Source organism: Vidua chalybeata, chromosome 2, assembly GCF_026979565.1.
Source record: "Vidua chalybeata isolate OUT-0048 chromosome 2, bVidCha1 merged haplotype, whole genome shotgun sequence".
NCBI classification, from domain to species: domain Eukaryota; kingdom Metazoa; phylum Chordata; class Aves; order Passeriformes; family Viduidae; genus Vidua; species Vidua chalybeata.
This window is the reverse complement of record NC_071531.1, coordinates 114,554,079-114,622,830: the sequence shown is the minus strand read 5'-3', so window position 1 is coordinate 114,622,830 and position 68,752 is coordinate 114,554,079. Positions and strand designations below refer to the sequence as shown.

Here is a 68,752-nt window from a genome sequence, read left to right as displayed (position 1 = left end):
CACAGGAGCAGGTGTCACAGTGTGGGCCATCCATTCACCTCTCCAAGGAAGCTGAGACTCACAAAATTCCCTGGTTGAAAGCCTGCAAAAACAAAACAAAGTTCTCTGACCTAGCCTAATCTTACCCTCATGCCATTTTATTTCAACACCCAGAAACCAAAGAAAGCTGTTGAGAAGAGAATTCCACTCAGTGTCAGTAAATTTAACACCTTTTCTAACTGCCACCAAGAAAAACACTGAAAAACCCTCATATTTTCAACTCCTGTATTTCAAGTTGCTCTATTCTTTAAGGCCATTTCACAGATTTTGTGAAACAGGGGAACAGATCTATTATGGATTGGAATTCTATATTTCATTCTCTTTTCTTTGGCTCAAAATTTCTGTCCCCATGCCTCCATCCTGCTGTAGGCTCACTATAAACACTTCCATGTTGTCCATTTCAAAACATCCTTGTCCTGGAAGTTCTATTCCCTTATATTTGCTACCTTTCAAGTGTTTTGACAATTATTTGACAATTGAAAGTTAAAGCTGACTGAAACAGTTGAAAAAAATACTTTATAACTAGAATTTCTAGATCTGAGAAATTTTCTCATTATGATATTTCCTTCCCAATATGATATTTCCTTTTTTCTTTCTGTTACTTCATAGTGACAAAGAAAAGGGAAGAAGAGATAAAAAAGAAAAATTAGGTGGAAATGGGAAAGGAGAAGTATCTAGGACCTGAAAATAGTAAGTTTTTTTTAAATTAGTTGGATTTTTAAAATCAGCTTCATGGCTATCTCAATCAACAAAAAAGTATGACTCAACTCTCTTCATTATGCAAAACTTGATAAGATTTACTGCAGCTGTGTTCTGGTGTGTTTGTACTGAGTGTGGAAGGGAGGAGAGAAAAGAGGAAATTAATAATAAGACTTGCTGTGTCTGATGTGCCATCCCAATGCACTGGGATCTTCTCTGATGTTTTCTCAGTTTGTTTTCATAAAAATTCATAAGTTCTGCATTTGAATTTGAGTTCTGGCTTGAATAAATCCCATGACTCGCAGCGAAGCGTAGCTAAGACTGCCAAAATTTCGTGCAGCTGTAAATCAAGAACCCTCAGGATTCCTGCTATCACCACCTAAAACAATAGATTGGCCAGGTTCTCTGCAAATGTGACAAGTGTGTCCCAGAATTCAGTGTGAATACTCTGGCCCAAGCAGAAAATCAGTAATACTCTAAAAATTAAATGGAGTTTTGTCTAGACTGATTGTTCAGTTCTGATGAATGGAAGTGACTGCACAACGGGAAGCCAAGCAGTGCTGCTTTGCTCCCTACTCAGCATATTTTGCCCATTTATAATTTATCTTTGCATTATTATATAAAATAATTTTACAACCAAATTAGGCTATGAAAACCAACAAAAATCAGAGGTGTTTTCAAAGCCATAGTGGGCCCCATCATCTAAGCTCTAAGTTGCTTAGAGCTCTCTTTGAACACTAGTAGTTTCTCATGGATTTTTTTTTTCCCTTGCTCCTTGTTGTATGAAGGAAATTTGTGATTTGCCATTCATGCATATTTTACCTGTGAAAAATATAATAGTAAGAAAAACATAAATACTAAAAGCAGAGAGATTGCTTGTGTATGTTCTGGTCACCACAATATTTCAGAGTCTTCCTGCAACCACAAAAAAGACACTGAGTAAATCCCATCAGCAGTAGTAAGAGAAACAGTCAATATTTTTTCCTTTGCGGGGAAAAAATCTGTATATAATGGAATGACATTTTATATATCTTGCCACAACAGGAAAAGAAGACTTCAGTGTTTTCATTTTGCTCAATTTCTACATTAAATTGAGCAAAATGATGAACTAGTAGTAAGCTTCTTGAAAACTTCAGGATATATCTATTACCCATATGAAAAAGTTGATTTTTCATACCCATCTCAAGTGAAAAGTGAGTACGATGTATATTTTATTTAAAAATATGAACACCTTAATTGTTCTTTTGAAATGAATAAACATGTAGAATTTGGGTTTGCACAGGGAGGGCTGAACATGAAGTTCTATTTAGACAAAATTTGAAATTCAAGCATTCTGTAACTATAAGGAAAAATGTATCTGTTTAAAAGCAAGGGAATTTAAGTGCAAATTTCAAAGAGAACTACCACTGTTTATGTCTTAGCTTTCAAAATTCAAATTGTAAATAAAGAAAGCTCCTAAAAACGCCCTTTACAAATGGACTTTATTGCGATGATACCTGGGGCCAGTCAGAGTTTAAGTCAAAGTTTGCAGGGTCAAAACTCTACACTGGTTTGTCAGGGAGGAGAATTTCTCTTATGCCCAGTTGCTGGAAGACTTCTTCTGCACAGCCCATTGTGTCTAAAGATGAACTACAGAGCCCAGGGATTTCTCCTCCGAAGGCTTCACTCTCCTAGGTGTTCCTAGAATGTGTCTAAGTCAAGCCACCAGGATTCAGGACAAAATTCAGCTGGAGTTGCTTCTCTTTAAAAAGAGAAGGCAGGCTCAGAAACTGCTGTTGCTGTGGAGGAATTGATGCTGAAGGAATGGAAAAAAGCTCCCATTTGACCTGGAACAGAGAGTTCTTAGAGAGCATGGTCAGGGAGAGAGGCCCTGTGCTTCCAAAATACGGCTCAGAAACCATTCTAAGCCACCTTTTAAACTTTGAATATTTAGGGAAGTTTTAATGAATTAATTTCTCTAATGAATTGTTAGAAATCACAAAATTCAGAGAAAGGCAGCTGCCATTTGCTGCCTGTAGGCAAATGGATAAAACCACAGCGAAAGATGAATTTTCACTGGATGTTAAGTGGGAATGAGAACTGTGGTTGGCTGGGGAGGAGTTTTTCTGTGGAGGGAAGCAATCAGAAATTTCTATCTGTGACAATGCCAGGCTGACTGTGATGACTAAAGAGTAGGAAGACTAAGTAGTACTCATAATTCTAACTGTTTTTAACCGATTCAATGGCACTTCTAGAATCCCCTAGCACTGCTTTGTTTCCAAAATGAATAATGAACATTATATCACATTCAGATCAACACTTTATCATGTCCTCCTTCTGTGACTCTGCTGCTTCCTGATTCGCTCATGTAGATGAGGTTTTCTGAATTATCAATATCAGCTTTCTGCTCTTCACTGATTATTACCACTTCTCATTGATTTAAAAATGGCTTTTATAAATTATTGATGCCTCTGCCGGTGCCGCCTCGTCAAAAATTCTGTGTTGTTAATAAGACCCAGAAGACTGGGGTTTGAGGTTGTTTTTTGTTGTTGTAGGTTAATTTAATTTATGAGCTGGTTACATGATATCTACTTTCCTTAATAAACATGTAGAATTTGGGTTTGCACTGAGAGGGCTGAATATGAAGTTCTATTTACACAAAATTTGGAATTAAAGCATTCTGTAACTATAAGAAAAAATATATCTGTTTAAAAGCAACAGAACTCAAGTGCACATTTCAAAGAGAACTACCACTGTTTATGTATTAGCTTTCAAAATTCAAATTGTAAATAAATAATTTTTAGTGTACCAAAAAATTCCTTTAAGACCCCACAGAGGTTGCTTTTGTTACTTTTCTGTGAAATTTTTATTATGATTTAGAAAACTCCCTAAAGTTATTATAAGTAAAGAATAGAGAGGAAGAATTATTGAGTAAGGGTTCATTAATGAAAAATAAAGGAATTAAAGAACAACAGATTTAAAATGCTGGATAAACTGGACATTTTAAAGGGTTGGGGTAAAGATTTAGAAAAAAAAAAAAAAAGACAGCAAATACAGGCAGCTTAGATACAAAATTTATATTCCTAAGTACAAATAAATCCAGTTTTAACTTGCAGTTTATGATCCCAGAGAGAACTGGACACACTCAATGGAAACTTCAAGTGAGAGCACCACACCCTTTACCTATTGAAACCAGGCCAGGAAAAAAGAAAAAAAAAAAAGTCAAAACCTAAAGCTCATTGAGTCTTCCTAGTGTGAAAATCTACTTTATTCTACAAAAATAATTTAAAAATTACTCTGATTTTGTCAAAAAGTTGATTGTTTATAACACATAATATTGCATATATTCTGCCACCCATAAGTCTGTTTTTCACCAAGACAAGGTAAATATACTGGGAAAAAAGCAAACTAATAAATTTTGAAGGAGTTTGGCACAAGTACCATATCTGACTGTTTGTTTTATAAGTTGATGGGTAGTTTAGGAGTGTTACAACCTCACAGAAGGAAAGAAGTGGAATGACACTGGAGAAGGACAATGTCTTCCTCCTTGGATTTTTGCCATCTTAATATATATATAAATAAGTCAAAAAAGAACACTCTGTTGGAGGTTGTGTATGTAATAAAACTTACTGCATATAAAAATAAAGTATGTATAAATAACAAATCATTTGTGATTCAAAACTTTCTGGTATGAAGAGCTATTTTTTCAAGGTTGTGTTTTATAGATCTGGATACTTTAAAGTAATTTTTAGGAGTGGCCTAACAACCTCAGTCCTCCATACAAAAAAAGACACAGATGACAATATATTCATTAAAAAATTTTCTCCAGATAAGCAGAGGAACAATTGTAAAAATGATAAAATGAATGCATTTCACTTTGTGCAAATTGACTGCTCCTACTCCATTAAAATTTAATTATCATTATGGGAGGAAAACCCCATTATTGGCATCTCTAGAAGGTGAATTTCTCTGCACTGGCAGCATGAAAGGCACTTTGGACATGCAAAATTCGTGGCTGAAACTGCAGTTAAGGCAGACAAGGACATGAAAAAAAAATAACAAACCCCCAGTTGTTGGTTTGGGTTTTTTTTTAGATGCATACAAAGCCAAGTTTCAAACCCTAAAGTTAACAAAGCAAACATTGTCTCCCAGTGTCAGCCTGTAATAAGGTCCCTAATATTTGGTGATGGATGCTGTGATTAACAAATATCAGGCTGGTGAGTCAGCACCAGCTTTCAAGATGCTTGGAGGGCAAAAATCAGGTTTCCCAGACACCAGCAAAGCATGGCAAATCACTGCCCTCAGTTCTGGCTTCCTTAATCTTTCACCTTTCTTCCTCTGGAATTTAATATTCTCAGTTCCCAGAGAAAACAGCCTTTCCTCTCGTTTTTGTTTTGCCCTAACTAGTTTGGAAATAGAAGGATATTTAATCAATTAACAGCTTAAAAAGTAAACAAAACTCCTCTCACTTTTGAACTACAAATCAGTAATATGTAATTTGTAGATGCTGTTGGAAATACCATTACTTTAAAAATAATTCCTTGGATATTTTTATTGTAACTGTGGATATTTACCCTTTATGTTTCATGTACTAAGTCCTCTTAGTTACAGTAATTTACATGGACCTTACAGATTATCTACAATTGTGGCCACTGATTTTATCTTCTCTGCAAATTGCTCTCTGAGCAAAAAATAAACATTTAATATGCAATTTTGCCTGCTTTATCTATCATAATAATACCAGTAAATAAAATCTATCTAATTTTTAAATGAAAATATTTTCATTCCATTTCCAGTGGAATATAGTCTGAATACTCTTATGCATGCCAGTGCAGTAAAAAAAAAAAAAAAATTAAAATTACTAATTACTATCCATATTCTGCCTTTCATGTTTATTCTGAATACAGAAATAATCTGAGGGTAGTAGATTTTTAATTTTAGGACAACTGATAGCTAAATAAAAGGCTCAGGAAGGAAAAAAAAGAGATTTCCTAAGGATCCTTATTTTTGACAGAAAATATGAAAAATACTTATTTTAAAACAGACCTACAGTCACATTCTTATTCACAGCCTCTTCCCACAAAACTGAAGATATATTTTACCTTTTTACAGAGAGGTGGAAGAAGGGAAAACTTCACTTAAACTGGCTCTGAAAACAGATGCTGCTGTGCATGTGACACCATTATAATTTCTTTTCTAAATATCAGATCATTCTGTGATGTGTCCAAAAGCTGGATTCACAGAGGATGATAGAAAATTAATTGTAATTGCTTTACAGAATTATTTTCCAGCATGCCATACATAAAGATGAAAACAACAGCTTTTAGAAATTCTACTTTTAAATGCTCTATTTTGTATATTGGGATAAATTAGTGCAAATAGAGGAGTTTTTAATCTTTTGCATTGCCTCATTAGTATAAAGTATTTAGATAAAGTCACTGATTTTGGCATTTTAGAGATCTGTAGACATAAAAGTAGGTCATGTAAGACACAGAAAATACCCTTTAATGTTTGGACTCATTAATCCCAGGGCTTTTCTTCTTTTAGTAGAAATATCTTGAAATAATTCTACTTAATGATAGGTTTATTTATTTCTAGCTTGTATTTGAAATGTGAAGGGGTGCAGGTCTGCTTTCCATCTGCATTAGATAATAGTTTCATACAATCAGGATTTTCTGGGGGATCATTCATCCTGCTTGGAAGGGTGAAGTCAAAATTCAAAGAGGAAGTGAAAACACATATCAGAGGAATAAAAGAAAACCTTGCAAAAATATCCATTTATTTTGATGAAAAGAAAATTTCGAACAGATTAAAGATTCTGTCTCCAAATGTGGTATTAAAAAATGCAGGCACAAAGAAGTCAAAAAAAAAAAAAACTGCCACCTTAGGTTGGAAGAGTTGCAAGAATGACACCGGTTTCTCCTGTGCTGCTTCACATTCTTACAAAATAGTCCAAATTCAGGCTTCTGGTCACTGAGGAAATTCTGGATCTCATATAACTCTCCACAAGACAAGAATTACACTTGGAGTTTTGGAACTGACTTTAGGGGAGCCAGGATTTCAGCCTGGATCCCACAATTTTCTGGGACAGCATGGAAAAATGGCTCTGCCACATTATACCAGCTGTGAGGCTTACACACAATTACCTATCATCCCTATGTATTCTTTTTAACCTGTTTACTAATTTTTTAATAGAAGCAATGATGGGGGTGGATTCTTTAAAAGATTTCAACTGAGAAACTTTACTGCTTCTCCCTGCCACAGCCACACTCACTTTGCAGTGAACTACTTGAAAAATAAACTGGTCCAGTCACTTTTTTCTCCTAGTATATCTAGTCCCATGATTTTAATGTAATAATTTATTATTGGGATGGAAAGCGTGTGACCAGGATTTTTAGGCGGAATGGTAAAGATATGAGCATGAAAACCTGAAGAAGGGGCAAGATTAAAAAATTTATGTGACCTTGTTTTACCTTCCTGCAGAATATAAGGATGAGTTCTGTGATTTTAATGTGGTTATGGTCAGGGACCTCTCTGTGCTTACCCAGTAAATGCCTCTTTCTTCCATCAATTTCTTTTTTATCATCTCCTTCTTTAAAAAGAAGGAGAATCTTCTTTCACAGAATCTTTAAAAAGTCTCCTCTTGCTTCTTTTAGCCATTAGTAGTTCCCAAAGCATATTTTCCATTTTATTTCCATTTTCAATTCTATATATTTCTGCTTCTGCCTTTGCATTGCTTGGACCCTGCTCATCACACAGACAGGAGGTTGTCCAGCTTTAAACACCCAGGTTTGCTGAGCATAACACCAATGAAGTTAAACAAGAACTATTTACGGCATCAGAAGCCACCATTTCTAGTATTCAAATACATCAAAAAGTGTCCCTGCTATTCTTCTGCTTCCAAAGGAAAACTGGAATAATTCTTTAGGTTTCAATAATGTATCAGACACACAGTCAGATTTGAGTTAGGGTAGTTTGGAGATGTGTGCCTCGGTGGCCATGTGCAGTGTTCTTCAATTATAAATGTTAATAAAAATAATGTTTATTAAATTAAACTTCCACCATTTTTAAACTGTTTATTGGAATCTCATCTAAAGCTTTGCCTTAAAGACAATTTAGATCAAATAATTCCAGTCTCATTTCTATGTGGCAAGTCATGAATTCATCTTTTTTAAACAGTTAGGAGCTCCTTTCCACGTCTTCAAAGAATCACCAGCTTGGAAAAGACCTCCAAGATCATCGAGCCCAACCTGTGACCAAACCCCACACTAAATGCCAAACCCAGTCTTTCCTTGGATACCTCCAGGGATGGAGACTCCAAACCTCCCCTGTTAGCCCCTTCCAATGCCTAAACCCCCCTTGCAATAAAGAAATTCTTCCTGATGGCCAACCTTTCAAACTGGTTTTAGTTTTCAGAACAAATTATCCTAAATATTTCAGTCTTAAATTTATGAGTCTGTGAAGGTAATAAAGAGCATAAACAGCACCATATTCAAAATGTATGTATTTATGAGCACAACCATCTCCTGAGATTTCCTTAGTGAAACTTTATTAAGAGCTTATATTACGTCTGAAATCTCATAGATGACTCAGATGTGTTGCATCCCTATCATCAAAAATGCTTTCACTTGAAATGATGAAATCATTGTATCTGTATGAAATGTTTAAAATATACATATTTAAGGTTTCTAAGTGTATTTCAATTGCAGATGTCGAACACTTTGGAATTGAGCCTGGTTATATTATCCTTCCAAGATTGAAAACACTGAAATTGAATGCTTTAATTTCTTATTAGGAGGCAGTTTATGAGGTACCTGAGGAATGGCATATTGATAAAGCAGATTACCTTGGCCCTAATCCCATCTCAGCCACTTACTCCTCAGCCCATCCTTGAACTGAAAATTTAATTATGATTAATGAGGAGGGATTGAAATTATGCCTTGCAATGCAAGTGTAGGCCTCCCATGGAGTTGCAGGGAATCTGTGTGCTTGTGTCAGAGGACAGAAATCAGCTCAATATATTTAATAAAAATCATCTCTTTTGCCCTCTGCCTGCAGGCAGATTCCCATTTGTAACCTTAGGACTATTCATGATTAATAATGCACATGTGTTAGAAATGAAAACTCTTTTTCTCCCTATCATGTCCCTGCACCCATTAATAAATATGTTTGTAATTAACATCCCATCCCTTTGCCTTCTCATTGCCAGTAGCAGATTCTCGACACTGATCCCACTTTTATGAGTGGGATCAGTGCCAAATATATCTGAGGTTAAAATCATCTTTCTCCAGCTTGAGAAGTCCTTTGCCACCCAGATTTCCTCTTGACTCCTTGAAAATATTTTGGCAGCAGCAATGACTCCTCTGCAATGCATCTCTCAAGCCTGATTGCTACTTGATTTGAACAGGCTGCTTGAAAGTAGAACAAACCAGGCTCAGGAGGTCCCCCTGCCATGTGCATCTTGAGCCCCACACAATGCAAGAGCAATTTAACCAGGCTAAGGGGAAAACTGGAAAAAAAATGGGTGGGATCATAATTTTCATGCCAATCTATGTATTGGTAATTGAAAATTTATGCCATAAGCTCATGGCTTTGCAGCTGATGGATAGTTTTTCCTTGGAAGGTTCCCCTCTTCCAGGACATTTAGAACAGGTAAAATGTTGTCAGCACTATTGTTTCCTAGAGAATCCTTGAATTTGCAAATAGTACTCCTAAAGGTCTGTAGTGAAAAATAAATATAGATGGGTACGACCATAAAAATACAGAAGATGTCACTATTTGGTTTGTGATTGCCCAGACACAAATGACAGTTGCACTTTGGCCTTCCTTCTGGAGAAAATCACAAACCAGGATGGTTTTGTGATTCTCCTGAGGCCCCCTGAGTTGCACAAATTTAAAACAAGGTCTTTGTAGGCACAGGGCCCTCCAAGGGTGTGAGAAGGAGGAATGCTGATTAATGGAACCCAGGGACCAATAAACAACTCTTCAATCTAACCCAGCCAAGTAAATGAAGACAGTACACATAAATCAATAACAACATTTCCAATTCATCTCCCCTCAGAAATGCTCAACAGCTAATTTTTTATCAGTGAGTAAAAGTGGAGGTGGGAGGCTCTAATGTAATTCAGTTGCAGAAGCCCTCAAGAAGTGCATTCCAGAGCATTTAAAGAAAAAAAAAAAAAAAAAAAAAAAAAAAAAAAAAAAAAGCCTTTTGTAGCCTTGTGTCAACACTCAGATCGTGCTGATAGTCAGCTGTGCTACTTTTGAGTTGCAACAGAAGTTCCCAGGGCCTCATGTTTATCTCTAAAGTGTCTGGAGATCACGCAGTGACTCGGATTAGTTTGAAATCACATCACTATGCTACAACAGAGATGGTATTTATAAATGGAAACATTCACAAAAGGGAAACATTTATAAAGGTTACAAAAATGACAGTGCTGTCTTACTATGGCATGAAAAAAACAAACAAAACCAAAAGCCACAAACCAAAGCAAACAAACAAACAAAAACATGATACAGACACAACAAGGTCCTTGAACAGGATAGCAAATTTCACTTGAAATATGGAACAGATCCATGGGCTTTAGGAAGCACGAATCCCAGTTTCAAAGAAAGCTGTGTGTTCAATAATGACCTGTCAGAAATTTCTCAGAAGCAGAAGAGAATCCTCCTTCAGAAACAGTCTAAAGAAGGTTATGCAGTGTGAGACAGAGACAGTAAGAAGTGCATTGATTTTGGAAAAGCCTGGTTTGCTATTTATTGTTCATCATAAACCATATTTTGAATGAGTTATAGAATCATAGAATCAGATTGGAAATATCACAGAATTAGGTTGGGAAAGGCATCTAAAATCAAATCCAACCCTATGCTCTCCAATAAAGAGAATTTTGACCTCTGACCACCAGTCTTCCACTCTGTTGGGAAAGAGAGTTGTAGGATGTGAGCAGATGGCATGGGAAACTAGAATTGAAGCTGGGACTGGAAGTTAAGACCCAGCTTAAAAGCTGGAGAATTACACAAGTCAGGTAATCACTTCTGCTCTGGGACGTGATGATGAGGAACAGAAAAATTCACAGGTGCATTTTGCCTACACAAAAATATTCCTATCTATACCTCCTAGTGAAAAAAGCATATGTAGAAGCTGTAAGGGATTGATCACCCTTCTAGGGTATTTCAAGTCCACTTATAAATTAGTGATGCATCATTCTGTATAAATTTTTTCTTTCTAGGAGGACCTAAAGAATATACAGATTTTCTGAGTCCTCATTATATAGGATTCTGCAAACCTATCTACTACCTTAACTGCCCAATATGGGTGGACTATAAAAAGAAATTGTAAGACCCTAGGTCAGTAAAACAAGCTTTCATGGGCATTTTGGAGGTCTCAAAGGAATTTATAGGAGTTGAGATATGGCCTGGTTTAGCAAGGCCAGTGTGTTTGGAAGAGTTCCTGCTGGCTGTCACATACCATAGTGCTGCTCTCAGCTGAAAGCTGACACCATTCAAATGCATTTTAAGTGCTTGAACTTGTAACAATTGACAGCATTTTTAATAATTATCACATAAAGTAACAAGAAAAAAGAAAATTACTTCATTTAAAAATGGAAGCCTATTCTATAAGGTTCCTTTTTTGTTTCCTAAGAAGAAAGTTACTTTTATGTTCTATTTAGTAACAATATTAAACATTCCAGTCATGTTTAGAGCAGAAACCAAAGATGACAAGCCCTATTTGCTATGCAAGCAGCACAATCTCCAAGGAAAGAACCTTCTCACGTTAAATGCAATATTTTTTTCAGGTTCCAGGGAGCTGAAATTTTATTACTGCATTCTTTAAAAACAACATGAGCCTTGTAACAATTATTAATTATTATAATCAAGGTCAAGATAGGCGACATTTCCCATGACCTGCCCTGAAATCTTAGGGTTTTGTTCCATATGCTTATTCCTGGACTTTGCATTTGTCAGACGAGGCTTCAAGTTTTCACGGCTCAGGGGTTTCTTGGGGGCATGATGTGAGCTTGTTATTTTGTTTACTCGGTTTTTAATTAGATATTTTTCCTCTGTGCTCTCCTCTACAATATCTTAAGGTGTGGGAAATACACACCCATCATATGTTGTGGGCCACCAAACAGATATTTAACAAAATTGCATTGGATTTATTATCTCAAAGCGGATCTCTTGATCAGGTCTCAAACCATTAATAATTAGCAGTATTAGCTTGACTATCTAATTGTACTAAAGGAGCTTCTGACAAGAAGCCTCTACTTTTAAATAAAATTGCAAATGCACACTTCAAGGATATTTTAAGCTTCAGGTATGTCTGTTGAATTTGAAGAGAGAGACCTGGGGATCTTTTATAACCTCACTCTCCACTCTGTCCTTTAGCAGCCACTCACCATTACCATTGCCTGCTGGAAATGAAAATCAAGGACAAAAATAATCACTGGTGGTTTCTGCAAATTACTGATTGCAGCTGCAGCAATTTAACACATAAAACCACCTAATTCTTGCAGCAAATTCTCTTTATACTCAGCACTTGCATCTGCAAGGTTATTCTTCTTGTTCTACTGCAAAGTGCTCTGATTTGGATTCTTTCTATTGGGGAAATTCTTCGTCTGTTAGGTAAAGGGTTCTTGTTTCAAGTGCCCAAAAAAGGCACTTCCTAATCACCACACTCTACTGTTTTCTGTAAGATTTACACCTAAAAACTTGCTTTTACATTTAGTTCCACCTCTAGACACAAGCAGGAAGAATTATTATTCCTCACGCACTGCAAAATAAATTTGAGGGGGAAAAAAAGCAGGGGGAGATGTGCAGGGTGAAGAAGAAAAGTCTCAAGGTGTGTGTACATCCAAGGGAAATGATTTCCAACATTTGGCCACTTGCCCTAAAATGATAAAAAAAAAATGAGAGTTACACTGTCAAAACCAATAATGTAGCAAACAAAGGACATTATTTAGTTGTTAATTAAACTATTTCATAAAGAGTTCACACATCTTAATTCTCTGCAGGTCTTTAATGCACACTGCACATTGCTGTTGATGCATTTTAGGATAATGACATCATAAAATTCTTGTTATTCAAGCTTCAATTCAGTAAATACATACTTTTCTCAGTCCTTGGGAATAACCTGAAATTCAAATCTGAGCTCAAGCTTAAGCACCACTATGAGTTGACTCTGTGAGAAAATGAAAAGAACACAGAAGGAAAAATATAAATATCACAGGAATTAAAAAGTTTTTTATTATTTTTTGCACACTTCATACAAAGCATATGTGACTGTGAGAGCTCTTGATTCCCTTGCTTCTCCAGTGATGATTTCATGATCAGGTGCAAGATTAGAAGGGAATATCATGGAAGTGATAATTGATAGAAATACTATCCCATAGAAGATAACACATTTACCAAGCCATTGTGTCTTGAGTTAATGCAGCTCCCTGAGGTAACTAGAGAGAAAATAATGGGATTTATGGCTACTGAGTGTTTTATAAAGGACAAGAGGCTAAACCTAAATATATTCATTAATTACTCCCCAGTTTAGTGCTCCACTAAGAGAGTCTCCAAACCATGAGATGCTGGTTCACTCCCACCCTCCTCCAACCACAGCAGCCATCACCTACTGTTAATTATAGTGAATTCCAGAACTATTGGGGTGTCCTGCCTTTTATATCCACTAAAGAAAGCTGCACCAGCTCCAAGAGCTCAGGTTTTGGGCATGAATCAACCTCAGCCATGGCTCTTCCACAGCTTCTTTTGGTGAATTTTTGTATCCACGTATGTATATATTTATGTATTTCTAAATATGTACATGCAAGACTTGTTACATGTGAGGGGAAGAAGAGAAAAGACTGAGAAAAAAACTTTATTTGAAGGGATCAGGAAGGCACCTTAGTAAACAGGGTTAAAAAGGCTTGGAAAAAATAAGCATTAAGGATTTCTTGCACTGTCGTAAACACTACTTGCACACTAACTTGAAAGACATGGCTCTCATTAGTCCCAGCAAAACACAAGATAAAAAGAAGGAAAAAATATATACCATAAAGCAGAGAGTGATTTTAACCAGTGACATCAAGTATGCACTGAGTCAGTACAATCCTAATGTGAGTGAAAATGTTCTAAGTGGCTGCTGTTGACACTAAATTTCCCTGCTGCTGCTGGTTTATCTCTCCGTGCCTGTTGATGCAAAGGCTTTTCAAGTGTAAAACACTTTAAAATACTTTTATACAACCACATCATATTAAAATCTCTGAAGGTGCCTAAAAAGGTGTATCCCAAATCCCATTTTTTCCCCAGTTAATTTTGTGCTTATTTAACATGTTTCAATTAAAACTCTGAAAGGGAACAGTTCCTCTACACTGAGCAGATTCCCATTTACTCTTATCCAGAGAGCACACCTGGAATATATCACACACTGCTGCTGTGCAGGGCACTTAGATAACAAAGCCACAGTGGGAGAACCAGCTAAGATACAAACTTGAGGGCAACTTTAAACTGAACCTGGAAAAGACACAATTGCATGGAAGCATGAAAACCCTAAGAGAACCAAAATCAAAAAGGAGCTCAATGCTACACATAGGGAGTGGTTTTTTTTCCATAATTTTCTTAGTATTTTTAAAAGCTGGAAGACAGCTCCACAATGGAAGAAGAATTATGTTACAGTTTCAGATGAGGTGTGTTCAGAGAGCCAGGGCTGATGCAGTTTGCAGCCTTGGAGTTTGCCTTCTTGCTTCAAAGCTCTGTGCCAGCCTCAGGCTCCATGGCTGAGGGAAAAGCAGGAGTGTTCCGTGTGTACGTGACCCCGTTTACGTGCAGCCCTCCAGGATCTGCAGCAGGCACTGGAAATGTGCTCAGTCTCCACCAAACCCAGGCAGAGATTCCAGTGGCCAGATAGCAGCTCTGTTTATCAGCCTGTAAACAAAATTCACTGATAAAATTGGCCTTTTCTTCTTTTCCATAAATCTCCCCTCTGGATTTTTTTCTTTTTCCTAACAACTGTCATGATGCTGATGAAAAACAATCTCTTTGCCTTTTTGAACCTGGTGTCTCTTACAACAGCAATCTTTTATAAAACCAAAGAAAGCAGAAGAGCAGCGCTTTAAGGGGATAGCTTGGGAGATTCTTAGGTTTTGGTTTTTTTAATAAAACCCAGTAATTCCAGATGAAATAAGCAATGAAAAACTTTTGCACTTAATAGCTGAAACAGTTGCCTTATAAATTGGTTTGGAAGCAGCTTGAATTATTTCAGGGCAGTTAAGTGGACTGTACCCAGCTACAAGTTTGATATCCAAAATAATACTGCTGAGACTGGATTTTTAGATTCCCTTACTTAGTTTGTAAAAGGATGACATCAGCTGAAGACTTACTGAGATTTCTGGGTGTTGAAGAGTAGTTTATCTACATTTTTCAAACACACTGAAGCAGAGCATATTTCAGTGGGTACAGCACAAGGCATGATTAACCAAGTCCTGATTGCTAATGTTGGAAATGTGATTTTTTTTTCTTCACAACATTTATAAAGTTGGATTCACCTCCCTCCAGTTTCATTTTGCATCAAATCCACTTTTAAAAAAACAGATAACCAAGCAAAAGCAAAGCAAACATGGAACTGTGAAAGCTGCTTGTCATGTTCATAATATATCTTTTTTTTGTGTTTTACCTGTCCTTTCTGTCACTCCCATTCCATAGGCAATCATCAAAAACCCTGATTTAATTATTCTTTAACACAGTGAAAGCCAGGCAAATGCAGATATCCCTAGAGAGCTACACAATGAGCACTAAAATGGACCTCCAAGATCATTGTGTCCAGCCTTTGACCAGGCAGCACCACATCAACTAATCCAGAGCACCGAGTGCCACACCCAGCAGTTTCTTACCTTCCAGGGATGTGACTCCACTACGTCCCTGGTCCCTGGGCAGCCCCTTCTGATGCTTCACCCTTTCAGTGAAGAAAATCTCCCTCATGTCCAACCTGAACCTCCCCTGGTGCAACTTGAGGGTATTTTGTAGTCAAAGACTGCATTCACAGACATCAGAAGAGACTGAACAGAACATGAACACCACATGACAGAACTCTGAACTTGACAGGTAACTAATCTAGTGTTTTATCGGTGGATTTGCTTGGCCTATCTATTTTTTTTCTACACAAACTTCTAAATTCTCATTGCCTAGCGTTGTACAAAAACAGCTGCAAAATTTTTAACAGTATTTTGCCATCATAACTCTTAGGACAGGTAAAGAGTAGGACATAAAACAGAGTAGCTTTGTTTTCCTGCTGTTTCATTACCCTTGAACAATGGGGGGAAATTGCCCAGAAATGTACATTTCAGTAATAGGTGTGGTGGTCACTGAGAGGAAAAATGGAAGCACAGAAGCATTTCCAGTTCGGTAAATCAGCCTGAGAGAAGCACATGGAACCATGTCCTCCCTCTGATAAAACTATTATCTCCATGGTCAGGGCATTTCAGGACAGCTGCTGAACATCTAATGAGGTGTTTACAAGGAAAATTAGAGGCACCTTACAATGCTGAGATGGCCCTGAGCACTTACCCATATCTAGGAGCATTTATTTGAGAGGAATTTGTCCATAAGTGATACAAGTGGAAAATCTGATCTTATCCCATGGTGGAGGCTCAGCAGATATCCAGGATAAAAGCTCAAATAATGATGGAATTTTTGTTCATGCAATTCTCTGTAAACTACTCTGAAATAATGGACAAGAGAGTTGACACAGATCCTTGGAAAGCATCAGTCTGAGAAATCAAATTTGTAACTCATGCTTCCAGCTAGAAAGGGATCAAAACCGTGTTAGAGTGGGGGGAGGGGAAGAGAGTAGGTTGAAAAAATCCTTAAAAAATTAAAATGAAGCTCCCTTTATAAGAGATAATTCTGTAACTACACTTGGTCAAGGAGAAATAATTCTGAATAATTTTGAACATCCCCTTGGAGAATTCAGCCAGCAAAATATTTTCTTATTTTCCTACCCAAAACCACTGTTTTTCTTTTGGTGAGAAAGAACTGTGGTAGGCAGACCCATTCAGTATCTTAACCTTGTACATCAGTCCAGGAAATGCAAGAGTCTGAAATGAAACTAATTAATTTCACTCTGTCTGCTTCCCTTTGCATTGCAAGACTAATATTTTTAATGGGTGCCAACTGGACATAAGATACCCTGGCAAAAATTTGACCTAAAGGAGAAAGTTTGACCCAAATTCAAATTCAGTTCCCAAAGAACATTAAAACTATCATAAAGCAGAACAGAATCCCCTTTAAAAGGCTCATGCAGTTCAGAGAAAAATGCGGGTGTTGAGTGGTGGGTGCTGCTGCCTATTATCTGCTGCCAACAAGCCAAGCAGGTTGGGTAAACATTCAGGCAACGAAGTCAGACCCTCACACAACACTCACCGCAGCTGGCTCAGCGAGAGAGGCAAGCAGGGCTCTTTTTGCAAGGTTTTATTCCAGTGAGGTATATCACATGAGGCTGAAAGGAACCCGGGGAGAAAGAAGACCACCACGTGCTGCAGGCAGCGCGGGAAGAGGAAGGGGTGGGGCACGGAGCGAAGGACTACCGAGAGGGGATTGGTCTCCAGGGGAAACGGCGCAGCCACCGGGGGTACCCAGCCAATGAGGAAACAGGGAAACGAGAAACCAGAGGAAGCCCGTGGGGGAGTCCGGCTTTTCCCTCCGGGAGAGCTACTCTATGGTAGTTAGTCGTGGCTGTCGGCAGGGCCGAGGACTCGGGAATTGACTGAGAGCAGAGTTCAGGGACTTTTGTTGTTTCTTCTGCCTGATTTACAAATAAAGAAGAGAGGCCCAGAGCATGCAGATTTTCTAGATGCAAACCAGAGCCTACTTGGATTTCTGTGCTGTAAGGCCAGCCCTGAACGGTGCTCATAAAGATTAATTAATAAAGATAGCTGAATGTTTTTAACTACGAAACATGTCAAAGATTTTAGAAGGCTTAAAAATAAGAAAAAAAAAATCCTAAGCTTGAAAGAGTTAATGGGAGTTTTCAGGCCATCAGTGAAAAAACGTCTCCTTGTGGAGGAAATCAGAGGTGGGGTGCTCCTGCCCTTGTGTATCACTGACCGACTCCACCTCAGGAAGCTTTATCTGGGATGCTTTGGGCCATCCCACTTCCGACTGCTGCTCCCCCTGCAGCCTCCCATCCTTTCCCTGCTGTTTTATGTGGAACTCAGCACCTCTGGCACTTTCTGTGTTTAACCCTCCCTGCAGAGACCAGCAGTGAGTGAATTAAACACTGTGCTCTTGTTTGCAGTGTGCAGGAAAGCCAGAAAAAGGCTCAAGTCCAGGCATCCTTCAGGAAGGCTGCTCTGTGCCAAGCTGGCAGCACAAAGACACTCCAGCAAATATGGCTTTGGTAGTGCCTGAAAGTTCCCTCATTTTGGGAGAGTCTCTAGGTATTAGAGCTCTGCTAAGCGTCATCTCCCTCCAGCTTTACCCCTGCAGTTACCGGGTTTGCGGTTTGCCAGCTGGTTTTAAGGTGAAAAAAAATGGCCTGAAGGAGGGCTCTGGCAGCTGGACTCAAACTGGAGCAGGCCTGAGCCTATACCTAAGTACCCAGGGGTGAAGGATGCCAGGATGCTGAAGTTAGTATTCAGTATTCTCCTCCCACCTCACATTGTGCACCATATGGATTTTGACTGGATCTACCCAAACAGTTTTATCAGCAGGTTGCAGCCCACTGCTCCTCAGACAAATTCTGACTAACCTCCACATGATACTGAAACAGGTTTGGTTTTATACCAGTACTGCCACTCCTCTCTTAGCTTGTGACATGGCATGAACACCAACTACAAACCTGAACATCAGCACAGAGAGGTCACAGGTATGTTGATTTCTTTTTGCTTTTTTTCGGGTCACACACTCCTACAGGTGGCCTCTAGGATGAAGATGTAGTTTTAATAAGAAAAGTCTGGGTGTGTTATGGAATGCGCTTAAACTTGGGAACACTCTTTTTTGATTGTATACTGCCAGTTGCTCTAATGCTTTTTCCTGCTTGTGTTATGACACTGAAATCTTGGGAAAATAAAGCAATTTCTGAAGCTAATGCAATTTTCTGAAGCTGTAACATCATTGTTTTCATGAGGCACCCACAAATCATTCCCCGACACACTCCATGTTTCAAATTGAAATTTAACATATGCAAGTGTTTGGGGCCATGCTACCATTGAATTATGCTTCTGTGTCCACTGTTCTAAGAGGATTTTATTTTTATAGGCTGTGCTATCTCAGACTATACACACGACAAGAGCAAATATCTCCAAGTTTTGAGAGTTTTCCAAAAATAACTTTCTTCTTGAGAAAATTATTGGGCAGTTCTTATTAAATCCAGCTGAGATCTAATTGTACACTAAAGCTCTCTAAAAATTCATTTGCCCAGTCAGACCTGAAAGGCAACTGTAAATCAAAAAAAGTTGGTGGTGGCCTGGGTTTTCAACTCTAGGTCCACATTCAGGAAGAAAAACACCTGTACCTATTCCAAGAGAAATCTTCCAAGTCCCTGGCACACCAAATGTTATGAAGCCATCTTGCTATCCCACTGTGTTCTGCTCTAAGTGTGTAGTGGAAAACTTGCCATGCACTGATAGATGTGAAAACCAGCACTACTTCTTCAAATAATGCAGCACTGATGCTATGTGCACCAAAACGAATATATCATTCCAAAGATGACAAAAACCACAGGTATTTAGGTTTAGCACTTTTAATTTAGGCACAAAGACATGCATTGTTGGAAGGAACTGGGCTTACCTTGTTTCTGACTTAAATGATCCAGGTTTGAAATATTATCAGAGCACTTCTGTGTTAAGAAAGAAAAAGTGTTCACAGTGCTGTACCCTTCCAAACACAGTATCCAAAAAGAAAGGAAATTTATCTGAAAAGGGAGAGAGAGAAAGGGAAGGGAAAGACTTCTTTTGTTTGCAGCAGAGTGTACTTGTGCCTGCCTTTAAACAGCTTAACTGTGACCCAACCTAAAACCCCACTGCATTTGCTTTTCCAGTGTCTCTAGTCCCCATCTTCAATTCTCTTCAGCAGTCAGGGCACCTCGCCAGCAAGAGGAGGAGAGCTCAGCAGAGTCTCAGCACCTGAATTTAAGGACTCAGACCTTCACCTCTAAGACTTTGACCTTTTGTAAAAAAAAAATCTACTGAATTTTGAACGAAGCATTTGTAACAAGACGAGAAACACAAGGAGGAGAAGGAAAATCTTCTGCATAAATGAAACACATGAAATTAACCCCACAAGATAAGAGAAATCAATGAGACAAAGCGTTACACAGTGAAAAGACTCAGATTTAATCATGTGAAAGAAGAAGCTGCTGTCTGGATGAAGGATAAAAGAAAAGAAAGCATGAGTAATTTTCAGCTTCCACTAAGTTTGAACAGCCTGAAACTTCCTTGCTCTGCAATTACAAACTGGACTTTGATGCTTCAAATGAATATTTAGAAACTGGGAAATCCTGTACATATCCTGGCAGAAATTATATCTTCTACCTTGCCCATTAACCGATCCTTCGAAACCTGCAAATGGTGGCTGGAAAGCCTAAAATGCTCCTTGAATGTTAATGGCAGAAAACACAATAGCGTTAGACAATTCTGCTGTTTGTTTTTGCTAGAGTGTTAGAAACTTAAATAAGCTCTAAGGGCCCACCCAAGAAAAATAACCAAAGCAAAAAAACCCTATTCTGTGTAAATATTTCTGCAAATATTCTAATTACATATTGCCAGTTATAAACACGGAGAGTTTTAGTAAGCGAAAAATGAAAAACAACTCGCTCATGCACATATGCGTTATTCTGCCAAAGCTTCTACCAGTGGATGGGGACAGAGTCAGGCCTGAGGATCTCCAGCTCCCAAAGGGAATGCCACCCAACAGCCCCACAGCGAGATCCTCGTGCCACCACCCACACAGCCCCCCAGCTGCCCAAAAGCCTCCAAGTTCAGCTTGACTCACCATCGCAACGTCCGACGCGGTCCCACGCCGTGCTGGGAGCCGGGCCCTCTGGGCAAATGAAGCTGGGCGTGCAAAGCAGCGGCCAAGAGGCTGCACCCCTGCTTACAGGGGGCTCAAGCCGCTGCCTGGACTGCAAAGTGCCCGGGGCCCCAGAGCACTGGCCCCGACTTACAGGGCGGCTCTGGTCCCCAAGGCCTAAGGAGGCTCCTTCTCTCCAATTCCGGGCCGCTCCCCACTAACGGGGCGGGCGCCCCACGCAGGCTGCCAGCTGAAGGGAGCACAAAGGCTCCCAGACCCGCAGCCTGCTTACAGGCCGGCCCACACCCAGGGAGCCACGGAGCTCGGCCTTCCCCCAAGGCAACAGGAACCAGCCTCTAGAGTCAGGCAGTCGAGCTCACGGCCTAAGGCCGAGGGGCCCGAGGGGCCGCGAGCCCAGCCCTGAGGACAGGGAGGGCGCATGCCTGGCCCCATGACTCCTGGCCCCACGCCTCTGAAAGACCGGGGCCAGGGATACCCGCCTGATTACAGGGGGTCCCTCCAACCGCCCGCCGAGGCCAGGGGACGCACAGAACCCCACTTACGGGGCCGTCTCCTGCAGCCCGGCACCCCCCAACAAGCACCACGGAGCACAGGCTCCGGCCTGCGCCCCACTTAGGGAGAGGCCGGAGCCCAGCCGCGGCGCAGCACGGCACACAGCCGTCTGCAGGAGCCCCGGGAGCCTCCTCAACAAGGCCGCCAGGGAGGTGGCACCAGCCCAAAGCAGCGCCAAAGGTGGGACCGCGCCCTGCGGCACAGCACTTCTTCAACCTGCCCCCTGGCAAGGGCCCGGGAGCGCTGGTTCCTGTCAGCTGGCTAAAGGAGCCTCCCCAGCCCTGCTTACAGGGACCTGGGTGGGGCTGCTCCTGGGGCAAAGGGCGCTGCAAGGTCCCGACACGTGCCCCGAGTACGGGGCCGGCAGGACCCAGGCCCTGGCTACAGGCGGGTCACAATGCCCCGCTGCCGTTAGGCGGCTTCGCGCTGTCCTCAGAAAGCAGGGGCAAGGCCGGACACTTTCTCCACCCATGCATTTTGGGCACCCGCCTGTGGCTGCACAGAACCCCTCTTTCCCTCCTGGGAAGTCTAAGCTACGCTGCTCTATCTCTAAAGGGGGGGCTGAAGCACAAACACACTTCCTCACTCACACCAGCTAAGGGGAAGACAGGGGAAGGGAAGACAGGGGAGGGCAAGACAGTCCCAGAAGAGGGAGCAAGTTCCGTGCAGCCAACCTGCTCTAGGGAGCCATTCCTAAAACTGAGCGGGAGAGGAAAGCATCAGACCCTGCCCGTGCACTCCAAGGAGGCCGCAGGGGCCTCGACGCGCTGAGGCGCTTCAGGGCTGGCACAGGGACGTGGGCTGTGACGCGCCCCGAGTACAGGGGGTCACGCTGGCCAGGGGCCAGCAGCAGGCAGAAAGCTGCCGGGGCTGGGGAAAAGCCCTGCCCTGCTTACAGGGTAGCCGGGCTGGGGGCCGGGAGAGCTCCGTTTCCCCTCCCAGGTGCGGAGACAGGGGCTCTCCCCCTCCTTACAGCGTTGCCCCTCTCTCCGGGCAGCCAAAGGAGCACGACGGCAAAAGGCCGACCACAGCAAAGACCCAGCCCTGCAGACAGGGAGGGCGCCCAGTGCAAAGCCAGCCGCGGCACCCTGAAGGTGCCCTGGCCTGGAAAAGCCCTTTGCCCAGAGGGCCCCTCCTGGCCCCTCTTCAGCTCCAAGCTGGCTCTTGCCTCGCCGTTCCACTCTTGAGCTCGAAGACGCTGCCGCTCTTGCCTCGTCGTCCCACGGCTTCTGCCAATGGACGATGACACGCTCAGGCCTGAGAAGCTCCAGACCCTGTGCCTGAAGGGAACCGCGACCGCACAGCTCCACGGGGACATTCTCAAGGAGCCACCCACAGATCCCCGGGCTGCCCAAAAGCCTCCAACTTCAGTTCCAAGCTGCTGCTCTTACCTCGCTGTTCCAATCCTAAGCTGCAAGCTGCCAATGCTGAAGCTCGCTCTTGCCTCGCCGTTCCACTCTTGAGCTCGAAGACGCCGCTCCTCCAGCTCGCTCTTGCCTCGCCGTTCCACTCTTGAGCTCGAAGACGCCGCTCCTCCAGCTCGCTCTTGCCTCGTCGTCCCACGGCTTCTGCAAAGGTGGACAGGGAGAGTCAGGCCTGAGGAACTCCAGCTCCCAAAGGGAATGCCACCCAACAGCCCCACAGCGAGATCCTCGTGCCACCACCCACACAGCCCCCCAGCTGCCCAAAAGCCTCCAAGTTCAGCTTGACTCACCATCGCAACGTCCGACGCGGTCCCACGCCGTGCTGGGAGCCGGGCCCTCTGGGCAAATGAAGCTGGGCGTGCAAAGCAGCGGCCAAGAGGCTGCACCCCTGCTTACAGGGGGCTCAAGCCGCTGCCTGGACTGCAAAGTGCCCGGGGCCCCAGAGCACTGGCCCCGACTTACAGGGCGGCTCTGGTCCCCAAGGCCTAAGGAGGCTCCTTCTCTCCAATTCCGGGCCGCTCCCCACTAACGGGGCGGGCGCCCCACGCAGGCTGCCAGCTGAAGGGAGCACAAAGGCTCCCAGACCCGCAGCCTGCTTACAGGCCGGCCCACACCCAGGGAGCCACGGAGCTCGGCCTTCCCCCAAGGCAACAGGAACCAGCCTCTAGAGTCAGGCAGTCGAGCTCACGGCCTAAGGCCGAGGGGCCCGAGGGGCCGCGAGCCCAGCCCTGAGGACAGGGAGGGCGCATGCCTGGCCCCATGACTCCTGGCCCCACGCCTCTGAAAGACCGGGGCCAGGGATACCCGCCTGATTACAGGGGGTCCCTCCAACCGCCCGCCGAGGCCAGGGGACGCACAGAACCCCACTTACGGGGCCGTCCCCTGCAGCCCGGCACCCCCCAACAAGCACCACGGAGCACAGGCTCCGGCCTGCGCCCCACTTAGGGAGAGGCCGGAGCCCAGCCGCGGCGCAGCACGGCACACAGCCGTCTGCAGGAGCCCCGGGAGCCTCCTCAACAAGGCCGCCAGGGAGGTGGCACCAGCCCAAAGCAGCGCCAAAGGTGGGACCGCGCCCTGCGGCACAGCACTTCTTCAACCTGCCCCCTGGCAAGGGCCCGGGAGCGCTGGTTCCTGTCAGCTGGCTAAAGGAGCCTCCCCAGCCCTGCTTACAGGGACCTGGGTGGGGCTGCTCCTGGGGCAAAGGGCGCTGCAAGGTCCCGACACGTGCCCCGAGTACGGGGCCGGCAGGACCCAGGCCCTGGCTACAGGCGGGTCACAATGCCCCGCTGCCGTTAGGCGGCTTCGCGCTGTCCTCAGAAAGCAGGGGCAAGGCCGGACACTTTCTCCACCCGTGCATTTTGGGCACCCGCCTGTGGCTGCACAGAACCCCTCTTTCCCTCCTGGGAAGTCTAAGCTACGCTGCTCTATCTCTAAAGGGGGGGCTGAAGCACAAACACACTTCCTCACTCACACCAGCTAAGGGGAAGACAGGGGAAGGGAAGACAGGGGAGGGCAAGACAGTCCCAGAAGAGGGAGCAAGTTCCGTGCAGCCAACCTGCTCTAGGGAGCCATTCCTAAAACTGAGCGGGAGAGGAAAGCATCAGACCCTGCCCGTGCACTCCAAGGAGGCCGCAGGGGCCTCGACGCGCTGAGGCGCTTCAGGGCTGGCACAGGGACGTGGGCTGTGACGCGCCCCGAGTACAGGGGGTCACGCTGGCCAGGGGCCAGCAGCAGGCAGAAAGCTGCCGGGGCTGGGGAAAAGCCCTGCCCTGCTTACAGGGTAGCCGGGCTGGGGGCCGGGAGAGCTCCGTTTCCCCTCCCAGGTGCGGAGACAGGGGCTCTCCCCCTCCTTACAGCGTTGCCCCTCTCTCCGGGCAGCCAAAGGAGCACGACGGCAAAAGGCCGACCACAGCAAAGACCCAGCCCTGCAGACAGGGAGGGCGCCCAGTGCAAAGCCAGCCGCGGCACCCTGAAGGTGCCCTGGCCTGGAAAAGCCCTTTGCCCAGAGGGCCCCTCCTGGCCCCTCTTCAGCTCCAAGCTGGCTCTTGCCTCGCCGTTCCACTCTTGAGCTCGAAGACGCTGCCGCTCTTGCCTCGTCGTCCCACGGCTTCTGCCAATGGACGATGACACGCTCAGGCCTGAGAAGCTCCACACCCTGTGCCTGAAGGGAACCGCGACCGCACAGCTCCACGGGGACATTCTCAAGGAGCCACCCACAGATCCCCGGGCTGCCCAAAAGCCTCCAACTTCAGTTCCAAGCTGCTGCTCTTACCTCGCTGTTCCAATCCTGAGCTGCAAGCTGCCAATGCTGAAGCTCGCTCTTGCCTCGCCGTTCCACTCTTGAGCTCGAAGACGCCGCTCCTCCAGCTCGCTCTTGCCTCGCCGTTCCACTCTTGAGCTCGAAGACGCCGCTCCTCCAGCTCGCTCTTGCCTCGTCGTCCCACGGCTTCTGCAAAGGTGGACGAGGACAGAGTCAGGCCTGAGGATCTCCAGCTCCCAAAGGGAATGCCACCCAACAGCCCCACAGCGAGATCCTCGTGCCACCACCCACACAGCCCCCCAGCTGCCCAAAAGCCTCCAAGTTCAGCTTGACTCACCATCGCAACGTCCGACGCGGTCCCACGCCGTGCTGGGAGCCGGGCCCTCTGGGCAAATGAAGCTGGGCGTGCAAAGCAGCGGCCAAGAGGCTGCACCCCTGCTTACAGGGGGCTCAAGCCGCTGCCTGGACTGCAAAGTGCCCGGGGCCCCAGAGCACTGGCCCCGACTTACAGGGCGGCTCTGGTCCCCAAGGCCTAAGGAGGCTCCTTCTCTCCAATTCCGGGCCGCTCCCCACTAACGGGGCGGGCGCCCCACGCAGGCTGCCAGCTGAAGGGAGCACAAAGGCTCCCAGACCCGCAGCCTGCTTACAGGCCGGCCCACACCCAGGGAGCCACGGAGCTCGGCCTTCCCCCAAGGCAACAGGAACCAGCCTCTAGAGTCAGGCAGTCGAGCTCACGGCCTAAGGCCGAGGGGCCCGAGGGGCCGCGAGCCCAGCCCTGAGGACAGGGAGGGCGCATGCCTGGCCCCATGACTCCTGGCCCCACGCCTCTGAAAGACCGGGGCCAGGGATACCCGCCTGATTACAGGGGGTCCCTCCAACCGCCCGCCGAGGCCAGGGGACGCACAGAACCCCACTTACGGGGCCGTCCCCTGCAGCCCGGCACCCCCCAACAAGCACCACGGAGCACAGGCTCCGGCCTGCGCCCCACTTAGGGAGAGGCCGGAGCCCAGCCGCGGCGCAGCACGGCACACAGCCGTCTGCAGGAGCCCCGGGAGCCTCCTCAACAAGGCCGCCAGGGAGGTGGCACCAGCCCAAAGCAGCGCCAAAGGTGGGACCGCGCCCTGCGGCACAGCACTTCTTCAACCTGCCCCCTGGCAAGGGCCCGGGAGCGCTGGTTCCTGTCAGCTGGCTAAAGGAGCCTCCCCAGCCCTGCTTACAGGGACCTGGGTGGGGCTGCTCCTGGGGCAAAGGGCGCTGCAAGGTCCCGACACGTGCCCCGAGTACGGGGCCGGCAGGACCCAGGCCCTGGCTACAGGCGGGTCACAATGCCCCGCTGCCGTTAGGCGGCTTCGCGCTGTCCTCAGAAAGCAGGGGCAAGGCCGGACACTTTCTCCACCCGTGCATTTTGGGCACCCGCCTGTGGCTGCACAGAACCCCTCTTTCCCTCCTGGGAAGTCTAAGCTACGCTGCTCTATCTCTAAAGGGGGAGCTGAAGCACAAACACACTTCCTCACTCACACCAGCTAAGGGGAAGACAGGGGAAGGGAAGACAGGGGAGGGCAAGACAGTCCCAGAAGAGGGAGCAAGTTCCGTGCAGCCAACCTGCTCTAGGGAGCCATTCCTAAAACTGAGCGGGAGAGGAAAGCATCAGACCCTGCCCGTGCACTCCAAGGAGGCCGCAGGGGCCTCGACGCGCTGAGGCGCTTCAGGGCTGGCACAGGGACGTGGGCTGTGACGCGCCCCGAGTACAGGGGGTCACGCTGGCCAGGGGCCAGCAGCAGGCAGAAAGCTGCCGGGGCTGGGGAAAAGCCCTGCCCTGCTTACAGGGTAGCCGGGCTGGGGGCCGGGAGAGCTCCGTTTCCCCTCCCAGGTGCGGAGACAGGGGCTCTCCCCCTCCTTACAGCGTTGCCCCTCTCTCCGGGCAGCCAAAGGAGCACGACGGCAAAAGGCCGACCACAGCAAAGACCCAGCCCTGCAGACAGGGAGGGCGCCCAGTGCAAAGCCAGCCGCGGCACCCTGAAGGTGCCCTGGCCTGGAAAAGCCCTTTGCCCAGAGGGCCCCTCCTGGCCCCTCTTCAGCTCCAAGCTGGCTCTTGCCTCGCCGTTCCACTCTTGAGCTCGAAGACGCTGCCGCTCTTGCCTCGTCGTCCCACGGCTTCTGCCAATGGACGATGACACGCTCAGGCCTGAGAAGCTCCACACCCTGTGCCTGAAGGGAACCGCGACCGCACAGCTCCACGGGGACATTCTCAAGGAGCCACCCACAGATCCCCGGGCTGCCCAAAAGCCTCCAACTTCAGTTCCAAGCTGCTGCTCTTACCTCGCTGTTCCAATCCTGAGCTGCAAGCTGCCAATGCTGAAGCTCGCTCTTGCCTCGCCGTTCCACTCTTGAGCTCGAAGACGCCGCTCCTCCAGCTCGCTCTTGCCTCGCCGTTCCACTCTTGAGCTCGAAGACGCCGCTCCTCCAGCTCGCTCTTGCCTCGTCGTCCCACGGCTTCTGCAAAGGTGGACGAGGACAGAGTCAGGCCTGAGGATCTCCAGCTCCCAAAGGGAATGCCACCCAACAGCCCCACAGCGAGATCCTCGTGCCACCACCCACACAGCCCCCCAGCTGCCCAAAAGCCTCCAAGTTCAGCTTGACTCACCATCGCAACGTCCGACGCGGTCCCACGCCGTGCTGGGAGCCGGGCCCTCTGGGCAAATGAAGCTGGGCGTGCAAAGCAGCGGCCAAGAGGCTGCACCCCTGCTTACAGGGGGCTCAAGCCGCTGCCTGGACTGCAAAGTGCCCGGGGCCCCAGAGCACTGGCCCCGACTTACAGGGCGGCTCTGGTCCCCAAGGCCTAAGGAGGCTCCTTCTCTCCAATTCCGGGCCGCTCCCCACTAACGGGGCGGGCGCCCCACGCAGGCTGCCAGCTGAAGGGAGCACAAAGGCTCCCAGACCCGCAGCCTGCTTACAGGCCGGCCCACACCCAGGGAGCCACGGAGCACGGCCTTCCCCCAAGGCAACAGGAACCAGCCTCTAGAGTCAGGCAGTCGAGCTCACGGCCTAAGGCCGAGGGGCCCGAGGGGCCGCGAGCCCAGCCCTGAGGACAGGGAGGGCGCATGCCTGGCCCCATGACTCCTGGCCCCACGCCTCTGAAAGACCGGGGCCAGGGATACCCGCCTGATTACAGGGGGTCCCTCCAACCGCCCGCCGAGGCCAGGGGACGCACAGAACCCCACTTACGGGGCCGTCCCCTGCAGCCCGGCACCCCCCAACAAGCACCACGGAGCACAGGCTCCGGCCTGCGCCCCACTTAGGGAGAGGCCGGAGCCCAGCCGCGGCGCAGCACGGCACACAGCCGTCTGCAGGAGCCCCGGGAGCCTCCTCAACAGGGCCGCCAGGGAGGTGGCACCAGCCCAAAGCAGCGCCAAAGGTGGGACCGCGCCCTGCGGCACAGCACTTCTTCAACCTGCCCCCTGGCAAGGGCCCGGGAGCGCTGGTTCCTGTCAGCTGGCTAAAGGAGCCTCCCCAGCCCTGCTTACAGGGACCTGGGTGGGGCTGCTCCTGGGGCAAAGGGCGCTGCAAGGTCCCGACACGTGCCCCGAGTACGGGGCCGGCAGGACCCAGGCCCTGGCTACAGGCGGGTCACAATGCCCCGCTGCCGTTAGGCGGCTTCGCGCTGTCCTCAGAAAGCAGGGGCAAGGCCGGACTCTTTCTCCACCCGTGCATTTTGGGCACCCGCCTGTGGCTGCACAGAACCCCTCTTTCCCTCCTGGGAAGTCTAAGCTACGCTGCTCTATCTCTAAAGGGGGGGCTGAAGCACAAACACACTTCCTCACTCACACCAGCTAAGGGGAAGACAGGGGAAGGGAAGACAGGGGAGGGCAAGACAGTCCCAGAAGAGGGAGCAAGTTCCGTGCAGCCAACCTGCTCTAGGGAGCCATTCCTAAAACTGAGCGGGAGAGGAAAGCATCAGACCCTGCCCGTGCACTCCAAGGAGGCCGCAGGGGCCTCGACGCGCTGAGGCGCTTCAGGGCTGGCACAGGGACGTGGGCTGTGACGCGCCCCGAGTACAGGGGGTCACGCTGGCCAGGGGCCAGCAGCAGGCAGAAAGCTGCCGGGGCTGGGGAAAAGCCCTGCCCTGCTTACAGGGTAGCCGGGCTGGGGGCCGGGAGAGCTCCGTTTCCCCTCCCAGGTGCGGAGACAGGGGCTCTCCCCCTCCTTACAGCGTTGCCCCTCTCTCCGGGCAGCCAAAGGAGCACGACGGCAAAAGGCCGACCACAGCAAAGACCCAGCCCTGCAGACAGGGAGGGCGCCCAGTGCAAAGCCAGCCGCGGCACCCTGAAGGTGCCCTGGCCTGGAAAAGCCCTTTGCCCAGAGGGCCCCTCCTGGCCCCTCTTCAGCTCCAAGCTGGCTCTTGCCTCGCCGTTCCACTCTTGAGCTCGAAGACGCTGCCGCTCTTGCCTCGTCGTCCCACGGCTTCTGCCAATGGACGATGACACGCTCAGGCCTGAGAAGCTCCAGACCCTGTGCCTGAAGGGAACCGCGACCGCACAGCTCCACGGGGACATTCTCAAGGAGCCACCCACAGATCCCCGGGCTGCCCAAAAGCCTCCAACTTCAGTTCCAAGCTGCTGCTCTTACCTCGCTGTTCCAATCCTGAGCTGCAAGCTGCCAATGCTGAAGCTTGCTCTTGCCTCGCCGTTCCACTCTTGAGCTCGAAGACGCCGCTCCTCCAGCTCGCTCTTGCCTCGCCGTTCCACTCTTGAGCTCGAAGACGCCGCTCCTCCAGCTCGCTCTTGCCTCGTCGTCCCACGGCTTCTGCAAAGGTGGACGAGGACAGAGTCAGGCCTGAGGATCTCCAGCTCCCAAAGGGAATGCCACCCAACAGCCCCACAGCGAGATCCTCGTGCCACCACCCACACAGCCCCCCAGCTGCCCAAAAGCCTCCAAGTTCAGCTTGACTCACCATCGCAACGTCCGACGCGGTCCCACGCCGTGCTGGGAGCCGGGCCCTCTGGGCAAATGAAGCTGGGCGTGCAAAGCAGCGGCCAAGAGGCTGCACCCCTGCTTACAGGGGGCTCAAGCCGCTGCCTGGACTGCAAAGTGCCCGGGGCCCCAGAGCACTGGCCCCGACTTACAGGGCGGCTCTGGTCCCCAAGGCCTAAGGAGGCTCCTTCTCTCCAATTCCGGGCCGCTCCCCACTAACGGGGCGGGCGCCCCACGCAGGCTGCCAGCTGAAGGGAGCACAAAGGCTCCCAGACCCGCAGCCTGCTTACAGGCCGGCCCACACCCAGGGAGCCACGGAGCACGGCCTTCCCCCAAGGCAACAGGAACCAGCCTCTAGAGTCAGGCAGTCGAGCTCACGGCCTAAGGCCGAGGGGCCCGAGGGGCCGCGAGCCCAGCCCTGAGGACAGGGAGGGCGCATGCCTGGCCCCATGACTCCTGGCCCCACGCCTCTGAAAGACCGGGGCCAGGGATACCCGCCTGATTACAGGGGGTCCCTCCAACCGCCCGCCGAGGCCAGGGGACGCACAGAACCCCACTTACGGGGCCGTCCCCTGCAGCCCGGCACCCCCCAACAAGCACCACGGAGCACAGGCTCCGGCCTGCGCCCCACTTAGGGAGAGGCCGGAGCCCAGCCGCGGCGCAGCACGGCACACAGCCGTCTGCAGGAGCCCCGGGAGCCTCCTCAACAAGGCCGCCAGGGAGGTGGCACCAGCCCAAAGCAGCGCCAAAGGTGGGACCGCGCCCTGCGGCACAGCACTTCTTCAACCTGCCCCCTGGCAAGGGCCCGGGAGCGCTGGTTCCTGTCAGCTGGCTAAAGGAGCCTCCCCAGCCCTGCTTACAGGGACCTGGGTGGGGCTGCTCCTGGGGCAAAGGGCGCTGCAAGGTCCCGACACGTGCCCCGAGTACGGGGCCGGCAGGACCCAGGCCCTGGCTACAGGCGGGTCACAATGCCCCGCTGCCGTTAGGCGGCTTCGCGCTGTCCTCAGAAAGCAGGGGCAAGGCCGGACACTTTCTCCACCCGTGCATTTTGGGCACCCGCCTGTGGCTGCACAGAACCCCTCTTTCCCTCCTGGGAAGTCTAAGCTACGCTGCTCTATCTCTAAAGGGGGGGCTGAAGCACAAACACACTTCCTCACTCACACCAGCTAAGGGGAAGACAGGGGAAGGGAAGACAGGGGAGGGCAAGACAGTCCCAGAAGAGGGAGCAAGTTCCGTGCAGCCAACCTGCTCTAGGGAGCCATTCCTAAAACTGAGCGGGAGAGGAAAGCATCAGACCCTGCCCGTGCACTCCAAGGAGGCCGCAGGGGCCTCGACGCGCTGAGGCGCTTCAGGGCTGGCACAGGGACGTGGGCTGTGACGCGCCCCGAGTACAGGGGGTCACGCTGGCCAGGGGCCAGCAGCAGGCAGAAAGCTGCCGGGGCTGGGGAAAAGCCCTGCCCTGCTTACAGGGTAGCCGGGCTGGGGGCCGGGAGAGCTCCGTTTCCCCTCCCAGGTGCGGAGACAGGGGCTCTCCCCCTCCTTACAGCGTTGCCCCTCTCTCCGGGCAGCCAAAGGAGCACGACGGCAAAAGGCCGACCACAGCAAAGACCCAGCCCTGCAGACAGGGAGGGCGCCCAGTGCAAAGCCAGCCGCGGCACCCTGAAGGTGCCCTGGCCTGGAAAAGCCCTTTGCCCAGAGGGCCCCTCCTGGCCCCTCTTCAGCTCCAAGCTGGCTCTTGCCTCGCCGTTCCACTCTTGAGCTCGAAGACGCTGCCGCTCTTGCCTCGTCGTCCCACGGCTTCTGCCAATGGACGATGACACGCTCAGGCCTGAGAAGCTCCACACCCTGTGCCTGAAGGGAACCGCGACCGCACAGCTCCACGGGGACATTCTCAAGGAGCCACCCACAGATCCCCGGGCTGCCCAAAAGCCTCCAACTTCAGTTCCAAGCTGCTGCTCTTACCTCGCTGTTCCAATCCTGAGCTGCAAGCTGCCAATGCTGAAGCTTGCTCTTGCCTCGCCGTTCCACTCTTGAGCTCGAAGACGCCGCTCCTCCAGCTCGCTCTTGCCTCGCCGTTCCACTCTTGAGCTCGAAGACGCCGCTCCTCCAGCTCGCTCTTGCCTCGCCGTTCCACTCTTGAGCTCGAAGACGCCGCTCCTCCAGCTCGCTCTTGCCTCGTCGTCCCACGGCTTCTGCAAAGGTGGACGAGGACAGAGTCAGGCCTGAGGATCTCCAGCTCCCAAAGGGAATGCCACCCAACAGCCCCACAGCGAGATCCTCGTGCCACCACCCACACAGCCCCCCAGCTGCCCAAAAGCCTCCAAGTTCAGCTTGACTCACCATCGCAACGTCCGACGCGGTCCCACGCCGTGCTGGGAGCCGGGCCCTCTGGGCAAATGAAGCTGGGCGTGCAAAGCAGCGGCCAAGAGGCTGCACCCCTGCTTACAGGGGGCTCAAGCCGCTGCCTGGACTGCAAAGTGCCCGGGGCCCCAGAGCACTGGCCCCGACTTACAGGGCGGCTCTGGTCCCCAAGGCCTAAGGAGGCTCCTTCTCTCCAATTCCGGGCCGCTCCCCACTAACGGGGCGGGCGCCCCACGCAGGCTGCCAGCTGAAGGGAGCACAAAGGCTCCCAGACCCGCAGCCTGCTTACAGGCCGGCCCACACCCAGGGAGCCACGGAGCTCGGCCTTCCCCCAAGGCAACAGGAACCAGCCTCTAGAGTCAGGCAGTCGAGCTCACGGCCTAAGGCCGAGGGGCCGCGAGCCCAGCCCTGAGGACAGGGAGGGCGCATGCCTGGCCCCATGACTCCTGGCCCCACGCCTCTGAAAGACCGGGGCCAGGGATACCCGCCTGATTACAGGGGGTCCCTCCAACCGCCCGCCGAGGCCAGGGGACGCACAGAACCCCACTTACGGGGCCGTCCCCTGCAGCCCGGCACCCCCCAACAAGCACCACGGAGCACAGGCTCCGGCCTGCGCCCCACTTAGGGAGAGGCCGGAGCCCAGCCGCGGCGCAGCACGGCACACAGCCGTCTGCAGGAGCCCCGGGAGCCTCCTCAACAAGGCCGCCAGGGAGGTGGCACCAGCCCAAAGCAGCGCCAAAGGTGGGACCGCGCCCTGCGGCACAGCACTTCTTCAACCTGCCCCCTGGCAAGGGCCCGGGAGCGCTGGTTCCTGTCAGCTGGCTAAAGGAGCCTCCCCAGCCCTGCTTACAGGGACCTGGGTGGGGCTGCTCCTGGGGCAAAGGGCGCTGCAAGGTCCCGACACGTGCCCCGAGTACGGGGCCGGCAGGACCCAGGCCCTGGCTACAGGCGGGTCACAATGCCCCGCTGCCGTTAGGCGGCTTCGCGCTGTCCTCAGAAAGCAGGGGCAAGGCCGGACTCTTTCTCCACCCGTGCATTTTGGGCACCCGCCTGTGGCTGCACAGAACCCCTCTTTCCCTCCTGGGAAGTCTAAGCTACGCTGCTCTATCTCTAAAGGGGGGGCTGAAGCACAAACACACTTCCTCACTCACACCAGCTAAGGGGAAGACAGGGGAAGGGAAGACAGGGGAGGGCAAGACAGTCCCAGAAGAGGGAGCAAGTTCCGTGCAGCCAACCTGCTCTAGGGAGCCATTCCTAAAACTGAGCGGGAGAGGAAAGCATCAGACCCTGCCCGTGCACTCCAAGGAGGCCGCAGGGGCCTCGACGCGCTGAGGCGCTTCAGGGCTGGCACAGGGACGTGGGCTGTGACGCGCCCCGAGTACAGGGGGTCACGCTGGCCAGGGGCCAGCAGCAGGCAGAAAGCTGCCGGGGCTGGGGAAAAGCCCTGCCCTGCTTACAGGGTAGCCGGGCTGGGGGCCGGGAGAGCTCCGTTTCCCCTCCCAGGTGCGGAGACAGGGGCTCTCCCCCTCCTTACAGCGTTGCCCCTCTCTCCGGGCAGCCAAAGGAGCACGACGGCAAAAGGCCGACCACAGCAAAGACCCAGCCCTGCAGACAGGGAGGGCGCCCAGTGCAAAGCCAGCCGCGGCACCCTGAAGGTGCCCTGGCCTGGAAAAGCCCTTTGCCCAGAGGGCCCCTCCTGGCCCCTCTTCAGCTCCAAGCTGGCTCTTGCCTCGCCGTTCCACTCTTGAGCTCGAAGACGCTGCCGCTCTTGCCTCGTCGTCCCACGGCTTCTGCCAATGGACGATGACACGCTCAGGCCTGAGAAGCTCCACACCCTGTGCCTGAAGGGAACCGCGACCGCACAGCTCCACGGGGACATTCTCAAGGAGCCACCCACAGATCCCCGGGCTGCCCAAAAGCCTCCAACTTCAGTTCCAAGCTGCTGCTCTTACCTCGCTGTTCCAATCCTGAGCTGCAAGCTGCCAATGCTGAAGCTTGCTCTTGCCTCGCCGTTCCACTCTTGAGCTCGAAGACGCCGCTCCTCCAGCTCGCTCTTGCCTCGCCGTTCCACTCTTGAGCTCGAAGACGCCGCTCCTCCAGCTCGCTCTTGCCTCGTCGTCCCACGGCTTCTGCAAAGGTGGACGAGGACAGAGTCAGGCCTGAGGATCTCCAGCTCCCAAAGGGAATGCCACCCAACAGCCCCACAGCGAGATCCTCGTGCCACCACCCACACAGCCCCCCAGCTGCCCAAAAGCCTCCAAGTTCAGCTTGACTCACCATCGCAACGTCCGACGCGGTCCCACGCCGTGCTGGGAGCCGGGCCCTCTGGGCAAATGAAGCTGGGCGTGCAAAGCAGCGGCCAAGAGGCTGCACCCCTGCTTACAGGGGGCTCAAGCCGCTGCCTGGACTGCAAAGTGCCCGGGGCCCCAGAGCACTGGCCCCGACTTACAGGGCGGCTCTGGTCCCCAAGGCCTAAGGAGGCTCCTTCTCTCCAATTCCGGGCCGCTCCCCACTAACGGGGCGGGCGCCCCACGCAGGCTGCCAGCTGAAGGGAGCACAAAGGCTCCCAGACCCGCAGCCTGCTTACAGGCCGGCCCACACCCAGGGAGCCACGGAGCTCGGCCTTCCCCCAAGGCAACAGGAACCAGCCTCTAGAGTCAGGCAGTCGAGCTCACGGCCTAAGGCCGAGGGGCCCGAGGGGCCGCGAGCCCAGCCCTGAGGACAGGGAGGGCGCATGCCTGGCCCCATGACTCCTGGCCCCACGCCTCTGAAAGACCGGGGCCAGGGATACCCGCCTGATTACAGGGGGTCCCTCCAACCGCCCGCCGAGGCCAGGGGACGCACAGAACCCCACTTACGGGGCCGTCCCCTGCAGCCCGGCACCCCCCAACAAGCACCACGGAGCACAGGCTCCGGCCTGCGCCCCACTTAGGGAGAGGCCGGAGCCCAGCCGCGGCGCAGCACGGCACACAGCCGTCTGCAGGAGCCCCGGGAGCCTCCTCAACAGGGCCGCCAGGGAGGTGGCACCAGCCCAAAGCAGCGCCAAAGGTGGGACCGCGCCCTGCGGCACAGCACTTCTTCAACCTGCCCCCTGGCAAGGGCCCGGGAGCGCTGGTTCCTGTCAGCTGGCTAAAGGAGCCTCCCCGGCCCTGCTTACAGGGACCTGGGTGGGGCTGCTCCTGGGGCAAAGGGCGCTGCAAGGTCCCGACACGTGCCCCGAGTACGGGGCCGGCAGGACCCAGGCCCTGGCTACAGGCGGGTCACAATGCCCCGCTGCCGTTAGGCGGCTTCGCGCTGTCCTAAGAAAGCAGGGGCAAGGCCGGACTCTTTCTCCACCCGTGCATTTTGGGCACCCGCCTGTGGCTGCACAGAACCCCTCTTTCCCTCCTGGGAAGTCTAAGCTACGCTGCTCTATCTCTAAAGGGGGGGCTGAAGCACAAACACACTTCCTCACTCACACCAGCTAAGGGGAAGACAGGGGAAGGGAAGACAGGGGAGGGCAAGACAGTCCCAGAAGAGGGAGCAAGTTCCGTGCAGCCAACCTGCTCTAGGGAGCCATTCCTAAAACTGAGCGGGAGAGGAAAGCATCAGACCCTGCCCGTGCACTCCAAGGAGGCCGCAGGGGCCTCGACGCGCTGAGGCGCTTCAGGGCTGGCACAGGGACGTGGGCTGTGACGCGCCCCGAGTACAGGGGGTCACGCTGGCCAGGGGCCAGCAGCAGGCAGAAAGCTGCCGGGGCTGGGGAAAAGCCCTGCCCTGCTTACAGGGTAGCCGGGCTGGGGGCCGGGAGAGCTCCGTTTCCCCTCCCAGGTGCGGAGACAGGGGCTCTCCCCCTCCTTACAGCGTTGCCCCTCTCTCCGGGCAGCCAAAGGAGCACGACGGCAAAAGGCCGACCACAGCAAAGACCCAGCCCTGCAGACAGGGAGGGCGCCCAGTGCAAAGCCAGCCGCGGCACCCTGAAGGTGCCCTGGCCTGGAAAAGCCCTTTGCCCAGAGGGCCCCTCCTGGCCCCTCTTCAGCTCCAAGCTGGCTCTTGCCTCGCCGTTCCACTCTTGAGCTCGAAGACGCTGCCGCTCTTGCCTCGTCGTCCCACGGCTTCTGCCAATGGACGATGACACGCTCAGGCCTGAGAAGCTCCACACCCTGTGCCTGAAGGGAACCGCGACCGCACAGCTCCACGGGGACATTCTCAAGGAGCCACCCACAGATCCCCGGGCTGCCCAAAAGCCGCCAACTTCAGTTCCAAGCTGCTGCTCTTACCTCGCTGTTCCAATCCTGAGCTGCAAGCTGCCAATGCTGAAGCTCGCTCTTGCCTCGCCGTTCCACTCTTGAGCTCGAAGACGCCGCTCCTCCAGCTCGCTCTTGCCTCGCCGTTCCACTCTTGAGCTCGAAGACGCCGCTCCTCCAGCTCGCTCTTGCCTCGTCGTCCCACGGCTTCTGCAAAGGTGGACGAGGACAGAGTCAGGCCTGAGGATCTCCAGCTCCCAAAGGGAATGCCACCCAACAGCCCCACAGCGAGATCCTCGTGCCACCACCCACACAGCCCCCCAGCTGCCCAAAAGCCTCCAAGTTCAGCTTGACTCACCATCGCAACGTCCGACGCGGTCCCACGCCGTGCTGGGAGCCGGGCCCTCTGGGCAAATGAAGCTGGGCGTGCAAAGCAGCGGCCAAGAGGCTGCACCCCTGCTTACAGGGGGCTCAAGCCGCTGCCTGGACTGCAAAGTGCCCGGGGCCCCAGAGCACTGGCCCCGACTTACAGGGCGGCTCTGGTCCCCAAGGCCTAAGGAGGCTCCTTCTCTCCAATTCCGGGCCGCTCCCCACTAACGGGGCGGGCGCCCCACGCAGGCTGCCAGCTGAAGGGAGCACAAAGGCTCCCAGACCCGCAGCCTGCTTACAGGCCGGCCCACACCCAGGGAGCCACGGAGCTCGGCCTTCCCCCAAGGCAACAGGAACCAGCCTCTAGAGTCAGGCAGTCGAGCTCACGGCCTAAGGCCGAGGGGCCCGAGGGGCCGCGAGCCCAGCCCTGAGGACAGGGAGGGCGCATGCCTGGCCCCATGACTCCTGGCCCCACGCCTCTGAAAGACCGGGGCCAGGGATACCCGCCTGATTACAGGGGGTCCCTCCAACCGCCCGCCGAGGCCAGGGGACGCACAGAACCCCACTTACGGGGCCGTCCCCTGCAGCCCGGCACCCCCCAACAAGCACCACGGAGCACAGGCTCCGGCCTGCGCCCCACTTAGGGAGAGGCCGGAGCCCAGCCGCGGCGCAGCACGGCACACAGCCGTCTGCAGGAGCCCCGGGAGCCTCCTCAACAAGGCCGCCAGGGAGGTGGCACCAGCCCAAAGCAGCGCCAAAGGTGGGACCGCGCCCTGCGGCACAGCACTTCTTCAACCTGCCCCCTGGCAAGGGCCCGGGAGCGCTGGTTCCTGTCAGCTGGCTAAAGGAGCCTCCCCAGCCCTGCTTACAGGGACCTGGGTGGGGCTGCTCCTGGGGCAAAGGGCGCTGCAAGGTCCCGACACGTGCCCCGAGTACGGGGCCGGCAGGACCCAGGCCCTGGCTACAGGCGGGTCACAATGCCCCGCTGCCGTTAGGCGGCTTCGCGCTGTCCTCAGAAAGCAGGGGCAAGGCCGGACTCTTTCTCCACCCGTGCATTTTGGGCACCCGCCTGTGGCTGCACAGAACCCCTCTTTCCCTCCTGGGAAGTCTAAGCTACGCTGCTCTATCTCTAAAGGGGGGGCTGAAGCACAAACACACTTCCTCACTCACACCAGCTAAGGGGAAGACAGGGGAAGGGAAGACAGGGGAGGGCAAGACAGTCCCAGAAGAGGGAGCAAGTTCCGTGCAGCCAACCTGCTCTAGGGAGCCATTCCTAAAACTGAGCGGGAGAGGAAAGCATCAGACCCTGCCCGTGCACTCCAAGGAGGCCGCAGGGGCCTCGACGCGCTGAGGCGCTTCAGGGCTGGCACAGGGACGTGGGCTGTGACGCGCCCCGAGTACAGGGGGTCACGCTGGCCAGGGGCCAGCAGCAGGCAGAAAGCTGCCGGGGCTGGGGAAAAGCCCTGCCCTGCTTACAGGGTAGCCGGGCTGGGGGCCGGGAGAGCTCCGTTTCCCCTCCCAGGTGCGGAGACAGGGGCTCTCCCCCTCCTTACAGCGTTGCCCCTCTCTCCGGGCAGCCAAAGGAGCACGACGGCAAAAGGCCGACCACAGCAAAGACCCAGCCCTGCAGACAGGGAGGGCGCCCAGTGCAAAGCCAGCCGCGGCACCCTGAAGGTGCCCTGGCCTGGAAAAGCCCTTTGCCCAGAGGGCCCCTCCTGGCCCCTCTTCAGCTCCAAGCTGGCTCTTGCCTCGCCGTTCCACTCTTGAGCTCGAAGACGCTGCCGCTCTTGCCTCGTCGTCCCACGGCTTCTGCCAATGGACGATGACACGCTCAGGCCTGAGAAGCTCCACACCCTGTGCCTGAAGGGAACCGCGACCGCACAGCTCCACGGGGACATTCTCAAGGAGCCACCCACAGATCCCCGGGCTGCCCAAAAGCCTCCAACTTCAGTTCCAAGCTGCTGCTCTTACCTCGCTGTTCCAATCCTGAGCTGCAAGCTGCCAATGCTGAAGCTTGCTCTTGCCTCGCCGTTCCACTCTTGAGCTCGAAGACGCCGCTCCTCCAGCTCGCTCTTGCCTCGCCGTTCCACTCTTGAGCTCGAAGACGCCGCTCCTCCAGCTCGCTCTTGCCTCGTCGTCCCACGGCTTCTGCAAAGGTGGACGAGGACAGAGTCAGGCCTGAGGATCTCCAGCTCCCAAAGGGAATGCCACCCAACAGCCCCACAGCGAGATCCTCGTGCCACCACCCACACAGCCCCCCAGCTGCCCAAAAGCCTCCAAGTTCAGCTTGACTCACCATCGCAACGTCCGACGCGGTCCCACGCCGTGCTGGGAGCCGGGCCCTCTGGGCAAATGAAGCTGGGCGTGCAAAGCAGCGGCCAAGAGGCTGCACCCCTGCTTACAGGGGGCTCAAGCCGCTGCCTGGACTGCAAAGTGCCCGGGGCCCCAGAGCACTGGCCCCGACTTACAGGGCGGCTCTGGTCCCCAAGGCCTAAGGAGGCTCCTTCTCTCCAATTCCGGGCCGCTCCCCACTAACGGGGCGGGCGCCCCACGCAGGCTGCCAGCTGAAGGGAGCACAAAGGCTCCCAGACCCGCAGCCTGCTTACAGGCCGGCCCACACCCAGGGAGCCACGGAGCTCGGCCTTCCCCCAAGGCAACAGGAACCAGCCTCTAGAGTCAGGCAGTCGAGCTCACGGCCTAAGGCCGAGGGGCCCGAGGGGCCGCGAGCCCAGCCCTGAGGACAGGGAGGGCGCATGCCTGGCCCCATGACTCCTGGCCCCACGCCTCTGAAAGACCGGGGCCAGGGATACCCGCCTGATTACAGGGGGTCCCTCCAACCGCCCGCCGAGGCCAGGGGACGCACAGAACCCCACTTACGGGGCCGTCCCCTGCAGCCCGGCACCCCCCAACAAGCACCACGGAGCACAGGCTCCGGCCTGCGCCCCACTTAGGGAGAGGCCGGAGCCCAGCTGCGGCGCAGCACGGCACACAGCCGTCTGCAGGAGCCCCGGGAGCCTCCTCAACAGGGCCGCCAGGGAGGTGGCACCAGCCCAAAGCAGCGCCAAAGGTGGGACCGCGCCCTGCGGCACAGCACTTCTTCAACCTGCCCCCTGGCAAGGGCCCGGGAGCGCTGGTTCCTGTCAGCTGGCTAAAGGAGCCTCCCCGGCCCTGCTTACAGGGACCTGGGTGGGGCTGCTCCTGGGGCAAAGGGCGCTGCAAGGTCCCGACACGTGCCCCGAGTACGGGGCCGGCAGGACCCAGGCCCTGGCTACAGGCGGGTCACAATGCCCCGCTGCCGTTAGGCGGCTTCGCGCTGTCCTCAGAAAGCAGGGGCAAGGCCGGACTCTTTCTTCACCCGTGCATTTTGGGCACCCGCCTGTGGCTGCACAGAACCCCTCTTTCCCTCCTGGGAAGTCTAAGCTACGCTGCTCTATCTCTAAAGGGGGGGCTGAAGCACAAACACACTTCCTCACTCACACCAGCTAAGGGGAAGACAGGGGAAGGGAAGACAGGGGAGGGCAAGACAGTCCCAGAAGAGGGAGCAAGTTCCGTGCAGCCAACCTGCTCTAGGGAGCCATTCCTAAAACTGAGCGGGAGAGGAAAGCATCAGACCCTGCCCGTGCACTCCAAGGAGGCCGCAGGGGCCTCGACGCGCTGAGGCGCTTCAGGGCTGGCACAGGGACGTGGGCTGTGACGCGCCCCGAGTACAGGGGGTCACGCTGGCCAGGGGCCAGCAGCAGGCAGAAAGCTGCCGGGGCTGGGGAAAAGCCCTGCCCTGCTTACAGGGTAGCCGGGCTGGGGGCCGGGAGAGCTCCGTTTCCCCTCCCAGGTGCGGAGACAGGGGCTCTCCCCCTCCTTACAGCGTTGCCCCTCTCTCCGGGCAGCCAAAGGAGCACGACGGCAAAAGGCCGACCACAGCAAAGACCCAGCCCTGCAGACAGGGAGGGCGCCCAGTGCAAAGCCAGCCGCGGCACCCTGAAGGTGCCCTGGCCTGGAAAAGCCCTTTGCCCAGAGGGCCCCTCCTGGCCCCTCTTCAGCTCCAAGCTGGCTCTTGCCTCGCCGTTCCACTCTTGAGCTCGAAGACGCTGCCGCTCTTGCCTCGTCGTCCCACGGCTTCTGCCAATGGACGATGACACGCTCAGGCCTGAGAAGCTCCACACCCTGTGCCTGAAGGGAACCGCGACCGCACAGCTCCACGGGGACATTCTCAAGGAGCCACCCACAGATCCCCGGGCTGCCCAAAAGCCTCCAACTTCAGTTCCAAGCTGCTGCTCTTACCTCGCTGTTCCAATCCTGAGCTGCAAGCTGCCAATGCTGAAGCTTGCTCTTGCCTCGCCGTTCCACTCTTGAGCTCGAAGACGCCGCTCCTCCAGCTCGCTCTTGCCTCGCCGTTCCACTCTTGAGCTCGAAGACGCCGCTCCTCCAGCTCGCTCTTGCCTCGTCGTCCCACGGCTTCTGCAAAGGTGGACGAGGACAGAGTCAGGCCTGAGGATCTCCAGCTCCCAAAGGGAATGCCACCCAACAGCCCCACAGCGAGATCCTCGTGCCACCACCCACACAGCCCCCCAGCTGCCCAAAAGCCTCCAAGTTCAGCTTGACTCACCATCGCAACGTCCGACGCGGTCCCACGCCGTGCTGGGAGCCGGGCCCTCTGGGCAAATGAAGCTGGGCGTGCAAAGCAGCGGCCAAGAGGCTGCACCCCTGCTTACAGGGGGCTCAAGCCGCTGCCTGGACTGCAAAGTGCCCGGGGCCCCAGAGCACTGGCCCCGACTTACAGGGCGGCTCTGGTCCCCAAGGCCTAAGGAGGCTCCTTCTCTCCAATTCCGGGCCGCTCCCCACTAACGGGGCGGGCGCCCCACGCAGGCTGCCAGCTGAAGGGAGCACAAAGGCTCCCAGACCCGCAGCCTGCTTACAGGCCGGCCCACACCCAGGGAGCCACGGAGCTCGGCCTTCCCCCAAGGCAACAGGAACCAGCCTCTAGAGTCAGGCAGTCGAGCTCACGGCCTAAGGCCGAGGGGCCCGAGGGGCCGCGAGCCCAGCCCTGAGGACAGGGAGGGCGCATGCCTGGCCCCATGACTCCTGGCCCCACGCCTCTGAAAGACCGGGGCCAGGGATACCCGCCTGATTACAGGGGGTCCCTCCAACCGCCCGCCGAGGCCAGGGGACGCACAGAACCCCACTTACGGGGCCGTCCCCTGCAGCCCGGCACCCCCCAACAAGCACCACGGAGCACAGGCTCCGGCCTGCGCCCCACTTAGGGAGAGGCCGGAGCCCAGCCGCGGCGCAGCACGGCACACAGCCGTCTGCAGGAGCCCCGGGAGCCTCCTCAACAGGGCCGCCAGGGAGGTGGCACCAGCCCAAAGCAGCGCCAAAGGTGGGACCGCGCCCTGCGGCACAGCACTTCTTCAACCTGCCCCCTGGCAAGGGCCCGGGAGCGCTGGTTCCTGTCAGCTGGCTAAAGGAGCCTCCCCAGCCCTGCTTACAGGGACCTGGGTGGGGCTGCTCCTGGGGCAAAGGGCGCTGCAAGGTCCCGACACGTGCCCCGAGTACGGGGCCGGCAGGACCCAGGCCCTGGCTACAGGCGGGTCACAATGCCCCGCTGCCGTTAGGCGGCTTCGCGCTGTCCTCAGAAAGCAGGGGCAAGGCCGGACTCTTTCTCCACCCGTGCATTTTGGGCACCCGCCTGTGGCTGCACAGAACCCCTCTTTCCCTCCTGGGAAGTCTAAGCTACGCTGCTCTATCTCTAAAGGGGGGGCTGAAGCACAAACACACTTCCTCACTCACACCAGCTAAGGGGAAGACAGGGGAAGGGAAGACAGGGGAGGGCAAGACAGTCCCAGAAGAGGGAGCAAGTTCCGTGCAGCCAACCTGCTCTAGGGAGCCATTCCTAAAACTGAGCGGGAGAGGAAAGCATCAGACCCTGCCCGTGCACTCCAAGGAGGCCGCAGGGGCCTCGACGCGCTGAGGCGCTTCAGGGCTGGCACAGGGACGTGGGCTGTGACGCGCCCCGAGTACAGGGGGTCACGCTGGCCAGGGGCCAGCAGCAGGCAGAAAGCTGCCGGGGCTGGGGAAAAGCCCTGCCCTGCTTACAGGGTAGCCGGGCTGGGGGCCGGGAGAGCTCCGTTTCCCCTCCCAGGTGCGGAGACAGGGGCTCTCCCCCTCCTTACAGCGTTGCCCCTCTCTCCGGGCAGCCAAAGGAGCACGACGGCAAAAGGCCGACCACAGCAAAGACCCAGCCCTGCAGACAGGGAGGGCGCCCAGTGCAAAGCCAGCCGCGGCACCCTGAAGGTGCCCTGGCCTGGAAAAGCCCTTTGCCCAGAGGGCCCCTCCTGGCCCCTCTTCAGCTCCAAGCTGGCTCTTGCCTCGCCGTTCCACTCTTGAGCTCGAAGACGCTGCCGCTCTTGCCTCGTCGTCCCACGGCTTCTGCCAATGGACGATGACACGCTCAGGCCTGAGAAGCTCCACACCCTGTGCCTGAAGGGAACCGCGACCGCACAGCTCCACGGGGACATTCTCAAGGAGCCACCCACAGATCCCCGGGCTGCCCAAAAGCCTCCAACTTCAGTTCCAAGCTGCTGCTCTTACCTCGCTGTTCCAATCCTGAGCTGCAAGCTGCCAATGCTGAAGCTTGCTCTTGCCTCGCCGTTCCACTCTTGAGCTCGAAGACGCCGCTCCTCCAGCTCGCTCTTGCCTCGCCGTTCCACTCTTGAGCTCGAAGACGCCGCTCCTCCAGCTCGCTCTTGCCTCGTCGTCCCACGGCTTCTGCAAAGGTGGACGAGGACAGAGTCAGGCCTGAGGATCTCCAGCTCCCAAAGGGAATGCCACCCAACAGCCCCACAGCGAGATCCTCGTGCCACCACCCACACAGCCCCCCAGCTGCCCAAAAGCCTCCAAGTTCAGCTTGACTCACCATCGCAACGTCCGACGCGGTCCCACGCCGTGCTGGGAGCCGGGCCCTCTGGGCAAATGAAGCTGGGCGTGCAAAGCAGCGGCCAAGAGGCTGCACCCCTGCTTACAGGGGGCTCAAGCCGCTGCCTGGACTGCAAAGTGCCCGGGGCCCCAGAGCACTGGCCCCGACTTACAGGGCGGCTCTGGTCCCCAAGGCCTAAGGAGGCTCCTTCTCTCCAATTCCGGGCCGCTCCCCACTAACGGGGCGGGCGCCCCACGCAGGCTGCCAGCTGAAGGGAGCACAAAGGCTCCCAGACCCGCAGCCTGCTTACAGGCCGGCCCACACCCAGGGAGCCACGGAGCTCGGCCTTCCCCCAAGGCAACAGGAACCAGCCTCTAGAGTCAGGCAGTCGAGCTCACGGCCTAAGGCCGAGGGGCCCGAGGGGCCGCGAGCCCAGCCCTGAGGACAGGGAGGGCGCATGCCTGGCCCCATGACTCCTGGCCCCACGCCTCTGAAAGACCGGGGCCAGGGATACCCGCCTGATTACAGGGGGTCCCTCCAACCGCCCGCCGAGGCCAGGGGACGCACAGAACCCCACTTACGGGGCCGTCCCCTGCAGCCCGGCACCCCCCAACAAGCACCACGGAGCACAGGCTCCGGCCTGCGCCCCACTTAGGGAGAGGCCGGAGCCCAGCCGCGGCGCAGCACGGCACACAGCCGTCTGCAGGAGCCCCGGGAGCCTCCTCAACAAGGCCGCCAGGGAGGTGGCACCAGCCCAAAGCAGCGCCAAAGGTGGGACCGCGCCCTGCGGCACAGCACTTCTTCAACCTGCCCCCTGGCAAGGGCCCGGGAGCGCTGGTTCCTGTCAGCTGGCTAAAGGAGCCTCCCCAGCCCTGCTTACAGGGACCTGGGTGGGGCTGCTCCTGGGGCAAAGGGCGCTGCAAGGTCCCGACACGTGCCCCGAGTACGGGGCCGGCAGGACCCAGGCCCTGGCTACAGGCGGGTCACAATGCCCCGCTGCCGTTAGGCGGCTTCGCGCTGTCCTCAGAAAGCAGGGGCAAGGCCGGACTCTTTCTCCACCCGTGCATTTTGGGCACCCGCCTGTGGCTGCACAGAACCCCTCTTTCCCTCCTGGGAAGTCTAAGCTACGCTGCTCTATCTCTAAAGGGGGGGCTGAAGCACAAACACACTTCCTCACTCACACCAGCTAAGGGGAAGACAGGGGAAGGGAAGACAGGGGAGGGCAAGACAGTCCCAGAAGAGGGAGCAAGTTCCGTGCAGCCAACCTGCTCTAGGGAGCCATTCCTAAAACTGAGCGGGAGAGGAAAGCATCAGACCCTGCCCGTGCACTCCAAGGAGGCCGCAGGGGCCTCGACGCGCTGAGGCGCTTCAGGGCTGGCACAGGGACGTGGGCTGTGACGCGCCCCGAGTACAGGGGGTCACGCTGGCCAGGGGCCAGCAGCAGGCAGAAAGCTGCCGGGGCTGGGGAAAAGCCCTGCCCTGCTTACAGGGTAGCCGGGCTGGGGGCCGGGAGAGCTCCGTTTCCCCTCCCAGGTGCGGAGACAGGGGCTCTCCCCCTCCTTACAGCGTTGCCCCTCTCTCCGGGCAGCCAAAGGAGCACGGCGGCAAAAGGCCGACCACAGCAAAGACCCAGCCCTGCAGACAGGGAGGGCGCCCAGTGCAAAGCCAGCCGCGGCACCCTGAAGGTGCCCTGGCCTGGAAAAGCCCTTTGCCCAGAGGGCCCCTCCTGGCCCCTCTTCAGCTCCAAGCTGGCTCTTGCCTCGCCGTTCCACTCTTGAGCTCGAAGACGCTGCCGCTCTTGCCTCGTCGTCCCACGGCTTCTGCCAATGGACGATGACACGCTCAGGCCTGAGAAGCTCCACACCCTGTGCCTGAAGGGAACCGCGACCGCACAGCTCCACGGGGACATTCTCAAGGAGCCACCCACAGATCCCCGGGCTGCCCAAAAGCCGCCAACTTCAGTTCCAAGCTGCTGCTCTTACCTCGCTGTTCCAATCCTGAGCTGCAAGCTGCCAATGCTGAAGCTTGCTCTTGCCTCGCCGTTCCACTCTTGAGCTCGAAGACGCCGCTCCTCCAGCTCGCTCTTGCCTCGCCGTTCCACTCTTGAGCTCGAAGACGCCGCTCCTCCAGCTCGCTCTTGCCTCGTCGTCCCACGGCTTCTGCAAAGGTGGACGAGGACAGAGTCAGGCCTGAGGATCTCCAGCTCCCAAAGGGAATGCCACCCAACAGCCCCACAGCGAGATCCTCGTGCCACCACCCACACAGCCCCCCAGCTGCCCAAAAGCCTCCAAGTTCAGCTTGACTCACCATCGCAACGTCCGACGCGGTCCCACGCCGTGCTGGGAGCCGGGCCCTCTGGGCAAATGAAGCTGGGCGTGCAAAGCAGCGGCCAAGAGGCTGCACCCCTGCTTACAGGGGGCTCAAGCCGCTGCCTGGACTGCAAAGTGCCCGGGGCCCCAGAGCACTGGCCCCGACTTACAGGGCGGCTCTGGTCCCCAAGGCCTAAGGAGGCTCCTTCTCTCCAATTCCGGGCCGCTCCCCACTAACGGGGCGGGCGCCCCACGCAGGCTGCCAGCTGAAGGGAGCACAAAGGCTCCCAGACCCGCAGCCTGCTTACAGGCCGGCCCACACCCAGGGAGCCACGGAGCTCGGCCTTCCCCCAAGGCAACAGGAACCAGCCTCTAGAGTCAGGCAGTCGAGCTCACGGCCTAAGGCCGAGGGGCCCGAGGGGCCGCGAGCCCAGCCCTGAGGACAGGGAGGGCGCATGCCTGGCCCCATGACTCCTGGCCCCACGCCTCTGAAAGACCGGGGCCAGGGATACCCGCCTGATTACAGGGGGTCCCTCCAACCGCCCGCCGAGGCCAGGGGACGCACAGAACCCCACTTACGGGGCCGTCCCCTGCAGCCCGGCACCCCCCAACAAGCACCACGGAGCACAGGCTCCGGCCTGCGCCCCACTTAGGGAGAGGCCGGAGCCCAGCCGCGGCGCAGCACGGCACACAGCCGTCTGCAGGAGCCCCGGGAGCCTCCTCAACAAGGCCGCCAGGGAGGTGGCACCAGCCCAAAGCAGCGCCAAAGGTGGGACCGCGCCCTGCGGCACAGCACTTCTTCAACCTGCCCCCTGGCAAGGGCCCGGGAGCGCTGGTTCCTGTCAGCTGGCTAAAGGAGCCTCCCCAGCCCTGCTTACAGGGACCTGGGTGGGGCTGCTCCTGGGGCAAAGGGCGCTGCAAGGTCCCGACACGTGCCCCGAGTACGGGGCCGGCAGGACCCAGGCCCTGGCTACAGGCGGGTCACAATGCCCCGCTGCCGTTAGGCGGCTTCGCGCTGTCCTCAGAAAGCAGGGGCAAGGCCGGACACTTTCTCCACCCGTGCATTTTGGGCACCCGCCTGTGGCTGCACAGAACCCCTCTTTCCCTCCTGGGAAGTCTAAGCTACGCTGCTCTATCTCTAAAGGGGGGGCTGAAGCACAAACACACTTCCTCACTCACACCAGCTAAGGGGAAGACAGGGGAAGGGAAGACAGGGGAGGGCAAGACAGTCCCAGAAGAGGGAGCAAGTTCCGTGCAGCCAACCTGCTCTAGGGAGCCATTCCTAAAACTGAGCGGGAGAGGAAAGCATCAGACCCTGCCCGTGCACTCCAAGGAGGCCGCAGGGGCCTCGACGCGCTGAGGCGCTTCAGGGCTGGCACAGGGACGTGGGCTGTGACGCGCCCCGAGTACAGGGGGTCACGCTGGCCAGGGGCCAGCAGCAGGCAGAAAGCTGCCGGGGCTGGGGAAAAGCCCTGCCCTGCTTACAGGGTAGCCGGGCTGGGGGCCGGGAGAGCTCCGTTTCCCCTCCCAGGTGCGGAGACAGGGGCTCTCCCCCTCCTTACAGCGTTGCCCCTCTCTCCGGGCAGCCAAAGGAGCACGACGGCAAAAGGCCGACCACAGCAAAGACCCAGCCCTGCAGACAGGGAGGGCGCCCAGTGCAAAGCCAGCCGCGGCACCCTGAAGGTGCCCTGGCCTGGAAAAGCCCTTTGCCCAGAGGGCCCCTCCTGGCCCCTCTTCAGCTCCAAGCTGGCTCTTGCCTCGCCGTTCCACTCTTGAGCTCGAAGACGCTGCCGCTCTTGCCTCGTCGTCCCACGGCTTCTGCCAATGGACGATGACACGCTCAGGCCTGAGAAGCTCCACACCCTGTGCCTGAAGGGAACCGCGACCGCACAGCTCCACGGGGACATTCTCAAGGAGCCACCCACAGATCCCCGGGCTGCCCAAAAGCCGCCAACTTCAGTTCCAAGCTGCTGCTCTTACCTCGCTGTTCCAATCCTGAGCTGCAAGCTGCCAATGCTGAAGCTTGCTCTTGCCTCGCCGTTCCACTCTTGAGCTCGAAGACGCCGCTCCTCCAGCTCGCTCTTGCCTCGCCGTTCCACTCTTGAGCTCGAAGACGCCGCTCCTCCAGCTCGCTCTTGCCTCGTCGTCCCACGGCTTCTGCAAAGGTGGACGAGGACAGAGTCAGGCCTGAGGATCTCCAGCTCCCAAAGGGAATGCCACCCAACAGCCCCACAGCGAGATCCTCGTGCCACCACCCACACAGCCCCCCAGCTGCCCAAAAGCCTCCAAGTTCAGCTTGACTCACCATCGCAACGTCCGACGCGGTCCCACGCCGTGCTGGGAGCCGGGCCCTCTGGGCAAATGAAGCTGGGCGTGCAAAGCAGCGGCCAAGAGGCTGCACCCCTGCTTACAGGGGGCTCAAGCCGCTGCCTGGACTGCAAAGTGCCCGGGGCCCCAGAGCACTGGCCCCGACTTACAGGGCGGCTCTGGTCCCCAAGGCCTAAGGAGGCTCCTTCTCTCCAATTCCGGGCCGCTCCCCACTAACGGGGCGGGCGCCCCACGCAGGCTGCCAGCTGAAGGGAGCACAAAGGCTCCCAGACCCGCAGCCTGCTTACAGGCCGGCCCACACCCAGGGAGCCACGGAGCTCGGCCTTCCCCCAAGGCAACAGGAACCAGCCTCTAGAGTCAGGCAGTCGAGCTCACGGCCTAAGGCCGAGGGGCCCGAGGGGCCGCGAGCCCAGCCCTGAGGACAGGGAGGGCGCATGCCTGGCCCCATGACTCCTGGCCCCACGCCTCTGAAAGACCGGGGCCAGGGATACCCGCCTGATTACAGGGGGTCCCTCCAACCGCCCGCCGAGGCCAGGGGACGCACAGAACCCCACTTACGGGGCCGTCCCCTGCAGCCCGGCACCCCCCAACAAGCACCACGGAGCACAGGCTCCGGCCTGCGCCCCACTTAGGGAGAGGCCGGAGCCCAGCCGCGGCGCAGCACGGCACACAGCCGTCTGCAGGAGCCCCGGGAGCCTCCTCAACAAGGCCGCCAGGGAGGTGGCACCAGCCCAAAGCAGCGCCAAAGGTGGGACCGCGCCCTGCGGCACAGCACTTCTTCAACCTGCCCCCTGGCAAGGGCCCGGGAGCGCTGGTTCCTGTCAGCTGGCTAAAGGAGCCTCCCCAGCCCTGCTCACAGGGACCTGGGTGGGGCTGCTCCTGGGGCAAAGGGCGCTGCAAGGTCCCGACACGTGCCCCGAGTACGGGGCCGGCAGGACCCAGGCCCTGGCTACAGGCGGGTCACAATGCCCCGCTGCCGTTAGGCGGCTTCGCGCTGTCCTCAGAAAGCAGGGGCAAGGCCGGACACTTTCTCCACCCGTGCATTTTGGGCACCCGCCTGTGGCTGCACAGAACCCCTCTTTCCCTCCTGGGAAGTCTAAGCTACGCTGCTCTATCTCTAAAGGGGGGGCTGAAGCACAAACACACTTCCTCACTCACACCAGCTAAGGGGAAGACAGGGGAAGGGAAGACAGGGGAGGGCAAGACAGTCCCAGAAGAGGGAGCAAGTTCCGTGCAGCCAACCTGCTCTAGGGAGCCATTCCTAAAACTGAGCGGGAGAGGAAAGCATCAGACCCTGCCCGTGCACTCCAAGGAGGCCGCAGGGGCCTCGACGCGCTGAGGCGCTTCAGGGCTGGCACAGGGACGTGGGCTGTGACGCGCCCCGAGTACAGGGGGTCACGCTGGCCAGGGGCCAGCAGCAGGCAGAAAGCTGCCGGGGCTGGGGAAAAGCCCTGCCCTGCTTACAGGGTAGCCGGGCTGGGGGCCGGGAGAGCTCCGTTTCCCCTCCCAGGTGCGGAGACAGGGGCTCTCCCCCTCCTTACAGCGTTGCCCCTCTCTCCGGGCAGCCAAAGGAGCACGACGGCAAAAGGCCGACCACAGCAAAGACCCAGCCCTGCAGACAGGGAGGGCGCCCAGTGCAAAGCCAGCCGCGGCACCCTGAAGGTGCCCTGGCCTGGAAAAGCCCTTTGCCCAGAGGGCCCCTCCTGGCCCCTCTTCAGCTCCAAGCTGGCTCTTGCCTCGCCGTTCCACTCTTGAGCTCGAAGACGCTGCCGCTCTTGCCTCGTCGTCCCACGGCTTCTGCCAATGGACGATGACACGCTCAGGCCTGAGAAGCTCCACACCCTGTGCCTGAAGGGAACCGCGACCGCACAGCTCCACGGGGACATTCTCAAGGAGCCACCCACAGATCCCCGGGCTGCCCAAAAGCCTCCAACTTCAGTTCCAAGCTGCTGCTCTTACCTCGCTGTTCCAATCCTGAGCTGCAAGCTGCCAATGCTGAAGCTTGCTCTTGCCTCGCCGTTCCACTCTTGAGCTCGAAGACGCCGCTCCTCCAGCTCGCTCTTGCCTCGCCGTTCCACTCTTGAGCTCGAAGACGCCGCTCCTCCAGCTCGCTCTTGCCTCGTCGTCCCACGGCTTCTGCAAAGGTGGACGAGGACAGAGTCAGGCCTGAGGATCTCCAGCTCCCAAAGGGAATGCCACCCAACAGCCCCACAGCGAGATCCTCGTGCCACCACCCACACAGCCCCCCAGCTGCCCAAAAGCCTCCAAGTTCAGCTTGACTCACCATCGCAACGTCCGACGCGGTCCCACGCCGTGCTGGGAGCCGGGCCCTCTGGGCAAATGAAGCTGGGCGTGCAAAGCAGCGGCCAAGAGGCTGCACCCCTGCTTACAGGGGGCTCAAGCCGCTGCCTGGACTGCAAAGTGCCCGGGGCCCCAGAGCACTGGCCCCGACTTACAGGGCGGCTCTGGTCCCCAAGGCCTAAGGAGGCTCCTTCTCTCCAATTCCGGGCCGCTCCCCACTAACGGGGCGGGCGCCCCACGCAGGCTGCCAGCTGAAGGGAGCACAAAGGCTCCCAGACCCGCAGCCTGCTTACAGGCCGGCCCACACCCAGGGAGCCACGGAGCTCGGCCTTCCCCCAAGGCAACAGGAACCAGCCTCTAGAGTCAGGCAGTCGAGCTCACGGCCTAAGGCCGAGGGGCCCGAGGGGCCGCGAGCCCAGCCCTGAGGACAGGGAGGGCGCATGCCTGGCCCCATGACTCCTGGCCCCACGCCTCTGAAAGACCGGGGCCAGGGATACCCGCCTGATTACAGGGGGTCCCTCCAACCGCCCGCCGAGGCCAGGGGACGCACAGAACCCCACTTACGGGGCCGTCCCCTGCAGCCCGGCACCCCCCAACAAGCACCACGGAGCACAGGCTCCGGCCTGCGCCCCACTTAGGGAGAGGCCGGAGCCCAGCCGCGGCGCAGCACGGCACACAGCCGTCTGCAGGAGCCCCGGGAGCCTCCTCAACAGGGCCGCCAGGGAGGTGGCACCAGCCCAAAGCAGCGCCAAAGGTGGGACCGCGCCCTGCGGCACAGCACTTCTTCAACCTGCCCCCTGGCAAGGGCCCGGGAGCGCTGGTTCCTGTCAGCTGGCTAAAGGAGCCTCCCCAGCCCTGCTCACAGGGACCTGGGTGGGGCTGCTCCTGGGGCAAAGGGCGCTGCAAGGTCCCGACACGTGCCCCGAGTACGGGGCCGGCAGGACCCAGGCCCTGGCTACAGGCGGGTCACAATGCCCCGCTGCCGTTAGGCGGCTTCGCGCTGTCCTCAGAAAGCAGGGGCAAGGCCGGACTCTTTCTCCACCCGTGCATTTTGGGCACCCGCCTGTGGCTGCACAGAACCCCTCTTTCCCTCCTGGGAAGTCTAAGCTACGCTGCTCTATCTCTAAAGGGGGGGCTGAAGCACAAACACACTTCCTCACTCACACCAGCTAAGGGGAAGACAGGGGAAGGGAAGACAGGGGAGGGCAAGACAGTCCCAGAAGAGGGAGCAAGTTCCGTGCAGCCAACCTGCTCTAGGGAGCCATTCCTAAAACTGAGCGGGAGAGGAAAGCATCAGACCCTGCCCGTGCACTCCAAGGAGGCCGCAGGGGCCTCGACGCGCTGAGGCGCTTCAGGGCTGGCACAGGGACGTGGGCTGTGACGCGCCCCGAGTACAGGGGGTCACGCTGGCCAGGGGCCAGCAGCAGGCAGAAAGCTGCCGGGGCTGGGGAAAAGCCCTGCCCTGCTTACAGGGTAGCCGGGCTGGGGGCCGGGAGAGCTCCGTTTCCCCTCCCAGGTGCGGAGACAGGGGCTCTCCCCCTCCTTACAGCGTTGCCCCTCTCTCCGGGCAGCCAAAGGAGCACGACGGCAAAAGGCCGACCACAGCAAAGACCCAGCCCTGCAGACAGGGAGGGCGCCCAGTGCAAAGCCAGCCGCGGCACCCTGAAGGTGCCCTGGCCTGGAAAAGCCCTTTGCCCAGAGGGCCCCTCCTGGCCCCTCTTCAGCTCCAAGCTGGCTCTTGCCTCGCCGTTCCACTCTTGAGCTCGAAGACGCTGCCGCTCTTGCCTCGTCGTCCCACGGCTTCTGCCAATGGACGATGACACGCTCAGGCCTGAGAAGCTCCACACCCTGTGCCTGAAGGGAACCGCGACCGCACAGCTCCACGGGGACATTCTCAAGGAGCCACCCACAGATCCCCGGGCTGCCCAAAAGCCGCCAACTTCAGTTCCAAGCTGCTGCTCTTACCTCGCTGTTCCAATCCTGAGCTGCAAGCTGCCAATGCTGAAGCTTGCTCTTGCCTCGCCGTTCCACTCTTGAGCTCGAAGACGCCGCTCCTCCAGCTCGCTCTTGCCTCGCCGTTCCACTCTTGAGCTCGAAGACGCCGCTCCTCCAGCTCGCTCTTGCCTCGTCGTCCCACGGCTTCTGCAAAGGTGGACGAGGACAGAGTCAGGCCTGAGGATCTCCAGCTCCCAAAGGGAATGCCACCCAACAGCCCCACAGCGAGATCCTCGTGCCACCACCCACACAGCCCCCCAGCTGCCCAAAAGCCTCCAAGTTCAGCTTGACTCACCATCGCAACGTCCGACGCGGTCCCACGCCGTGCTGGGAGCCGGGCCCTCTGGGCAAATGAAGCTGGGCGTGCAAAGCAGCGGCCAAGAGGCTGCACCCCTGCTTACAGGGGGCTCAAGCCGCTGCCTGGACTGCAAAGTGCCCGGGGCCCCAGAGCACTGGCCCCGACTTACAGGGCGGCTCTGGTCCCCAAGGCCTAAGGAGGCTCCTTCTCTCCAATTCCGGGCCGCTCCCCACTAACGGGGCGGGCGCCCCACGCAGGCTGCCAGCTGAAGGGAGCACAAAGGCTCCCAGACCCGCAGCCTGCTTACAGGCCGGCCCACACCCAGGGAGCCACGGAGCACGGCCTTCCCCCAAGGCAACAGGAACCAGCCTCTAGAGTCAGGCAGTCGAGCTCACGGCCTAAGGCCGAGGGGCCCGAGGGGCCGCGAGCCCAGCCCTGAGGACAGGGAGGGCGCATGCCTGGCCCCATGACTCCTGGCCCCACGCCTCTGAAAGACCGGGGCCAGGGATACCCGCCTGATTACAGGGGGTCCCTCCAACCGCCCGCCGAGGCCAGGGGACGCACAGAACCCCACTTACGGGGCCGTCCCCTGCAGCCCGGCACCCCCCAACAAGCACCACGGAGCACAGGCTCCGGCCTGCGCCCCACTTAGGGAGAGGCCGGAGCCCAGCCGCGGCGCAGCACGGCACACAGCCGTCTGCAGGAGCCCCGGGAGCCTCCTCAACAGGGCCGCCAGGGAGGTGGCACCAGCCCAAAGCAGCGCCAAAGGTGGGACCGCGCCCTGCGGCACAGCACTTCTTCAACCTGCCCCCTGGCAAGGGCCCGGGAGCGCTGGTTCCTGTCAGCTGGCTAAAGGAGCCTCCCCAGCCCTGCTCACAGGGACCTGGGTGGGGCTGCTCCTGGGGCAAAGGGCGCTGCAAGGTCCCGACACGTGCCCCGAGTACGGGGCCGGCAGGACCCAGGCCCTGGCTACAGGCGGGTCACAATGCCCCGCTGCCGTTAGGCGGCTTCGCGCTGTCCTCAGAAAGCAGGGGCAAGGCCGGACACTTTCTCCACCCGTGCATTTTGGGCACCCGCCTGTGGCTGCACAGAACCCCTCTTTCCCTCCTGGGAAGTCTAAGCTACGCTGCTCTATCTCTAAAGGGGGGGCTGAAGCACAAACACACTTCCTCACTCACACCAGCTAAGGGGAAGACAGGGGAAGGGAAGACAGGGGAGGGCAAGACAGTCCCAGAAGAGGGAGCAAGTTCCGTGCAGCCAACCTGCTCTAGGGAGCCATTCCTAAAACTGAGCGGGAGAGGAAAGCATCAGACCCTGCCCGTGCACTCCAAGGAGGCCGCAGGGGCCTCGACGCGCTGAGGCGCTTCAGGGCTGGCACAGGGACGTGGGCTGTGACGCGCCCCGAGTACAGGGGGTCACGCTGGCCAGGGGCCAGCAGCAGGCAGAAAGCTGCCGGGGCTGGGGAAAAGCCCTGCCCTGCTTACAGGGTAGCCGGGCTGGGGGCCGGGAGAGCTCCGTTTCCCCTCCCAGGTGCGGAGACAGGGGCTCTCCCCCTCCTTACAGCGTTGCCCCTCTCTCCGGGCAGCCAAAGGAGCACGGCGGCAAAAGGCCGACCACAGCAAAGACCCAGCCCTGCAGACAGGGAGGGCGCCCAGTGCAAAGCCAGCCGCGGCACCCTGAAGGTGCCCTGGCCTGGAAAAGCCCTTTGCCCAGAGGGCCCCTCCTGGCCCCTCTTCAGCTCCAAGCTGGCTCTTGCCTCGCCGTTCCACTCTTGAGCTCGAAGACGCTGCCGCTCTTGCCTCGTCGTCCCACGGCTTCTGCCAATGGACGATGACACGCTCAGGCCTGAGAAGCTCCACACCCTGTGCCTGAAGGGAACCGCGACCGCACAGCTCCACGGGGACATTCTCAAGGAGCCACCCACAGATCCCCGGGCTGCCCAAAAGCCGCCAACTTCAGTTCCAAGCTGCTGCTCTTACCTCGCTGTTCCAATCCTGAGCTGCAAGCTGCCAATGCTGAAGCTTGCTCTTGCCTCGCCGTTCCACTCTTGAGCTCGAAGACGCCGCTCCTCCAGCTCGCTCTTGCCTCGCCGTTCCACTCTTGAGCTCGAAGACGCCGCTCCTCCAGCTCGCTCTTGCCTCGTCGTCCCACGGCTTCTGCAAAGGTGGACGAGGACAGAGTCAGGCCTGAGGATCTCCAGCTCCCAAAGGGAATGCCACCCAACAGCCCCACAGCGAGATCCTCGTGCCACCACCCACACAGCCCCCCAGCTGCCCAAAAGCCTCCAAGTTCAGCTTGACTCACCATCGCAACGTCCGACGCGGTCCCACGCCGTGCTGGGAGCCGGGCCCTCTGGGCAAATGAAGCTGGGCGTGCAAAGCAGCGGCCAAGAGGCTGCACCCCTGCTTACAGGGGGCTCAAGCCGCTGCCTGGACTGCAAAGTGCCCGGGGCCCCAGAGCACTGGCCCCGACTTACAGGGCGGCTCTGGTCCCCAAGGCCTAAGGAGGCTCCTTCTCTCCAATTCCGGGCCGCTCCCCACTAACGGGGCGGGCGCCCCACGCAGGCTGCCAGCTGAAGGGAGCACAAAGGCTCCCAGACCCGCAGCCTGCTTACAGGCCGGCCCACACCCAGGGAGCCACGGAGCTCGGCCTTCCCCCAAGGCAACAGGAACCAGCCTCTAGAGTCAGGCAGTCGAGCTCACGGCCTAAGGCCGAGGGGCCCGAGGGGCCGCGAGCCCAGCCCTGAGGACAGGGAGGGCGCATGCCTGGCCCCATGACTCCTGGCCCCACGCCTCTGAAAGACCGGGGCCAGGGATACCCGCCTGATTACAGGGGGTCCCTCCAACCGCCCGCCGAGGCCAGGGGACGCACAGAACCCCACTTACGGGGCCGTCCCCTGCAGCCCGGCACCCCCCAACAAGCACCACGGAGCACAGGCTCCGGCCTGCGCCCCACTTAGGGAGAGGCCGGAGCCCAGCCGCGGCGCAGCACGGCACACAGCCGTCTGCAGGAGCCCCGGGAGCCTCCTCAACAGGGCCGCCAGGGAGGTGGCACCAGCCCAAAGCAGCGCCAAAGGTGGGACCGCGCCCTGCGGCACAGCACTTCTTCAACCTGCCCCCTGGCAAGGGCCCGGGAGCGCTGGTTCCTGTCAGCTGGCTAAAGGAGCCTCCCCAGCCCTGCTCACAGGGACCTGGGTGGGGCTGCTCCTGGGGCAAAGGGCGCTGCAAGGTCCCGACACGTGCCCCGAGTACGGGGCCGGCAGGACCCAGGCCCTGGCTACAGGCGGGTCACAATGCCCCGCTGCCGTTAGGCGGCTTCGCGCTGTCCTCAGAAAGCAGGGGCAAGGCCGGACACTTTCTCCACCCGTGCATTTTGGGCACCCGCCTGTGGCTGCACAGAACCCCTCTTTCCCTCCTGGGAAGTCTAAGCTACGCTGCTCTATCTCTAAAGGGGGGGCTGAAGCACAAACACACTTCCTCACTCACACCAGCTAAGGGGAAGACAGGGGAAGGGAAGACAGGGGAGGGCAAGACAGTCCCAGAAGAGGGAGCAAGTTCCGTGCAGCCAACCTGCTCTAGGGAGCCATTCCTAAAACTGAGCGGGAGAGGAAAGCATCAGACCCTGCCCGTGCACTCCAAGGAGGCCGCAGGGGCCTCGACGCGCTGAGGCGCTTCAGGGCTGGCACAGGGACGTGGGCTGTGACGCGCCCCGAGTACAGGGGGTCACGCTGGCCAGGGGCCAGCAGCAGGCAGAAAGCTGCCGGGGCTGGGGAAAAGCCCTGCCCTGCTTACAGGGTAGCCGGGCTGGGGGCCGGGAGAGCTCCGTTTCCCCTCCCAGGTGCGGAGACAGGGGCTCTCCCCCTCCTTACAGCGTTGCCCCTCTCTCCGGGCAGCCAAAGGAGCACGACGGCAAAAGGCCGACCACAGCAAAGACCCAGCCCTGCAGACAGGGAGGGCGCCCAGTGCAAAGCCAGCCGCGGCACCCTGAAGGTGCCCTGGCCTGGAAAAGCCCTTTGCCCAGAGGGCCCCTCCTGGCCCCTCTTCAGCTCCAAGCTGGCTCTTGCCTCGCCGTTCCACTCTTGAGCTCGAAGACGCTGCCGCTCTTGCCTCGTCGTCCCACGGCTTCTGCCAATGGACGATGACACGCTCAGGCCTGAGAAGCTCCACACCCTGTGCCTGAAGGGAACCGCGACCGCACAGCTCCACGGGGACATTCTCAAGGAGCCACCCACAGATCCCCGGGCTGCCCAAAAGCCTCCAACTTCAGTTCCAAGCTGCTGCTCTTACCTCGCTGTTCCAATCCTGAGCTGCAAGCTGCCAATGCTGAAGCTTGCTCTTGCCTCGCCGTTCCACTCTTGAGCTCGAAGACGCCGCTCCTCCAGCTCGCTCTTGCCTCGCCGTTCCACTCTTGAGCTCGAAGACGCCGCTCCTCCAGCTCGCTCTTGCCTCGTCGTCCCACGGCTTCTGCAAAGGTGGACGAGGACAGAGTCAGGCCTGAGGATCTCCAGCTCCCAAAGGGAATGCCACCCAACAGCCCCACAGCGAGATCCTCGTGCCACCACCCACACAGCCCCCCAGCTGCCCAAAAGCCTCCAAGTTCAGCTTGACTCACCATCGCAACGTCCGACGCGGTCCCACGCCGTGCTGGGAGCCGGGCCCTCTGGGCAAATGAAGCTGGGCGTGCAAAGCAGCGGCCAAGAGGCTGCACCCCTGCTTACAGGGGGCTCAAGCCGCTGCCTGGACTGCAAAGTGCCCGGGGCCCCAGAGCACTGGCCCCGACTTACAGGGCGGCTCTGGTCCCCAAGGCCTAAGGAGGCTCCTTCTCTCCAATTCCGGGCCGCTCCCCACTAACGGGGCGGGCGCCCCACGCAGGCTGCCAGCTGAAGGGAGCACAAAGGCTCCCAGACCCGCAGCCTGCTTACAGGCCGGCCCACACCCAGGGAGCCACGGAGCTCGGCCTTCCCCCAAGGCAACAGGAACCAGCCTCTAGAGTCAGGCAGTCGAGCTCACGGCCTAAGGCCGAGGGGCCCGAGGGGCCGCGAGCCCAGCCCTGAGGACAGGGAGGGCGCATGCCTGGCCCCATGACTCCTGGCCCCACGCCTCTGAAAGACCGGGGCCAGGGATACCCGCCTGATTACAGGGGGTCCCTCCAACCGCCCGCCGAGGCCAGGGGACGCACAGAACCCCACTTACGGGGCCGTCCCCTGCAGCCCGGCACCCCCCAACAAGCACCACGGAGCACAGGCTCCGGCCTGCGCCCCACTTAGGGAGAGGCCGGAGCCCAGCCGCGGCGCAGCACGGCACACAGCCGTCTGCAGGAGCCCCGGGAGCCTCCTCAACAGGGCCGCCAGGGAGGTGGCACCAGCCCAAAGCAGCGCCAAAGGTGGGACCGCGCCCTGCGGCACAGCACTTCTTCAACCTGCCCCCTGGCAAGGGCCCGGGAGCGCTGGTTCCTGTCAGCTGGCTAAAGGAGCCTCCCCAGCCCTGCTCACAGGGACCTGGGTGGGGCTGCTCCTGGGGCAAAGGGCGCTGCAAGGTCCCGACACGTGCCCCGAGTACGGGGCCGGCAGGACCCAGGCCCTGGCTACAGGCGGGTCACAATGCCCCGCTGCCGTTAGGCGGCTTCGCGCTGTCCTCAGAAAGCAGGGGCAAGGCCGGACACTTTCTCCACCCGTGCATTTTGGGCACCCGCCTGTGGCTGCACAGAACCCCTCTTTCCCTCCTGGGAAGTCTAAGCTACGCTGCTCTATCTCTAAAGGGGGGGCTGAAGCACAAACACACTTCCTCACTCACACCAGCTAAGGGGAAGACAGGGGAAGGGAAGACAGGGGAGGGCAAGACAGTCCCAGAAGAGGGAGCAAGTTCCGTGCAGCCAACCTGCTCTAGGGAGCCATTCCTAAAACTGAGCGGGAGAGGAAAGCATCAGACCCTGCCCGTGCACTCCAAGGAGGCCGCAGGGGCCTCGACGCGCTGAGGCGCTTCAGGGCTGGCACAGGGACGTGGGCTGTGACGCGCCCCGAGTACAGGGGGTCACGCTGGCCAGGGGCCAGCAGCAGGCAGAAAGCTGCCGGGGCTGGGGAAAAGCCCTGCCCTGCTTACAGGGTAGCCGGGCTGGGGGCCGGGAGAGCTCCGTTTCCCCTCCCAGGTGCGGAGACAGGGGCTCTCCCCCTCCTTACAGCGTTGCCCCTCTCTCCGGGCAGCCAAAGGAGCACGACGGCAAAAGGCCGACCACAGCAAAGACCCAGCCCTGCAGACAGGGAGGGCGCCCAGTGCAAAGCCAGCCGCGGCACCCTGAAGGTGCCCTGGCCTGGAAAAGCCCTTTGCCCAGAGGGCCCCTCCTGGCCCCTCTTCAGCTCCAAGCTGGCTCTTGCCTCGCCGTTCCACTCTTGAGCTCGAAGACGCTGCCGCTCTTGCCTCGTCGTCCCACGGCTTCTGCCAATGGACGATGACACGCTCAGGCCTGAGAAGCTCCACACCCTGTGCCTGAAGGGAACCGCGACCGCACAGCTCCACGGGGACATTCTCAAGGAGCCACCCACAGATCCCCGGGCTGCCCAAAAGCCGCCAACTTCAGTTCCAAGCTGCTGCTCTTACCTCGCTGTTCCAATCCTGAGCTGCAAGCTGCCAATGCTGAAGCTTGCTCTTGCCTCGCCGTTCCACTCTTGAGCTCGAAGACGCCGCTCCTCCAGCTCGCTCTTGCCTCGCCGTTCCACTCTTGAGCTCGAAGACGCCGCTCCTCCAGCTCGCTCTTGCCTCGTCGTCCCACGGCTTCTGCAAAGGTGGACGAGGACAGAGTCAGGCCTGAGGATCTCCAGCTCCCAAAGGGAATGCCACCCAACAGCCCCACAGCGAGATCCTCGTGCCACCACCCACACAGCCCCCCAGCTGCCCAAAAGCCTCCAAGTTCAGCTTGACTCACCATCGCAACGTCCGACGCGGTCCCACGCCGTGCTGGGAGCCGGGCCCTCTGGGCAAATGAAGCTGGGCGTGCAAAGCAGCGGCCAAGAGGCTGCACCCCTGCTTACAGGGGGCTCAAGCCGCTGCCTGGACTGCAAAGTGCCCGGGGCCCCAGAGCACTGGCCCCGACTTACAGGGCGGCTCTGGTCCCCAAGGCCTAAGGAGGCTCCTTCTCTCCAATTCCGGGCCGCTCCCCACTAACGGGGCGGGCGCCCCACGCAGGCTGCCAGCTGAAGGGAGCACAAAGGCTCCCAGACCCGCAGCCTGCTTACAGGCCGGCCCACACCCAGGGAGCCACGGAGCTCGGCCTTCCCCCAAGGCAACAGGAACCAGCCTCTAGAGTCAGGCAGTCGAGCTCACGGCCTAAGGCCGAGGGGCCCGAGGGGCCGCGAGCCCAGCCCTGAGGACAGGGAGGGCGCATGCCTGGCCCCATGACTCCTGGCCCCACGCCTCTGAAAGACCGGGGCCAGGGATACCCGCCTGATTACAGGGGGTCCCTCCAACCGCCCGCCGAGGCCAGGGGACGCACAGAACCCCACTTACGGGGCCGTCCCCTGCAGCCCGGCACCCCCCAACAAGCACCACGGAGCACAGGCTCCGGCCTGCGCCCCACTTAGGGAGAGGCCGGAGCCCAGCCGCGGCGCAGCACGGCACACAGCCGTCTGCAGGAGCCCCGGGAGCCTCCTCAACAAGGCCGCCAGGGAGGTGGCACCAGCCCAAAGCAGCGCCAAAGGTGGGACCGCGCCCTGCGGCACAGCACTTCTTCAACCTGCCCCCTGGCAAGGGCCCGGGAGCGCTGGTTCCTGTCAGCTGGCTAAAGGAGCCTCCCCAGCCCTGCTCACAGGGACCTGGGTGGGGCTGCTCCTGGGGCAAAGGGCGCTGCAAGGTCCCGACACGTGCCCCGAGTACGGGGCCGGCAGGACCCAGGCCCTGGCTACAGGCGGGTCACAATGCCCCGCTGCCGTTAGGCGGCTTCGCGCTGTCCTCAGAAAGCAGGGGCAAGGCCGGACACTTTCTCCACCCGTGCATTTTGGGCACCCGCCTGTGGCTGCACAGAACCCCTCTTTCCCTCCTGGGAAGTCTAAGCTACGCTGCTCTATCTCTAAAGGGGGGGCTGAAGCACAAACACACTTCCTCACTCACACCAGCTAAGGGGAAGACAGGGGAAGGGAAGACAGGGGAGGGCAAGACAGTCCCAGAAGAGGGAGCAAGTTCCGTGCAGCCAACCTGCTCTAGGGAGCCATTCCTAAAACTGAGCGGGAGAGGAAAGCATCAGACCCTGCCCGTGCACTCCAAGGAGGCCGCAGGGGCCTCGACGCGCTGAGGCGCTTCAGGGCTGGCACAGGGACGTGGGCTGTGACGCGCCCCGAGTACAGGGGGTCACGCTGGCCAGGGGCCAGCAGCAGGCAGAAAGCTGCCGGGGCTGGGGAAAAGCCCTGCCCTGCTTACAGGGTAGCCGGGCTGGGGGCCGGGAGAGCTCCGTTTCCCCTCCCAGGTGCGGAGACAGGGGCTCTCCCCCTCCTTACAGCGTTGCCCCTCTCTCCGGGCAGCCAAAGGAGCACGGCGGCAAAAGGCCGACCACAGCAAAGACCCAGCCCTGCAGACAGGGAGGGCGCCCAGTGCAAAGCCAGCCGCGGCACCCTGAAGGTGCCCTGGCCTGGAAAAGCCCTTTGCCCAGAGGGCCCCTCCTGGCCCCTCTTCAGCTCCAAGCTGGCTCTTGCCTCGCCGTTCCACTCTTGAGCTCGAAGACGCTGCCGCTCTTGCCTCGTCGTCCCACGGCTTCTGCCAATGGACGATGACACGCTCAGGCCTGAGAAGCTCCACACCCTGTGCCTGAAGGGAACCGCGACCGCACAGCTCCACGGGGACATTCTCAAGGAGCCACCCACAGATCCCCGGGCTGCCCAAAAGCCTCCAACTTCAGTTCCAAGCTGCTGCTCTTACCTCGCTGTTCCAATCCTGAGCTGCAAGCTGCCAATGCTGAAGCTTGCTCTTGCCTCGCCGTTCCACTCTTGAGCTCGAAGACGCCGCTCCTCCAGCTCGCTCTTGCCTCGCCGTTCCACTCTTGAGCTCGAAGACGCCGCTCCTCCAGCTCGCTCTTGCCTCGTCGTCCCACGGCTTCTGCAAAGGTGGACGAGGACAGAGTCAGGCCTGAGGATCTCCAGCTCCCAAAGGGAATGCCACCCAACAGCCCCACAGCGAGATCCTCGTGCCACCACCCACACAGCCCCCCAGCTGCCCAAAAGCCTCCAAGTTCAGCTTGACTCACCATCGCAACGTCCGACGCGGTCCCACGCCGTGCTGGGAGCCGGGCCCTCTGGGCAAATGAAGCTGGGCGTGCAAAGCAGCGGCCAAGAGGCTGCACCCCTGCTTACAGGGGGCTCAAGCCGCTGCCTGGACTGCAAAGTGCCCGGGGCCCCAGAGCACTGGCCCCGACTTACAGGGCGGCTCTGGTCCCCAAGGCCTAAGGAGGCTCCTTCTCTCCAATTCCGGGCCGCTCCCCACTAACGGGGCGGGCGCCCCACGCAGGCTGCCAGCTGAAGGGAGCACAAAGGCTCCCAGACCCGCAGCCTGCTTACAGGCCGGCCCACACCCAGGGAGCCACGGAGCTCGGCCTTCCCCCAAGGCAACAGGAACCAGCCTCTAGAGTCAGGCAGTCGAGCTCACGGCCTAAGGCCGAGGGGCCCGAGGGGCCGCGAGCCCAGCCCTGAGGACAGGGAGGGCGCATGCCTGGCCCCATGACTCCTGGCCCCACGCCTCTGAAAGACCGGGGCCAGGGATACCCGCCTGATTACAGGGGGTCCCTCCAACCGCCCGCCGAGGCCAGGGGACGCACAGAACCCCACTTACGGGGCCGTCCCCTGCAGCCCGGCACCCCCCAACAAGCACCACGGAGCACAGGCTCCGGCCTGCGCCCCACTTAGGGAGAGGCCGGAGCCCAGCCGCGGCGCAGCACGGCACACAGCCGTCTGCAGGAGCCCCGGGAGCCTCCTCAACAAGGCCGCCAGGGAGGTGGCACCAGCCCAAAGCAGCGCCAAAGGTGGGACCGCGCCCTGCGGCACAGCACTTCTTCAACCTGCCCCCTGGCAAGGGCCCGGGAGCGCTGGTTCCTGTCAGCTGGCTAAAGGAGCCTCCCCAGCCCTGCTTACAGGGACCTGGGTGGGGCTGCTCCTGGGGCAAAGGGCGCTGCAAGGTCCCGACACGTGCCCCGAGTACGGGGCCGGCAGGACCCAGGCCCTGGCTACAGGCGGGTCACAATGCCCCGCTGCCGTTAGGCGGCTTCGCGCTGTCCTCAGAAAGCAGGGGCAAGGCCGGACACTTTCTCCACCCGTGCATTTTGGGCACCCGCCTGTGGCTGCACAGAACCCCTCTTTCCCTCCTGGGAAGTCTAAGCTACGCTGCTCTATCTCTAAAGGGGGGGCTGAAGCACAAACACACTTCCTCACTCACACCAGCTAAGGGGAAGACAGGGGAAGGGAAGACAGGGGAGGGCAAGACAGTCCCAGAAGAGGGAGCAAGTTCCGTGCAGCCAACCTGCTCTAGGGAGCCATTCCTAAAACTGAGCGGGAGAGGAAAGCATCAGACCCTGCCCGTGCACTCCAAGGAGGCCGCAGGGGCCTCGACGCGCTGAGGCGCTTCAGGGCTGGCACAGGGACGTGGGCTGTGACGCGCCCCGAGTACAGGGGGTCACGCTGGCCAGGGGCCAGCAGCAGGCAGAAAGCTGCCGGGGCTGGGGAAAAGCCCTGCCCTGCTTACAGGGTAGCCGGGCTGGGGGCCGGGAGAGCTCCGTTTCCCCTCCCAGGTGCGGAGACAGGGGCTCTCCCCCTCCTTACAGCGTTGCCCCTCTCTCCGGGCAGCCAAAGGAGCACGACGGCAAAAGGCCGACCACAGCAAAGACCCAGCCCTGCAGACAGGGAGGGCGCCAGGTGCAAAGCCAGCCGCGGCACCCTGAAGGTGCCCTGGCCTGGAAAAGCCCTTTGCCCAGAGGGCCCCTCCTGGCCCCTCTTCAGCTCCAAGCTGGCTCTTGCCTCGCCGTTCCACTCTTGAGCTCGAAGACGCTGCCGCTCTTGCCTCGTCGTCCCACGGCTTCTGCCAATGGACGATGACACGCTCAGGCCTGAGAAGCTCCACACCCTGTGCCTGAAGGGAACCGCGACCGCACAGCTCCACGGGGACATTCTCAAGGAGCCACCCACAGATCCCCAGGCTGCCCAAAAGCCTCCAACTTCAGTTCCAAGCTGCTGCTCTTACCTCGCTGTTCCAATCCTGAGCTGCAAGCTGCCAATGCTGAAGCTTGCTCTTGCCTCGCCGTTCCACTCTTGAGCTCGAAGACGCCGCTCCTCCAGCTCGCTCTTGCCTCGCCGTTCCACTCTTGAGCTCGAAGACGCCGCTCCTCCAGCTCGCTCTTGCCTCGTCGTCCCACGGCTTCTGCAAAGGTGGACGAGGACAGAGTCAGGCCTGAGGATCTCCAGCTCCCAAAGGGAATGCCACCCAACAGCCCCACAGCGAGATCCTCGTGCCACCACCCACACAGCCCCCCAGCTGCCCAAAAGCCTCCAAGTTCAGCTTGACTCACCATCGCAACGTCCGACGCGGTCCCACGCCGTGCTGGGAGCCGGGCCCTCTGGGCAAATGAAGCTGGGCGTGCAAAGCAGCGGCCAAGAGGCTGCACCCCTGCTTACAGGGGGCTCAAGCCGCTGCCTGGACTGCAAAGTGCCCGGGGCCCCAGAGCACTGGCCCCGACTTACAGGGCGGCTCTGGTCCCCAAGGCCTAAGGAGGCTCCTTCTCTCCAATTCCGGGCCGCTCCCCACTAACGGGGCGGGCGCCCCACGCAGGCTGCCAGCTGAAGGGAGCACAAAGGCTCCCAGACCCGCAGCCTGCTTACAGGCCGGCCCACACCCAGGGAGCCACGGAGCTCGGCCTTCCCCCAAGGCAACAGGAACCAGCCTCTAGAGTCAGGCAGTCGAGCTCACGGCCTAAGGCCGAGGGGCCCGAGGGGCCGCGAGCCCAGCCCTGAGGACAGGGAGGGCGCATGCCTGGCCCCATGACTCCTGGCCCCACGCCTCTGAAAGACCGGGGCCAGGGATACCCGCCTGATTACAGGGGGTCCCTCCAACCGCCCGCCGAGGCCAGGGGACGCACAGAACCCCACTTACGGGGCCGTCCCCTGCAGCCCGACACCCCCCAACAAGCACCACGGAGCACAGGCTCCGGCCTGCGCCCCACTTAGGGAGAGGCCGGAGCCCAGCCGCGGCGCAGCACGGCACACAGCCGTCTGCAGGAGCCCCGGGAGCCTCCTCAACAAGGCCGCCCACTCAGTGGCACACAGGGCATCTGCCACCGCCTCAGTTACATACAGGCTACCCCGCGTGCCTCATCTCAGGGCTTCCTCTGCCACACTCGAGGCACCTGCCTCCCCTCAAATCACCTTTGCGTAACCTAAGGGGAGCGCCACAGATGCGCAAGTGGCATCTGAAGCCTAAGGGGTAAGTAATAATATCGTACTTGTTACATTGTACCAAGGAATTGTAACAAGTAATAGTGCACCAAGATGAGCAGGTGAAACAAACAAGATTGCAAAGGCAGGGAGACAACAACACCACCATGAGCCAAAGAGCAAATTTTAATGGAACTTGCATACTGCAAAATTACCTAAAAACAAGTTAGACTGAAAAAACCAAGAAGCATCAGACATGTCGTGCAAATAGAAGTAAAAAATTCAAACCTAAGGAAGACTACAGAAGTCTTCATCAAAAGACCCCCAGAAGACTTAGGTTCACAAGGAAACTGATGCAGAAGTGAAACCAACAAATACCCATAGAACCATGACACAACTATACACAAATATCAGTATTCACAAGACACCTTGCAACTGGGACATTACAATTTAGAATGAAACCTGAGGCAAAACAACATTGAGTGTGTTTTGCCAGAGAGATCCACCTCACTCCCATCTCTCAATATACAAACACCTGCTCTGTAGCCCTCTGATTATAGAGCTTTGTTTTCTTGCCCAGATTTGGGCTTCACATCTACTGCCCCTCAGGGACACTCAGGGCCCCTCAGGAGAACTCAGGGAATCGGCCATTCCTTCAGTGACCTCTTATTCCCTCAGTGACACATGGGACACCTGCCACTCAGCCAGGGACAAATGTCCCCTCAGTGACCCTCAAATCCCCTCAGCATCACCTGGGGAGCCACCTCACCCTCACTGTCCGTTTTGGTCTTTACAAATTACCTCAGATTTGCCTTCAAAAATATTCATTCAGTCCCTTACAGATTTCTCCAGATTTTACCCCCAAAAATGTTCCTTCTGGCCACTAAAAATGACCTCAGGTTTTATCACAAATTTTTTTCTGCCCCACCTCCAAAAATTACCTCAGACTTTTCCCCAAAAGCAATTTTCTCCCCTGGAGAAAGGGTTTTCCTTCCAAAAATGTCAGCTACAGGATCGCCACAGATTACTGCAGCTTCTGTTGCCACACGCCTCAATTTTACCCCAAAATGCTAATTCCTTGCTTTCCAGGTGATGCCAGGAAATTCGAGCACTCCTCCCCCCAAGAAGTTATTTTTCTCCCCTCTGACTTACCTCATCTCTTCCGCCCGCAAAGCAAAACACCGTGAAGACTCGTGAGGGCAGTCGTCCATTCCTCCTCTGTCTCACCCCAGGCGCTGCTTGAGGGCGCCTCCGGGCCCGCGCATGGGACCCCGCCCGACGCCTCGCCGAGAGCGGCGGAAACAGCGGCTTCGAGATCCCGCCGCCGCCGGGGCTGAGGGCACCTGAGGGCACCTGAGGGGCGAGGGCGCCGCCCCGGGCCCACACAGCGGCTTCGAGTTCCCGCCTCAGCGCCTGAGGGCACCTGAGGGGCGAGGGCGCCGCCCCGAGCCCACACAGCGGCTTCGAGTTCCCGCCTCAGCGCCTGAGGGCACCTGAGGGGCGAGGGCGCCGCCCCGAGCCCACACAGCGGCTTCGAGTTCCCGCCTCATCGCCTGAGGGATCCTGAGGGGCGAGGGCGCCGCCCCGGGCCCCCACAGCGGCTTCGAGTTCCCGCCTCAGCGCCTGAGGGATCCTGAGGGGCGAGGGCGCCGCCCCGAGCCCACACAGCGGCTTCGAGTTCCCGCCTCAGCGCCTGAGGGCACCTGAGGGGCGAGGGCGCCGCCCCGAGCCCACACAGCGGCTTCGAGTTCCCGCCTCAGCGACTGAGGGCACCTGAGGGGCGAGGGCGCCGCCCCGAGCCCACACAGCGGCTTCGAGTTCCCGCCTCAGCGACTGAGGGCACCTGAGGGGCGAGGGCGCCGCCCCGGGCCCACAGAGCGGCTTCGAGTTCCCGCCTCAGCGACTGAGGGCACCTGAGGGGCGAGGGCGCCGCCCCGGGCCCACAGAGCGGCTTCGAGTTCCCGCCTCAGCGCCTGAGGGATCCTGAGGGGCGAGGGCGCCGCCCCGGGCCCCCACAGCGGCTTCGAGTTCCCGCCTCAGCGACTGAGGGCACCTGAGGGGCGAGGGCACCGCCCCGAGCCCACAGAGCGGCTTCGAGTTCCCGCCTCAGCGCCTGAGGGCACCTGAGGGGCGAGGGCGCCGCCCCGAGCCCACAGAGCGGCTTCGAGTTCCCGCCTCAGCGACTGAGGGCACCTGAGGGGCGAGGGCGCCGCCGCAGCGGGCGGGAATCGCGCCCCGCGGTGCCAGAGAGCAGCACAGCCGGCAGCCACCACCCCTCAGGGACACTCAGGCCCCTCAGTGACCCTCACACCTCCTCTTCATCACCAGGGGCACCCACCTCTCCCTCAGTGTTCATTGTGGTCCTTACAGATTGCCTCAGATTTCTCCTTCCAAAATGTTCTATTCCATTGAGATTACCTCACGTTTTCCCTTCATGACATCCTCATCTGCATCTATATATTACCTCTGATTTAAGCCCAAAATGCCACCTTAATGATTATCTCAGATAATCATTAATCAGATTTTTTCTCCAAATGTCCTTTTTTTCCCCTACTGATTCCCCTCAGATTCTCCCTCAGAAACCTTCCTTATTTGTCCTGTACTAATTACCTCAGATTTTGCCTGAAATATATTCATTTACTCCCCTGCAGACGACCTGAGGTTTTACCTCAAAGATTTTCTTTTTGGCCTTTAAAAATTACCTCAGGTTTTTATCACAATATTTTCTTTCCCTTCCTCCCCAAGTTACCTCAGACTTTTCCTGCCTTTTCCCAAAAGCAACTATCCCCCCTAGAGATCCCCTCATATTTTCCCGCCAAAAATATCCGCTATTTGTCCTGCACAGATTCCCACTGTCCAGTGGAAATAAAACTCCTCAACTTTACCCCCAAAATGTTGATTCTATGCTCTTCAGGTGATGCCAGGGAACCCCAGTCCTCCCCTCTGAAGTTCTTGCTGTCCCCTCTGAGTTACCTCAGTATTTCCCCTCACAAACTGAAACACCGTGCAGTCCTGTGACAGTGCAGGCCATTCAATTTTTTGCCATAAATTCCGTGTTCTTGGTTTTCCAATTGTCCACAACCATTTCTCCCCAGTGTGACATTTCTTACAGTTCTTTCATTCCCACCCCACAGGTTTCCAGTCCCTGTTTTACATATCCATTTCAGCTGTGCATCACAGTTTTACTTCTCTTCCTACCATCTGTCTTCCTCATTATCCTGTCCTATTTTCTCCCCTTAGCATTCAAGTAACCTTCCTCCAGCTTGCTCTGTCATTCCCTATGAACATTCCCAAAGACACCCAACGCTTTACTTTCCTTTTCGTGAA

The 68,752-nt window shown here is 57.2% G+C and overlaps 1 protein-coding gene across 1 annotated transcript; it reads right to left on the bottom strand.

Annotated features, from left to right (window-relative positions):
* Positions 1–23,514: 23,514 nt before the first annotated feature.
* LOC128783762 (uncharacterized) lies at positions 23,515–67,781 on the bottom strand. Its single transcript, XM_053934804.1, has 38 exons — positions 67,764–67,781; positions 66,578–66,886; positions 64,239–64,415; positions 62,257–64,127; positions 61,932–62,108; positions 59,950–61,769; positions 59,625–59,801; positions 57,643–59,462; positions 57,318–57,494; positions 55,336–57,155; positions 55,011–55,187; positions 53,029–54,848; positions 52,704–52,880; positions 50,722–52,541; positions 50,397–50,573; positions 48,415–50,234; positions 48,090–48,266; positions 46,108–47,927; positions 45,783–45,959; positions 43,801–45,620; positions 43,476–43,652; positions 41,494–43,313; positions 41,169–41,345; positions 39,187–41,006; positions 38,862–39,038; positions 36,880–38,699; positions 36,555–36,731; positions 34,573–36,392; positions 34,248–34,424; positions 32,275–34,085; positions 31,897–32,126; positions 29,915–31,734; positions 29,590–29,766; positions 27,608–29,427; positions 27,283–27,459; positions 25,301–27,120; positions 24,976–25,152; positions 23,515–24,813 (listed from the first exon to the last, which is right to left on the bottom strand). The coding sequence occupies exons 1-4, from the start codon at positions 67,779–67,781 to the stop codon at positions 63,675–63,677; spliced, it is 957 nt and encodes a 318-aa protein (XP_053790779.1). The 3' UTR covers positions 23,515–24,813; positions 24,976–25,152; positions 25,301–27,120; positions 27,283–27,459; positions 27,608–29,427; positions 29,590–29,766; positions 29,915–31,734; positions 31,897–32,126; positions 32,275–34,085; positions 34,248–34,424; positions 34,573–36,392; positions 36,555–36,731; positions 36,880–38,699; positions 38,862–39,038; positions 39,187–41,006; positions 41,169–41,345; positions 41,494–43,313; positions 43,476–43,652; positions 43,801–45,620; positions 45,783–45,959; positions 46,108–47,927; positions 48,090–48,266; positions 48,415–50,234; positions 50,397–50,573; positions 50,722–52,541; positions 52,704–52,880; positions 53,029–54,848; positions 55,011–55,187; positions 55,336–57,155; positions 57,318–57,494; positions 57,643–59,462; positions 59,625–59,801; positions 59,950–61,769; positions 61,932–62,108; positions 62,257–63,674.
* Between the last annotated feature and the right edge of the window lie 971 nt (positions 67,782–68,752).

What these genes read in the sequence shown, in the direction of transcription:
- LOC128783762 (XM_053934804.1), bottom strand. An exon ending in TTGCGGGCGGAAGAGATGAG is followed by an intron (nt 64,416 to 66,577) that starts GTAAGTCAGAGG and finishes CCACCTTTGCAG; the next exon opens with AAGCCGTGGGACGACGAGGC. An exon ending in CTCAGGATTGGAACAGCGAG is followed by an intron (nt 64,128 to 64,238) that starts GTAAGAGCAGCA and finishes GGTTCCCTTCAG; the next exon opens with GCACAGGGTGTGGAGCTTCT.